The 71,897-nt window shown below is 46.4% G+C and overlaps 1 long non-coding RNA gene across 2 annotated transcripts; it reads left to right on the top strand.

Moving 5' to 3' along the window:
• The first annotated feature begins 23,983 nt into the window (after positions 1-23,983).
• Positions 23,984-47,644, top strand: LOC106006327. 2 transcript variants are annotated; one of them, XR_001180309.2, is made up of 6 exons: positions 23,984-24,404; positions 24,929-25,153; positions 33,924-34,007; positions 37,296-37,540; positions 38,276-38,568; positions 47,464-47,644. It is a non-coding gene; the product is annotated as an uncharacterized LOC106006327 (long non-coding RNA). The 2 variants fall into 2 exon arrangements; XR_006603497.1 differs by having other exon boundaries at positions 23,987-24,404; positions 37,437-37,540.
• Positions 47,645-71,897: the final 24,253 nt, after the last annotated feature.

The following is a 71,897-nucleotide window of genomic DNA, read 5'->3' as shown; positions in this document are numbered from 1 at the left end:
GATTTTACCATTTTTCTCTACCCTCCTCCCTGTGTTGCCTGTGTTTGTAGAATTGTCTCCTCATGGTCAAAAGTTGGTGGTCACAGTTGAAGGGCTCATCTGTGGACAAAACACTGTTTGACTAAAGAAACCCTTTATAGATTGGGTCAGATACTCATACTCTCACTGAAGAAGAGGTTGTGAAGGTATCTGATGATTAGCTCCATAAAGTGGAATTGGTTTTCATTCGAGTAGATGCTGGTGGGAAGGGGAAGGTTAGGCTGATGATCTAACCTTCAGTTTTGTCAGAACCTCTTTATTCTAGATGGTTATGCTCCAGGAATATTGTTACCAGTGGGTATGAGATACAACCTTTCCCTCTTAACCACACTCAGCATGTTGCCGGCTGAGTATGAGATGAAGGAGAGACAGCATTGCCACTGTTCTTCCTGTCTCCCCAGCAGTCTCCCCAGCAGTCCCTGCTGAGGTGTCTTTCATTTTAGGGTTCATTTTGATCTCAGGGAAGGGTTGGCGATATGTTATCTATTTGCAAAGAATTTCCTTTTGTTTGCACCCAACAGTAAAAACTTAAAGTAAGTCCTGTGGTCAGACCTTCAGTATTCATTCAGTCAGGAACTCAGCATCCATCATGTGTCAGGCATGGTGTCAGTCTCCGGAGTTACAAGATGAGTCAGACAAATGCCCACTGTCAGGGTCACAGGTCTGGGCTTTGAGTGTGCTCGATTTTCTTCCTGGCCCCACCAGTCTGGGACTCTTGAGACTTTTTTTCTTCTATGCTCTGGATGAGGTCTGATAGACCTCAGATCGTCCTGCAGGAAGTCACTGCTAGTGAACTTGAACTAGTCCATAAGATGAAAACTATTTGCTCTCCTTGTCTCGTCTCTTTAATTTTCAGTTGGAAAATCTGAGGTTTTTTGCCGAATGAGTCTAGTCAGCTCTGAATCTTCAGCAGGATATAAGGTGGGCCCGGAAATGACCACAGCCCTCTGCATTCGTTGGATTCCTACTGGAAGGAAGACACGACATGTCCTGCCATGACTTGGCTCCCAGAACAGTGATGTGAGTGAGTGATCCGGAAATAGATGCAGTCTGTGGTTACATCCAGAATATCTATACCACAGCATTCTAGAGTAGAAAGGTGGCCAACGCTCTTTGCCCAATCCTGGAATCTGATGTCCTTTCCTCAGACCGGGAAGTCAGCTGGGCTTGGACTTGGGAGAGAAGAAGCAGATGACCTTGATGGAAGAGGACCACCTTCTTCTGTCCTGGCCACTTCCCCTTAACGCAGTGATCGGAGCAGCTCATAAAACGATGCCACGAAGATCCCTTTGGCATCTCAGAACAGAAACTCCAGGCCTTTGGAGGTTCTGCTTCGGTTTTCTCTGATTCAGCTAAAGGGAAAATTAAAGAGGCAGCTTGACCTCTGAGGCTGCTGAATGTCAGTGGGTGTGTAATATACATCGTAAAATATACTCAGCAAAGTGTGGGTAATGCAGGGAACTCATGGATACAGATTTCATTGGAGAAATAGATGGGTTGCTTAGTTTTGGATTTGGGCCGTCTGTTTTATTTTTCTTGAATTTGAAGGCACTTTCCTAGCAGAGTATGTATTTTGAACTTGCCTGGGGGAGAAGAGGACGTCCATTTATTTAGATTTTCGTGTTCTTTGGCTATGAACAAGGCTGGTGAACTCAACTCCAAGATGCCCCTCGGTTCAGATATCTCAATCTCGTTCACACAGGGAGATAAAGTGTGAATTGACCATCTCACGCCTGCTGCGGAGACTGGGGGTTCCAATCTGAGCTCTGTGATTTGAAAGGGACACTGAGTGAAACGGCACACACGGGACAAGAAGATGATCCCAGGCGGGTCACTTGCTATACTCGTCTGCCCAAACTTCACGGACAGGTGAAAGCAAAGGCTCAGTTTCCCCAGGCACCAATTCTTACTGAGATTCATGTCTAGAAAAATTTACCTTAGTACTATTTGTAACTCAAAATAATTTGGAAAGGGCCATATGTGCACTGACCGGCGATGGGTCAATGAATTATGGTTTAACCATATGATAGAAAAATGTGCAGCTACTAGAAATATTGTTATGGGAGAATATTTATTTGACCTGGGAAAATATTTATACTATAATATTAACTGAGAAAAAAATTAAGTGAAGTATAATGGTATATTGTGTAATTTTTTAAATTACACAAACATAATTATATACACATATACATATTTGTGTAGTCACTTTTTAAAAGGTTTTAAGTATTTATTTGAGATAGACAGAGCAAGAGAGAGTGAGCACAAGAAGGGTGAGGGGCAGAGGGAGATGCTCCCCACTGAGCGGGGAGCCTGATGTAGGGCTTGATCCTGGGACTCTGGGATCGTGACCTGAGCCAAAGGTAGACTGAGCCACCCAGGCACCCTACACAGTCATTTTTTATTTTTTTATTATGTTTTTAAGATTTTATTTATTTATTTGACAGAGAGAGAGAGAGATCATAGGTAGGCAGAGAGGCAGGCAGAGAGAGAGGGGGAAGCAGGCTCCCTGCTGAACAGAGAACCCAATGTGGGGCTCAATCCCAGGACCCTGGGATCATGACCTGAGCCGAAGGCAGAGGCTTAACCCACTGAGCCACCCAGGTGCTCCACAGTCATTTATTTAACAAGTGTGGCTGGAGGGCCAGATACTGTGTTGGGGGCGGTGGATAGGAGTCCAATAAGGGTAATTCCATCCCTGCTTTCATGGAGTTTACAGTCCTTTCTGTGTAGGAAAAGGCATGGCAGCAAATATGTCATATATTCATAGAACTTTTTTCTGTTTTGGTGGGTAACTTAAACTTTATTTCTTTATATATTTCTATGTCTTTTAGATTTCCAGCTAAAAGTAAATATCTTTTATAGATAGAAGAAGACAACAGATGTCCTTTCATTTCAATGAGCAGAGCTGAAAACCTGCCCCCTGACGTGTGGGTCTGTCCCTGAAATGGGACGATCCGCTCCATAAACTGAACGCGTTTGCCTGGGGACCAGGACACGGTCACTAACCCACTCCACGACAGCGGACAAGTGATTTTCCTCTCTGGGTCTCCATTTCTTTTCCTCTGCGATGAGCCTCTGACCCGGCTGATGTCAAAGGTCTTTCCAACTCTAATGCTCAGCTCATGGAACAGTATGTACAGAGACTTTAGATGGGGAGAAGAATTTCCATAGAAGCACATAGAAAGGTCAGTAGAGCACCTGCTCATAGGACACTAACTCACAATTTGGTTCTGGTTTCTTGTCTCACACACAAAGGTTATCTTTAATTTATGTGCAAATCTCTTTTTAAGGTTTTATTTATTTATTTGAGAGAGAAAGAGTGAGTGAGCACTGTTGGCAGGGGGGAGCAGAGGGTGAGGGACAATCAGATACCACCCCCCCATTCAGTGTGGAGCCCGACCTGGGGGGCCAGATCTCATGACCCCGAGAATGGGACCTGAGCCGAAATCAAGAGTACAAGGTCTAACACAGTGAGCCACCCAGGTGTCCCTGTGCACATCCATTTTGGAGCGTTCTAGACTCTTCCTCCTCCAACAGTTGCCTTTTTCCTACCTGGGAGAAACTCAAGAAAAAATGATAAACATAATCTTCTCTTTGTCTACTCTCTGTGTGCTCTAAAGCAAATAATTTTCTATTAGTTATTGACTATTCTGCCTGGTCTCAGGGTAGAGGTAAGAGACGATACAAAGTGAGAATCAGGCATGATTTTGACCTTAGGGGCTTGAAGCATCGATGGGGAGAGACGATGAAAGCTTAGGGAGCAAAGGGAGAAGGGCACAGCCGCGTGCACAGGCTGGCCCGTGTCATTCCATCAGAATATGGCACCGTGGCTCGCAAAAAAGGAGCCAATGGCATGAGTGAGACTAGTTAGGAGAAGATTTCTGGAATAAGCAAGGTGTGACCTAAGCCTTACTGGATGAGCATGATTTAGATAGATTCTAGGAGAGGACAGAGTGTTTCTAGCAGCACAGCCATGAAAATCAGGGAGGAAAAGCTGCTGATCCTAGGATTGTGGGACATAGTGGATGAAAATACAAGGTGCCTAGGTAACTTTGAATTTCAAATAACAGTGAATAATTTTTTGGTATAAGTATATCCCATACTTGGTGCCTATGCTATTTGGGACATATTTAGATGAAAAATTATTTGTTGTTTATCCGAAATCCTAATATACCAAGAATCCTGTATTTGATAGGCAACTCTGATTAGTGTTCGCTCATATGCGTGTGTACTGACATCCAACAGCAGCTCCACTGTTCCAAGAAGATGATTCAAATTCCTATCCCACCACTCTGGACATTTAGACAACCATACGGGTTCTGCCATTGAGTGTCTACTGGCTTACCTTGAGTGAGTAATTCTAGATGTATCTTCTTTATTGCACCGTTAACCAAACGAAGCTTTTTGGACGGGTGCTGGTGCGTTCTAGGGTGTTAGCATGAGAGCATCTGATATCAGAGAAGGGAAAATCAGACTCCTCCCGTCGTCCCCCAGAGAAGAAAAGCCGATCCCTCTCTCTTTAATTTCTAGCCCGTGGCATTCACAGTTACATGCTAATACGTCGTCTCCTGTCCCTTTGTCTGGGCGCAGCTGGAGTCCCTCATTTCCCTCGTCTGCCTCTCCCTGTATGATCTGACCCCTTCCTTCACCCCTCCTGCCCCTCTCAAATTCCTCCCAGAATGCAGTGGGCCCGTGACCTCTCTTGAACGGTTGCTGGAGGGGAAGAGAAAATATCAAGACCCTTATTCTGTCTCCCCTATCCTGCAGAACAGGAAAACCAACACCCTCCTCCTGTCCCCCTCCCCCCACCATCACAAAACTTAACACAAGAGAAGGCAGCAGGGGTGGATGTCTCTGCTCCATCTCGACAGGAGGGAATCAGCCAGATTTTCACCTGTAAGTCACCCATTCCTTGATGTGAGTGCCAGTTCTCTTTCCCACAGAAAACTGCAGGAAAGGCCATCCACGGTCCCCGCAGCATCTGTGCCCGGCTTATGCGGGATTGCTTTTACACGGTACCACCAACGGATTTCGAAATGTGTTCCCTCTTCTCAGTCAAGGGCTCATTTGCATGAAGTGAGTTCCCTTTGTTCACGAAAACTGGGTCTCCAGAAGAGGTGCCTTGCTTCTGTGTCCTTGCTTCCCCCACTTGAACTTGAACCCTTGAACTGGGTCTGACCCCTCCTGGTCCTGGGCACCCGAGGGGCCACGCAGGACCACCAAAGCCTATGAGGCACCCAAGGCACAGACTCTGCAATGGGCAGAAAGGCCACTTCTGTGGGATTTGCTCTGGAAACAAGCAAATCATTTACGTATTTGCTGCTTCCGGGTCAGGATCGCATTGCGGTAGGCCTGGATGACGCCTTCCTACTGTTCATTCTTTCTGTATCACACACTCTCTCAGCAGGGCTTATGAAGTTCCAAGGTGCTGGCTTCTGTACCCATCTTTGGACATGCTTTACAGTTCAGCTGGGGTTCAGTTTAACCCCCAGAAGTGAGTATCTGCTGCCCACTCTGTTCTGACCCAGGCTTGGGCCTGGTGGAAATGCAGCTGCCCCAAACCATCATACAGCATATTCCCCTGGGCACCCAGTGGTCGGTGTGTTGTTTCTGGGGAGGGACATCTGAGCCAACCTAACCCAAGTGACTGCTAAGAAAAGGAGTCACTTCTTCTTTAGACAATAGGAAAGACACACACTTTCAAAGACAGCCTGACTTTTCACTTACCCGGGCCTGAATCCCACACACCTAGGTATGGGACTGGGTAGCTGCCTGTAGCAGCATGGGCCTTCTGGTTTTTGAGCGAGGCCCGTGACTTGGCAGGATAGTAAGACCTGATTTGGCAAAGGCCGTGTGCTTCTTTTGTCTGTATTAAGGCCACAGAGGAGAATTAAGGCACATAAATTCTGAAAGATTAGATTAGATAAGAACAAGGCGGCTGTTGTTTTGCTAGGGCTTAAAGGGTATCGCAAAGGTTGTTGGACCCAGTGCTGTTTGGTTTAGCGATTTCCCCCATCTTGGTCAGCTCTGGCTCCTGTAACACCTCCATAGAGTGAACATAATATGAAATACCATCAATGGACACTTATTTCTCTGAGTTCTAGAGGCTGGAAAGTCCAAGATTGGGATGTTAGTGTGGTTAGGTTCTTGGTGAGTGCTCTCTTCCTGGCTTGCTGATGGCCGCCTTCTTCCTGTGTCCACCCATGGTGGAGAGAGAGGGAGAGCAGTTTCTCTGGTATTTCTTCTTATACGGGTGCTAATCCCATCATGGGGACCCTATTCTCATGACCTCATCTAAATCCAATCACCTCCCCCAATTCCACCATCTTGGAGATTAAGTTTCAACACAGGAATTTTGGGAAGGCATGAACATTCAGTCCATAACACCCCCTTGCTGATTTGAATACTGTTGCTGTTGTCTTTCCCCTGCTCACTGGTGCATAGTATGTCTCACGAGAAGGGATAGAAGTTGTATGTGGATTTGGACGGAAGGAGGATGGACAATGACACTTCCAAGGACTCAGCTGGGCTCGGATGGTCTCCCCTGCTCCTCTAGAAGACCTATGATCTCTAGAAGATCTCTAGAAGCATATCTTACTTGTCCAACATGATTCTGGACTCAACTGGATAATTAGGTCATTTTCAGAAAATGATGGAGCAAAAATTTAGTATCTCCCCTCCCTTTTCTTTAATCTCTATTGAAATGAGTTTAGGGTGATGAAATGCAGGCATTCACTCTTCCAAAAGCTTCTGCAGGATTGACTTAAAATCCATGAATATGATGGCAACTGTCATGGTGTCCCCACTTCTGTATATGTCATAGTCTCCCCTTGTATTGGTGTCTTCCAGGTGCTGCTGTCATAGCCTAGGTCGAGCACCCAAGGGCAAGTATCTTCTCTCATCCTGGGTCTTCAACATAGTCTGGGGCACTGTTCTTTATGGAGTGACAGAAGAGTCACTGGCCTGGAAAGTTCCTTAGAGACATCTGGTCGATTTCCTTTAAATTAAAGAGGGCTTCCCAAGGCCATGAAGAGGTAAAGATACCAGGCAGTTAGAACAAGACCTCTCAATTCTTTCTGCCAAGGATCTTTTCTTAACTCTATTGAATTTCATGGATGGTATGCCAAGAAAGTGTCAAGATGCAGAGGCAGAGGGTGCCGTGAGCTCTGGGAGCCAAGAGCCTGACATTCTGAGAAATGGCTGCAAGGGTGTCTGGTTCTTAGCAGCACATGAAGACTGCGCTTCAGGACAAGAGGCTGAGGGCAGGATGCTTACTGAAGAATGGTGAGCAACTTTTCTTCCCTTGGGAGCTCCCCCGACTCCTTGCCGTGCCTCTGTCTTCACAGATGCCTGTCACCTTCTCCATTGACTGACAGCTGGTCTTTGGCATATGGAAGTCCTCAGTGCCTCTAAGCGGGTGAACTAACAGCTGAGTCAGGTTCTTTCATCTCAGGGAAAGGAGGTGAGAGGGGAAGAAATAGTATGGCGGAGTCAGAGGCGGGAGAGAATTCTCTAGTTGACTAAACTCTTAAAGGCAATACCACAGCACAGAGTCTATGTAAAGATAGTATTACTCTTCTTGGATATCAATGGAGGCAAGAGGCTGGTGTAGATTGTGTGTGTGTGTGTGTGTGTGTGTGTGTGTGTGTGTATACACACGAGTGGGCACACCCACTAGAGAGAGCAAATGACAACAGCAAAAATTCTCATTGCAAGCTCTAGTGGACTGGCACCAGTTTGCTTTCTTCATTGTAGCCTTCGCAGGAACTTGGAGAAGAAAATACCCCCTTCCTTTCAGAAGAGGCAACAGACTGTTCTGCCTTAAACAGTCTGTGATAATGCTCCCAAATATGAACCAAAGCCCCTTGAAAAGGGATAGCTAAAATAGACTAAACTTACAGAGTGAGATTTATATGGTCAAGCTGATAGTGAAATGAAAAATGTTGTTTTATTGGTGGCTGCTCCTTGAGTTTCTTTTTCCCATTTGTAACTTCAACAAATTGAATACTAATTTTAAATTAAAAAAAAAAAAAAGAATCTGTTGTAGAATTCCTCTGGTTTAACCTGACCTTGTATTAAATATATCAACCTAACCTATTATATTAAATATGTGTTAAATATATCAACACAAACCTATAGTTACATTCTTGGTATTATGGTGAGTCTTTTTTTTTTTTTTTTTAAAGATTTTATTTATTTATTTTACAGAGAGAGATCACAAGTAGGCAGGGAGGCAAGCAGAGAGAGGAGGAAGCAGGCTCCCTGCTGAGCAGAGAGCCCGATGCGGGACTCGATCCCAGGACCCTGAGATCATGACCTGAGCCGAAGGCAGTGGCTTAACCCACTGAGCCACCCAGGCGCCCCTATTATGGTGAGTCTTAAGTGGGGAAGTAAGGATGTCCTATTTGCGAAATAGGTACTCTGTGTCCCGATATTGGTAGTCATTCTGGAGCGCTTTATTCTGGTTGAACTTAGCCAGTAGCGGGCTACGCGGTGTAAATATAGCCAAATCACCTTATCTCTCCCTGTAGTGTTCTAGAATAGTCTCTGAAGCCGGGACCAATCTGGGTGAAGGGGGTTTGAGCAGGCCTGGGTTATGAGCATGTGTGAGAAGAGTGGCAAGTTTTATTCTCTTTGAGAGGGTCGTGCACACTGTGGGAGGAGGCAGCTCGGTGGGGTGGATTTCTTTCCGGAATTCGAGGTGTGCAACTCATTCATAGCCAAATGTTTACTGTTCTCTAGGAAAGTTCAACCCTGGACTGGGCTCGGGGCCGGGGTTTGTCTATCTTGTCTATTTGTTTTGTCTTATAAAATCCCAAATTCCTTTTATTGCTTAAGAAAAGTTCTAAATTCTCCACATTTAAAAAAAAAGCTTCAATTGTGTCATTGTGTCTGGAAATCGTCTCAGGAAAGCGTCCTGCAGGTCTGGATAAAGGATTATTGTAAGGCTTTCGTTTCGATGGAACTCATTAAAAGGCCGGCATGGGAAGGCTAATTTCACTCTTGTACTCGAGTTGTTAACAAGTAAGTAACAATGACCACAACAACAGTAAATCAGACCTGCCGTTTCAGTCAATGTTTAATTTAGCCTTTACTATGTGCCAGATTTTGTGCTAAACACTTTACAAACCTTATTTCACCCAGTTCTTGAGACCCACCAGGTGGTTGTTTACCCAGGCAAAGAGGCAGCCAAGGACTCTCTGGTCTTCGGTATTTTTCAACTTCTGAGCCCAAATGGCAGACTTTTAAACCATGTGGTAGAGTGAGGTGAGTAAGCGAGCCTGCTCCTCACTGTTTTTCTCAGAGGGAGAAATCATTTGATTCTTGGGAAAAGCCACTGAAATCCATTTGGCTCAGGTAGACAAAAACCGTGAGTTCTGGGCTCCCCGCTCTAGAAAAGGGCCAACGGGCCTTCAGGAATCAGCCCTGCCGTTCAGTCATCTCCTGAACGATATTTAGGTGTCCACGGTCCCAGGCGTGACGTCGGATACTGACCATTGCTGCCTAAACACTTAGTTTAGATGCTCTTAGATTTGAATTGAGTTCCAAGACTCTAGGACCCTCAATGTAGGGTCATCATAGGGCTTCATGAAAAAGGATTGAAAAATATGCGAAAGGATATGTCCGATGGGCTTCTCCCACCCTTAAGAATCTGTTGCTGGAGATCTACTCCTTTCATCTCCCAACATATGATGTTCTTCTTAGGTAGTCACTCTCTTTTTAAGATTTACTGATTTATTTGAAAGTGAGAAGACATGAGTGGGAGAAGAGCAGAGAGAGAGAGAGAGAGAGAGAGAAAACCTTAAACAGGCTCCACGGTCAGCGTGGAGCCTGACTCAGGGCTCCATTTCATGACCCTGAGATCATGATGTGCTGAAATCAAGAGTTGGACGCTTAAGTGACTGAGTCATGCAGGTGCCCCAGGCCGTGTCTCCCAAGCACAGCCCTGATCTATGCAGAAGGCAAAACCGTCATGACAGACGGGACCATGAGGACAAACCAGCCTTGGAAGTTACTGAGTCGTAAGTGCAGTCACAGCCCTTCACACAGTCACTGATCGGAGCAGTTGGCTTCTCTTTGCCCTTCCAGGTTTCCATTATCCTTTCCTTTCCGTCCCAGATAAAGGTTCTTCTTCATTGTCCCTCGTCAATAAAGAAGTAAGAGCCATTCTGGCTGGTGGGCTTGGGCCTCACCTTTGAGGTCAGATTATAGCCCAAGTACCTCTGTCCTGACAGTGTTTTGTTTTCCCCTGAGGCCTTTGGCTGAATCAGTCATTTTCTCCTTTGTTCACAGACTTGGCTCATTCTTGTAGTTATTATTATTATTATTATTATTTTTAAAGATTTTATTTATTTATTTGACAGACAGAGATCACAAGTAGGCAGAGAGGCAGGCAGAGAGAGAGAGAGAGAGAGAGAGGGAAGCAGGCTTCCTGCGGAGCAGAGAGCCCGATGTGGGGCTCGATCCCAGGACCCTGAGATCATGACCCGAGCCGAAGGCAGCAGCCCAAACCACTGAACCACCCAGGCGCCCCTTATTATTTTTTTTTAATACTTGACTTTTTAGGTCTTTCTTACCGAATGAATGTATCTCATGACTTTGAAATATGCCATTACTTCTGAAGTTTTCTGAAAAGATAATAAGCCATTTATACCCGTTTATATGTTTATTATTTATTATATATTAATTATATATTATTATTATATTTTATATAATATATTATATATTTATTATATATTATTTAAATATATATAATTTATTTATATATTATATATTTTTAATATATTGTGTTTATATAATATATTATATAAATATAAATTATATGTATTTAATTATATATTTTAATTTATTCATTATATATAATTATACATTTACCAGTGCAGCACTGGGCATTTGCCTTTTGCATCCGTGTTTCCCGGAGTATTTTTCAGCGGAGATCCATACGTGACTTGGGGAGAAATACAGAGAGCTGAGGGGAGAGCCGAAGGAACTGGGCTGGTGGTTTAGCTTCGTGGGGAGAAAGCAAATGACCTGAAGGAGCTTAGCGTGTGTTAGTCGTTGCCTACTTGACAGCTCGGCTTGCATATGCCACGGAGCCTCACACTCAGCCAGTCTGAAAGGGTCTCAGAACTTCTTCAGCCTCAATGGATTCCAGAGCCCAACACTTGCTCGCAGGCAGATGCCGCCCTAGTTTAGGGGATCCCTGGCATTGCCACGTGGCCCTCCGACCCCTCTTTCCAGCACCTTCCTGTGGGAGCTGTTTCCACCCTTCTCCTGGCAGTCTGTGCCCTTGAGTTTAAAGCTCCTGGCTTTTTGGCTGATCGGTGATGCTCGGGGTAATGAGGAGCCTCGGTCCACGGGACAAACGCAGGACACATTTCGGATGTTACTGTGGAAATTACAGTTCTTAAAAATGGTAGCATAGGAGACCTAGTGTGTTCGAAAGGGTCAAGTTTGGATTAAAATGAGAATGGTTCCGGTGCAGTTGGGGGCGGGGGGTGAGGACACAATCCTGCATCTCCCACAAACGGTGACCAGGATTAAGGTAGCGTTCGGAAGCCCGGGCTCCCTTCCTCCCCGGTGCTGCTCACCATCTGTCAGCGCACAGCTCTCTCTAGTACTGCAACAATTCCCAATTGCGATCTCTTAAAATAAAGCTTAATATATTCACATCTGGTGGTTTCCTGCTCCAGTTATGCTCAGTTTTGGCCTTCATTAAAAAAAAAAAAAACAAAAAAAAACTATTCTGTGATTGCTTTGTGTTGCTTGGGAAGGGTTTCTGGATTAGGGATTTGTGACTCTCTTTGATTGCATTGTGATTGCATTTGCAAGTGACAGAACAGAGGAAATCTGAAATCTGCTTTTACCAGGCGTCTGTGGGTACCAGCGCTGGCTGCAGATCAAAACCATTTAAGCAAATTTTTTTTTTTTTTTTTAAAGAGCAGATTGCCGAACCCTGCTCCAGACCTACCGAACAGAATCGCCAGGCACAGAACTGGCCATTTATTTTTAAAAAGCTCTTGCAGGTGAGTCCCATGTGCAGCTAGGATTGCTAACCATCAATATGAGTGATTTTCAGAAGTCTTCTCAGAAATTGTCAGTCTCCTATCTCTCTCTCTTGAAGAATGCTTTCTTCTGTGTTGACAGAAGACATTTTCATCCCGAGTATTAATAATGTTGAAATATCTGCATATGCTCTCTAAACATCAAGGGAAATGGCTTAATAATATTGGTTTTCAAAGGAGCTATGGGGCAAAGCATTTGCATTTGGGACTGTCATCCACATTAATTCCTAAAGGTAGGAGCAAGTGGGCTTCCTGTGGGAAGACTGCTAAGGCACAGGTTCTTGCCTCTACGGGATTCTGTCTCAACTTTTTTCACTTCCAATTTACCCATTTGGCATTTCCTCCAAACATTTAAAGACGGATCAGAATAGTTCTGTACTTCCGGATAGTAACCCTTTCTGGTGCCCTCTAAGATTTAAAATGAACAGCCAGACAATGGGGTAAAACACCTGAATTTAAAGCAAGCTTTGGGATAAGACTGTCCATTGCTACCCTCCCCTCAGTGCAGAAACACAAGCTAGAATTTCTACACTGAACCAAGCACTCTCCCCTTTCCTCTGATCTTCAAATGCTTTCCTCCCTCACCTGTCCGCCTCACCAGGAAAAACCATCCTCTTCTTGCCTTGCTTAAGCTTCACGGCTTCTCTTAATTGCTCTTCTGAAATCTGGGGCTTTTTTTCTAGCACAGAAGCCTTTTGAAGCAAGCAAAAGCATTTTTTTTTTTTTTTTTTTTTGCTAAACTCTCACCAGAGGGGTGTTAAAAACCTCTGTAGTGGAGTGAATCAAGTGGATGGAGTATCTTGGTAAAACGTGTTCTCTTTCCTTTGACAGGGTAAAACCCCTTTCGAGGAGGAAGGGAAGAACATATTCTCATTCGTGCATGAATTTGCATTCATGAATTATAATATCAGACTGTTTCTCTGGATCTTACTTTTAAAAGCTGCTACCTGGTGTTATTCCCATACCCTACCCCCTAAAGGAAACTGTGTATTTGTTAATATAGAGCAGTTGTGACAATGTTGCAAGACAGATGGAAATTTTGCAAGTGTTTACCAGATGGGAAAGGGGAGGAGGGGAGTGGGTGGGCACCTGGGGTAAAAAAAAAAATCTCCCAGGAGAGCACTTGAGAGAGGACCTTACAAATGGGGATGAAATGAACAGACCGAGATGGAGGAAGAGGCAGAGCCCTGTAGGGTAGGAGCCATGGGAGGCCTGCAATTGATGGGAAACTCACCAATGCTTTGGACTGAGACTAAGAACAGAGCTCCAGGTCATCTTAGGAAAGGCAAGCTTGTTACACCTGAGACAGTGTGGCCAGGGAGAGGTAGAGCCAAAGGAATGGAGTCCTTGAAGAGGAGGATGTACCCAGAAATCTACTGTGGAAGACAGCTTTGCCTCTTCCAGACCACAAAATATGGACTGGACAGGCTGGGGTGAATTTCCAAGGGAAGGGAAGAGAGAGGGAGAGAGATTGACAAAGAGACAGAGAAGGAGCGTCTTACAGATGCAGGATTTCATAGAAAAACTAAAAATAATGGAATCTGGTATCTGGAAAAATTTAGAGGAGAGACAGAAAATGATATTTACTGACACTAACTTGCATATCTGGATAACATATACACACTGTTTATAATACAACAACCAGGAAAGTCACCTGCTCTACCATGTCACAGAGTAATAGTAGGGCCATTAGATGGGCCCCTGGGTGGATGGCCCAGATAGTTAAGAGTCTGCCTAAGGTTCAGGTTATGATCTCAGGGTCCTGGAATTCCCAGGTTGAGCTCCCTGCTCAGCAGGGAGTTTGCTTCTCCCTCACCCTCTGCTCCGGACCGCCCCCCTGCTGGCTTATGCTCTGTCTCTCTCTCAAATGAGTAAGTAAAATTAAAAAAAAAAAAAAATAGTAGGGCCATCAGGGATGATTAGATGAGTGACCAGCCATCAGTAGAACAGCTCGGACTCAGGGGTAGAAAAGGCCCAGACTCCAGCTCAGCTCTCCTGGAACTTGAATTATTCTTGTCTGCCAAATGGGAACAGCAGTACTCCCTACCTTAATAGGTTGCTGAGAGATGAAATGAGGGATCGGGCCTTGGGTCTCAAAGACGCACGGATTTTCAACATGGAGTTCAACACATAAGGTAATGGGGATTCAATTTGCTACATGCAGGCTCTTGCCAAAAAAAAAACAGCGTGTTTTTACAGGGGCGTGTAAGAACTTTGCCTCCTGAGCTGTCAACAGCTCTTTTCACCAGTGACTCAGAGTTGGAGAGAGTGCGGGTGGGAATCAGGCGAATAATGTGAAAGTCATGGACACTTTGGAAGGTGACGGGAAATGTTGCAATGACTGACAGCTTGCTTACTGCTGGCTTACATCTTCTCGTATCTTCAACACTGCGTCAAAATGTTTGACCGTGAAAATGTTGGACCACGAACTACTGTATGAACACAAAGTCATGCCAACCTTGGCTTCATAAGGTTCCCACCAGGTCTTAGAGATCAGAAGTCTGGTGGGATGCTTTATTTTGCTCTGATTTCACTAATGACCTCCTCTGATTCACAATGAATTCATGTTATACTTTGTTTCTTTCCTTTTGACCTTTTACTGCACATTTGTTTCCTGGTGCTTTCAAGATATTTTCGTGTGTGTTCCCCTAGAGGACAAGTTTTGCCCATTTTTAAAAAGATAGATAGATTTTAGAGAGAGAGATTGAGAGACTGTGTGAGCAGGAAGAGGAACAGAGGGAGAGGGACAAGCAGACTCTGAGCCCAGCAAGGAGCCTTTTGTGGGGCTCCATCCCAGAAACCTGAGATCATGACGTAAGTGACACAAAGAGTCAGGTGCTTACCAACTGAGCCAACCAGGTGCCCCAGTCATGCCCATTTTATACCCTTTTCATTTTGCTTTGCTTGTGTGATAGGCTGAATAATTGCCTCCCCCCACCCCGAGGTCTGTGGCCTGACATCTGTGAGTGTTACATTACACCACAAAAGAGAATTAAAATTGCAGATGGAATTAAGATTGTTCATCAGTTGACCTTAAAATAAATTCTGGATCATCTGAGAGGAGCCTGTGTCAACACAAGGTCCTTACAAGTGGAGGAGAAAAGCAGAAGTGGTTCCATGGGAGAAGAACTCAATTGGCCTTTGCTGGCTTGGAAGATAGAGGAAGGGGCCATGAGCCAAGGGGTGTAGGTGGCTTCTGGAAGCTGGAAAAAGTAAGGAGCTGATTCTCCCCTAGAGCTTCTGGAAGGAGCACAGACTGACTGGCACCTTGATTTTGGGCTCGTGAGACCTGCGCCCGACTTCTGACCTCTGGAACTGTGAAATAATAACTTGTATGGTTGACACCCCTAAGTTTGTGCTCATTTGTCCCAGCAGCCATAGGAATCGAGTACAATTTGCCTCTCGCCCCATGTGAGCTGGGTCAAAACTGCAGCATCGGGCAGAGGGCCCCAGTCTGAGGATGAGCTCCTGCCATGCCGGGGGTACTAGCCAGGGGCTTTACCTAGGACTCTGCTCTCATAGCGGGGGGCTGAGTGGGGGGGAAGACCCTGCCGCGGGGGAGCTCTGCTGGAGGAGCACGAGCCGCACCCTCATAGAACCTTCCTCATCCTTCCACACCATCCCCACCCGCTGCGCCATTGTCACGGGCTCACTTCCTGTTTCGGTCCTTGACTTACCAGAAGCGGCTCTCCTTTTCTGAGAATAAGTCCACTTGGCCATGTAGAGAGAAGCCGTTCAGGAAACACATACTGAGGTTTCATTCTGAAAATCTTCATGTGAGAGCTGACGTTGGAAACCTCAAAGACCCCCCGGGTTTAGTAATGGTTTAGAGAACTAGTAAGTACGAAAATGACCCAAGGGCTCCTCAGAAACTAGTGACTAACATGCCCATTCTAGCCTTCACTCTGCAAGATGCAAGAGTAAAATTTTTGAATTTTTACTGTTGAATAATTGAATAATAATTTTACTGTTGAATAATTCTGGCCTTTTGGTGTAGTTTTCCTTCCGGGATTCACTTTTGCAGGACTGTCCGCCCCCGGAGCCTTGTGTCTGGAGCTCACCTGAGGTTTACTGGAAATGCTGGATCTCTCCCTTCAGGTTCCTGAAGCGTCATGAATTGGCTGTTTGAGTTGATGCTGGACATTATTAATCACATCAGCCACAGAGATCCATGGCTCATGGTGCTCCTAGGACCGCAGGAGAGTGTGAAGGGAGAGATCTCGGCTTCCCAGGAGAGATGGCACTGGCCTGCTCCACAGCCTCAGCCAGCACTGACTTATCTTGGGACCAAGAAATCTCAGAGAGACTCTTCCAGAAGGATTAAACCTGTGGGTCCCTTGGGATTATCCCAGCGTTTCCAGGGCCTGTTGATAAATGTTAAGAGTTCAGTAAAAATGGAAAGAATAAAAAATTTTTTTTAAAAATAAGACAAAATAAATAAAAAGTAATATGAGATAGAAGCTTCAAATGTAGATCCTCAATGGCACATGGTAAGGGGAGAGAGAGGATACAAGCAATTTATGACAGGACGAGAAACGCTGTGATGGGAGACATACATCCTGTCTCTCTCTCTCTTCCGGTTTCCCTTCCTGCTTCTTCTCTTTCTCTCTCTTCTCCCCACTTTCTCTCTTCTCTGTGGAGACCAAAAGCTCCCTGAGGCCAGGTGATGTTTTACTTCCTTTTTATCCCCGCCCCCTGCCCAGAGCCTTGCTTTGTAAGTGTTCAGAATATCTCTGGTCTTTCCCTCAGTGGTCTTTATAGAAAGTATTTTATATTTTCTCTTTGACATTGGCCTAGGTGACTACCTATTCTATTCTATTCTATTTTTCCCAGCTTTATTAAGGTCTCACTGACAAAAAAAAAAAAAAAATTGTATATATAAAGGGTACACTATGATTTAATTCATGTACACATTGTGAAAGATTTAACACAATCAAATTAATTAACACTTCAGGCATCCCACAGGGTCTCCTTCTTGACTACTTGGCATTTTAGAGGGACTCCCGAAAACACTGAAGTTAGTCTTTCACTGAGAAATGTCACACACTTTCATAGGGAGGGGAAAATATAAGGGCCAGTGTTTTAGGGTTTCCACAGATGGTGACCGTACGCCTATCTGTAGAGCCAGGGGAGCACCTCTCCAGGCCAGAGTTAAGAAGAAATCTCTTTTCTGCTGTGTATGACACGCCGCTGAGAAACAAGGACCCGACAAGTCTATTTCGCTCTTGTTGTTGCTGTTTATTCTTTTTGTTGTTAAGATTCCACATACAAAGGGGCACCTGGGTGGCTCAGTGGGTTAAGCCTCTGCCTTCAGCTCAGGTCATGATCCCAGGACCCTGGGATGGAGCCCCGCATCAGGCTCTCTGCTCAGCAGGGAGCCTGCTTCCTCCTCTCTCTCTCTCTGCCTGCCTCTCTGCCTACTTGTGATCTCTCTCTCTCTCTGTCAAATAAATAAATAAAATCTTTTTTTAAAAAAAGATTCCACATACAAGTGAAATTGCATGGTACTTATCTTTCTCTGTCTGCTTTACTTCACTTAGTCTAATACCCTTTAGGTCCATCCACGTCATTTGGAATGACACAATTTTATTCTTTCTTAGGGCTGAGTAAGATCCCGTCATGTATATACACCACATCTTCTTGATCTATTCATCTAAAAAGAAAAAAGAGAAGCATAAATAACTACAGAGAGCAAACTAGTGGCTGCCAGGGAGGAAGTGGGTGGGGGAACGGGGAAGGGGAATGTTATAAAATAAATAAATCACAGGGATGAAAAGTACAGCCTAGGGAAGGGAGTCCAAAATATTGTCATACCTTTGTCCAGTGACAGATGGTCACCGCACTTGTGAGCAGAGAATAATGTATATATTTGCCAAATGATGCGCTGAAACTAATATTACATGTCAACTACATTTCAATAAAAAGTAAAATAAAATAAAATAAAATAAAATAAGATAAAAGGATCCCATGAAAAAGGAAGTCTTGGAACTTAAGACATGTTCTGTTTCCTGGTGGAGGGTATGCCCCTTCCTACCTCTTCAAGCCGTAGTGGGCATCAGCAGGTAGGCAGCAAACATCCGGGAGCTTTCGCATCAAGCAGGATGTCAGTCTGCCAGTTTCGTGGAAGAAAGGAACAATGGCTGTTCCATTTGCTTTTTATAGCAAAGCCCATTTGGGAAGAACGAAGACAGGAGGATCTCCCGAAGAGCTTCCTTTCCCTGAGGGTTGGCCCATCTGCTAGGGAGAAGTGAGAGTGCTGTATGCGCTGAGTGTGGCCTGTGCCAGCCGGGATGCTGGCCCACGCGGCCATTGAGTGAGTGACATGCTCTGGGTGCAGGCACGGCTGTCAGGGGCCTCCTTCCCGGGGCTGAGTCAACTGGCTTCTTCCCCGAGGCGACAGGGGCATATGTTCCAGGCACACCGTTGGGACTCTTTGTCCTCCAGACTTTCTTCAGTCGGGGACCGCTGGGGGCATGAACCAAAGCTCATCTCTTGCAAAGGAGTCCACATTGAAGGAAAATTCACCAAAAACATTTCTGAATATCACATATCGTTGAGCCATTGAAAGCAGAAAGCAGGGAACAAGTGATAACCAACCATGAATGCCTCCAGCTCATGAATCGAATAATAATTTTTAGATACAATGGACTGGATTATCATGAAGTTCTTTTACTTTGGTGTTAAGAGCTCCCCGTTATCATCTCACAGAAGTGTGGTCCACCAGCTCTCCGAGGCTGGGCTTTTGAGTTTTCAAATACTTTTCATCATCTTTCCCTTTCTCGTTGTGACCTCTTTTTCAGAGTCTGTTTGGAAGTACTTCCTAGGTTTTTTTTTTGTTAATCTTCTTCCCCCTCATTTCTCGTGAAACTAATAAATTGCTTTGTTGTAGTCATATGTAAAGTAAGAATAAATAAGTCCTGGAAAGAACCTAACGAGTTTCCTGTGAACTGATAGCTCTTCAGGCTGTTCTGAGACCTGTTTATTTTTTTCTTCAAACAAGGTTCCTGCTTGTCTTGAAGTGACCCCAAGATAAGGAAGGTATTTCAGACTCTGTGGGTGGGTGAGTCAGGGGTCTTTCCTGAATGGCTCGGACTGGGTTGAGGGTTTAAGGGCACAGCCAAGATCTGGGGGGAAGAAGGATCTCTCTGCTGAGAGCTTGGTGCCCAATCAGTGAAGTTCACTCTGCTGGATGCTGGCTGTCTAAATGGGTGGCCTTCCCCTCCTCAGAGCAGAGACAAGGGGCTCCTGGGGGGCTCAGTCAGCTAAGTGTCTGCCTTTGGCTCAGATCATGATCCTGGGGTCCTGGGATCAAGAACCGGCACTCGACTCCCTGCTCTGTTGGGAGTTTGCTATTCCTTCTGCCTCTCTCCCACTCCCATGCTCGCTCTCAAAAAAATACGTTAAAAAAAAAAGAAAAAATAAACAGAGACAAAATCAATTGAGATGACCTATCATTCGTTGCCTCATATTTTTCCTTAGATGCAATTCATACCTAGGTGAGTCCCTATGCAAAATAATGATCCTTTCAGTATCCTAGGTGACATCATTTGGGGATTTGTTGGGTGACTTCAACTGTGGCTGGTGAAGAAGAGATAACAGAATGAAAATATTTGTCATGTGAACCTCTCACTATCTTTCTTAGTCATAAGTGTTCTGATGCGGTAGTGGGAGTACAGAATTCTCTTATGACTGCTCTAGACATCAGGGATGGAAAATTCTTAGGTCATTCAGTTTACCCTTCAAGACTCACAGAGGATTATGGCTTTCTGTTCATCTTCTGACTTCCCCCACAAAGTGGTGGCTGAAGATCTTGGTGTTGGGGAGATGTTTTCAAAGAGCCAAGCTAAATGGCGCCCTTTGTCATTCCATGGAATTAACCACCTCTAGTGGGAGAGCCACGCCTAGACTGTAAGCCACTGGGTTTCATTCTGACTCTCCACGGAACAAAGAGCAAGTCCCTTAAAAATATTCTGATGCCTCCAATTTTTGTCTTTGCCAGCACCTTCCAACAGCAGTAGAATGTGAGGTGCATATGGCATTTAAAATGTTCTAGAAGTCAAATTTACAAAGTAAAAAGACCTGAGTGACACTAGTTGAACGTGTTTTATTTTACCCAGTACATTGAAAAATATTATAATTTCAAGGTATAATTAATACAAAAATCAATGCGATAACTTCCATTCGTATTATTTATATCAAGTCTTGAAATCTATTGTGTTCAACTGCTCCATCACTGGTAGACAGAGCGTTCTGTATCATGGAACTCATCCGTGGCTTTTTTTTTTAAATTAAACAAGGTCTTCTAATTGTTCAAAATAACACAAAATGACATCATACAACGGTGATATCGAGTCATGGGGGTTACCTACAATAAATGACTTACCTACAATAAATGATTGGGTCCCATTCCCAGAACGAAGAGAAGTTAATGTCTATTGCTTTTTGAGGCGTATTGTATAGATTTGGGGGCCTGAATGAATATCTGCTTTATGACAGAGGCAGGTAAGGACATAGAGTGACGCCAAGAAAAAATATAAAGACGTCTTTTCTTCCCCCGCTTCATCTGCTGGAGGTTCAGATAAACTTCAAAAGATCAGGGAAGGCACCTATGAATCACAAGAGACCATGGAGTCAAGGCCAAGAATAGGTCAGGGCAGTCAGACATGGAAAGGGAGATGCCCTAGAATTAGCAAAATCAGAATATCAGGGGTGTGAAAAACTGAATGTGTGCTATGAGTAAGCCACTCTACTTGGAGTGGTACTTTACCAACCCGCCCAAGTAGCCTCCCAGATGTCATGAACTCATCTCGAAAGAAGTCATGAAGATGGAATTGGTATTTAAAGACCGAGGCATGGGGCGCCTGGGTGGCTCAGAGGGTTAAAGCCTCTGCCTTTGGCTCAGGTCATGATCCCGGGATCCTGGAATCGAGCCCCGCATTGGGCTCTCTGCTCAGCAGGGAGCCTGCTTCTCCCTCTCTCTCTGCCTGCCTCTCTGCCTACTTGTGACCTCTGTCAAATAAATAAATAAAATCTTAAAAAAAAAAAAAAAAGACCGAAGCACATTAAGAAAGAGGCTGAAATGCAGAAAGGGTTTGTTGCCATCACAAGTCCAGACAGGAAGGTGGTGGCTTGAACGAGAATTGACACATCCATCGTTATTGCTCTGGCCTTGTCCAAGGCGGAGGGTGTTCTGGCCAGACCACGTGCACATTCCAGGCTGCCTGGCAGGCAGACTGTCGGCAGAGAAGGCAGCCTCCACACGCAAGACAAGTCTCTGTCAGGGAGATCCCACGTCCTCAGCTCCGCCCGGGGAAAGGCAAGTGCTAACCCTTGTCAGACGCCTACTACGAACCAGGCTTCTCGATGATTCTTCTGTATTGTATTAGTCGGCTGGGGCCACCATAACAAGATACCACAGACGGGGCGGCTTAAACTCCAAAAACTTATTTTCTTATGGTTCTGGAGGCTGAAGTCCAAGATCAAGGTCCCAACAGGGTTGGTTTCCTCTGAGGCCTCTCTCTTCAGGTTGCAGATGGCTGTCCTCTGCGTGCATGTGCCTCTGGTGTCTCTTTCCCTTATAAGACATTAGGATTAAGGCCCTACCCTGAAGGCCTCATTGTTACTCGGTCACCTCCTTAAAGACCTTCCCTTCAAATACCCTTACATTCTGAAGTCCTGGGGGCCAGACCTTCAGCATGTGGATTTGAGGGGAACACGATTCAGCTCACAAGACAAATACTTCCCATCTTACAGATGAAGAAACTGAGGCCCCGTGAGGAGAAGGGACTTGCTTGAGGTCAGTAAACCAGTTGAGACTACAATCTGAATCTCAATTTAGTGTTCTTTACACAGGGACCACTTGGTTTCTTGAGGCAGAATGAGGTATCTTACTAGTGCTAAGACATCTGGAAAACATGAGTTTTCATTGCTTGCATGATGACTTGGGTGTCACAGGGAGTGGTGGGAGTAGGGGTGTGCATGGTTCGATGATGCAGTGGAAGCTGCTTGGGGACTGGAATCTGGAATCTAGGGGTGAGTCTTGGCGACGTCATGTACTACGTGTGTTGCTAAAGCCTGTTGCCCTAAGCTTACATAAATGAATATTCAACAAGCACAAGTGCTTGTCACTGAGCATACATTCTCCCAACCCATGTTTGCAAGCCTGTGAGGAAGATTCTATGAACAGGTCTACTTTCCAATTGAGGGAAGGAGGCTCAGAGGGGGGAAGTGACTGATTCGAGGTTATACAGCCAACAAGGCCTAGAGCCAAGACTCAAACCCAGGTCTGTAGATTCAAAACCAGTACAGTGAACCATTACCGGAACCAGGAATGGGGCCCAGAGTTATAAAATTTTTGCTTTTTCAAGAGAGGAAAATTCTGGGTTTTCATGTAAAATCTCCAGAGTTTTAAATGTTGATTAATTCAAGTTTCGTAGAGACACTAAGCAGATCAAAGCCCATGAGGGGACTTCAACTATATAATGCATTGGCTCACACCAGTGTATGAGGACTAGATAAGGCCAGGTTTCTTACCTGTCCTGGTAGCTCATGATTCTTTGATGTCATTTGGATTTTATGAAATAGATTTTGTTGGGTACAGCTGTTGCCCATGGGTGACGGGATCTGAATGTGTACCCTGACCAGACCTGACGAGGCAAATTCCTTAACCTTTCTAAGGACAGTTTCCCTGTCTAGAAACTGGAGATTGTACCTCGCACACTGAAGTGAAAATTGAGATAATATTTGTAAAGCACCTGATGAGTACGTGGTGGCTGATGAGCAAAGCGTTAGCACTCAGAACCACTGGCGTCTCTCTCCATGAGATCCCCAGCCTACATGTAGGGGGTCTATGTGGCAATTGGAGGGGCTATAGACAGGGCTGCCACTTTGACAGGTCTCCGACCCACCCAAGGTTCTGCCGTCTTACCTTAAGTTTTTGGAATTGTCAAGAGTTTTTTTTGTTTTTGTTTTTGTTTTTAATGCCACTGCTCAAGGGAGGGAGGAGTTAATACCTTAGTAGGAACTATTTGGTGTTTATTTTGAACAAGTTTTAGTGAACTTTCAATGCGGTGAAAGAGATACAGTTTTCAAATTCAAAACTGTGTAAGAAATACCTGGGGGGCTGGGGTGCCTGCGTGGCTCAGTGGGTTAAGCCTCTGCCTGCAGCTCAGGTCACAATCTCAGGGTCCTGGGATCGAGTCCCGTATCTGGCTCTCTGCTCGAGGGAGAGCCTGCTTCCCCTCTCTCTCTGCCTACTTGTGATCTCTCTCTCTCTCTCTGTCAAATAAATAAATAAAAATCTTTTAAAAAAGAAAAGAAATACCTGGGGGGGCCTGTTTATAATATGGGTTCTGAGATGCCACTCCCAGAGAGTACAATTTAGTCAGACTAGAATCCGGATTCCTACTGCTCTTTGGGGATGCTAAGGCGGGTGGTCCCTAGATCATATCCTGAAGCACATTCCTGCCTGGTAGGACCTCCTGAGCTGTCTCTCCATCCATGGTCCCTCCTTTACCGTGGCAGCAGCTGGGCCCCCACTCAGGGTGGGCCGGAGCAGCCGGCAGGGCAAGGGAGGCCTGAGGGAGTCTATCCCAACAAGAGGGGCTGAAGTCAAATTCCTCACGGTAGAACCAGCCGGTTCTTTCTTAACACATTCAAGTAATTAAAAAGGGACCATTTCAGTATCCTGAAACAAGCAAGGATCGGCAAGATCAGAATATGGTGTGTTCTGACCTCCGGGCCTCTAGTTCCATCTGTATAAATAGCGCAGCGCTGACAAAGCTGCCATGAAGGGCTTCCTTTTTCACCAGAGACCTTGGGCAAGGCGGGCGGTTTCGCCCATAATAAAGTCACCAGCAGGTTTGCGGCCGTAGCAGGCCTAGTCATCTCTGGCTACCCACCCACGCACCTTAGCTTGGCGGCTCCGTCCGTATCCCTGCGGCCTGGCTGCCGGGCGGGGCTCGGGGGCCCAGGGGGAGGAGAGGTCAGGGCCAGAAGCCCACTCCTGCGCCCAGGGCCGGACACCTGCTCCTGCCCGCCTCGGGTTCGGGTCAGGGCTGCCTGCCTGAGCTTCCGCCGCTGCGATCCGGACTGTGACATATGCTGCCCAGGTTTTTTTTTTTTTTTTTTTTTTTTCTTTCTTTCCTGCAGCAGCATCTGGAGGAGAAGCTGGGAGGGTCCCAACCAACCACAGGGTGTTCTCTGGAGGCCCAGCTGAGGCGCGTGGGCGGAAACGGCCCCTGGTCTCCGCTTGCTTTCGGCATGAAACACTCACGGAGCACACCACAAGGTTTTTCAGAGGTTAGACAAATTTGCATTCTTCTCCCCCAAGCTAGAGAGGAAGTGCTGGAGGAAGTCATGTATTAAAAGAATGGGGCGCAGGCTTAGGTTAGGAAGAGGGACTGTTTCTTGACAGCTTTCCTTCTGGCTAGAACCCCCAGTTACCTTTAAGCCATTAACCCTAGAGGATAGGGATGGGGGTGGGGCGGACCCATTTGGAGTTCATTATCGCTGAAAGCCTGTTCCCTATCTTTAAACCTGAGCTTTAAGCTGATCAGCTGCCGTTGTCCTGGGATTCAGCTCCCTGGGGACAGCTGCAAATCACAGGACTGCTGCGCTTAGCACTGCCAACACCGGGCACCGGCCCAGCAGCGGGGTGTTAGGGAAAGGTCCTGGCCTTGACCCTGGGGGGGGGCGCGGGGGGAGTGGGGGCGGGGAGAGGAGGTCCTGTGCTGGCCCTTTTGCTTTCGCCTGGAGAATATGGACGAGCTTGTCTTTGATCCCTTAACCGGTTCTGCGCTCTTTTCTTCCTGTCATAAATCCAGTGACACGATATATATTTAAGGGTGAGTCAAACCTCAAATTACATTGCCCAAGAACGGAGCCACTGCAAGGAAAGTGGCTAAATTATTGGCGTGAGGCACAGGATGCCGGAGCCTATGGCACGGAGAAACCACTAGTAAAAGTGGAAGGAAATGACTTTTGAAGATATTGCTACCTGTGCTAAGAAACCTCGAGTGCTTACCAACCGTTTCTGATCAAACCTGAAAGTAAGTCTGTGCCTGTCGTGGGATGTCGGATGGACTTATCGGGGCCCTGTTCCGGCTCAGTGTTCTGCCTCTCTTCAGCCCCGGCGGTGGGATACCGAGGTCCCAGCTTGCCCTTGGAACTCTCTGGGCCAAGCGTATCCCAAGCCTGGTTGAAGGTCAAGTTTGGGGTGTTGGGGAGGATGGGGTCTCATCCAGCCATACGGAGCTTTCTGCCCTCCCCCATCTCCTCTGTGGCTCCCCCTACAACCTTGGGGGCTCATTTACTGCATCCTGGACTGGCCTCTGGTTATTCCAGATTTTTCTCCACTACAGTGCAGTTTGGGTGCTCCCTCCCAAGGGCTTTGTTGCCGAGGTCACCATCTCTGCGCACCCCCCCACCCCCCGCTTGCTTTCACATTCCAGCCGTGTGCTTGGCAGATAAAGACCTTCCCAATAACACCTTCTCCCCTTGTTGGAGTAACTGGGGAGATGGAAAGCAAACATCTGTCCCTCCTCTTATATAACCCAACCATTTCCAAGTTTCCTCTGCCCACTGAAACAGCCTGAGCCACGTTCTTGGGCAGGGCAGCAAATCCAGCCTCTTCCCCCTACCTGTGAGGCTCCTTCTGAGACAGCTGAACAATGTGACGCGGTCCACGGCTCAGGGCTTCTCCCTGGCCACCTCTGGAGGTGTTGCAGCCGCCAGCCTTTGCTGCAAGGGCTCCCTCCTGCCCGCTTCTCGGGGAAGGAAGGATCCTGGAGCCTCCCTCCCATTCCCCAAGAATGGCTAACCTGAGGCTCTTGTGTTGAATGAACTTTTCAGGGCTTGAAGATCATTAAATGGAATTATAATGCAGAAAACGAAAGCAAAATCAATATGGGTGTTTATGGGCTGAAGGTTTGTGTGCCCTTCAAAAGCCGTATCTTAAAGCCTTAACCCCCACAGTAGCCCATTTGGAGATGGAGATTTTAAGGCAATAAGGTTAAATGAGGTCAGGAAGGCAGGACTCTGATCCAATAGCCTTAGTGTCGTCTTTTTTTTTTCTTTTAAAACTATTTCCAATTTAATGTGATTTTCTTTCCACTTCTTTTTTCTTTTTCTTTTCTTTTCTTTAAAGTAGGCTCCACACCCATAGGGCTTGAACTCATGACCCTGAGATCAAGACCTGAGCTGATATTGAAAGTAGGACACTTAACCAATTGAGCCACCCAGGCGCTCCAGGCTTGGTGTTTTCTTAAGAAAAGGCACCAGAGAGCTCGCTCTCTCTGCGCATGCACACATTTGGGGAAAGGCCACATGAACACGCTGTGAGAAGATGTGCCACCTGCTACCCAAAGGGGGCGGGTTCACCAGACGTCAACCCTGCCAGCACCTTGATCTTGGACTTCCAGCCTCCAGATCTGTGAAAACTAAGTTTCTGTGGTTTAAGCCACCCGGTCTATGGTACTTTGTTCTGGCAGCCCTGGCACTCTGGGCTCTCCCTTCAGGCTGCCCCACACTCACTGCGGACCCTCTCGCGTGGTCACTCTTGCCTGCCCCTTGACTGATCAGCTCTCGTGCTGGCTCAGAGACCCGCAGTCTCTTTTGCCTGTCTCCTGGCCCCAGGCAGAAGGAGGAAAGTGCCATAAATCATCTCTATAAAGACCCAGTCTGAAGCAGTTTCATCTGGACGATGCCACTGGGTTTTCCAAAACCCAGCCTTGCTGGGGAAAGGGAGCATCTCCCTAACAGCCTTCCAGAATGCAGAAAGTGTGACAGCTTCTTTTTCCCTTAATGTTAAAATTTTTTTTAGATATTTACAAAATTGATAGAATAGTACAGGAAACACTCACATACCCTTTACCTAGACTGAACGATCGCTAGCATTTGCCTTGTTTGCTTTATATGTGTATATATATATATATATATATAGCGCTGTGTGTGTGTGTGTGTCTGATTCATTTAAAAGTAAGTTGTAAGTTGTACACATCATGATACTTTATCCCTAAACACATCAGTTTGCACCCCCTAAGAGTGAGGACAATTTTACAACTCACCACACCATTAACACCTAGGGAAGGCGGCGTAGGACACGCAGCTTTTACAATAGCCCTTTCCTCGTTTCTGCTTTGCCGTCCTCACACTTGAGGTCACAGAGCAGTGCGTGGTGTCAGTTCTTGGGAAATTTCAAGTTTCCCATCCACAGGGGGAATCTCCCCGTCCATGTGGGGAAATAAGGTTACTGGGATCTGAAGTGTAAGACTGACTTACAATCAGAGCAGAGATGGGTAACCCGAGTTACCTTAAAAGACAGAGGGGCTGCTAGATCTTTAACGCATGACCCGTGTGTCCAGATTAAAGGTAGTAACTTATCCAAAGAGGGAAGAAACCCATCTGGGTCAGAAAAGGCCAGGCTCCAGAGCACAGAGGAAATCCAGAGGCGGAGGTTACAGTGTTCATCACAAGCCGTTAAATTTGTCTGCTCTCCCGGATTGATCCCAGGGAGCCGGTGTCTGGGCTTTCTATCCATCTGATCAAACAAAATACACGTTTTTCAAGGGAAACCTGAAAGCGTCTATCAGGGTCAGGAGGCTGTGAGTGGGAGCTCAGTGCTTCCGATCCCCGTGTGGTAGGAGAGCCATGGAATGGATATTCCAACTTAGCAGAAATGTTCTCCCTGTGGCTCTCCAGGCACCAGCGAAGCTTGTTTTTCAGGGCAAGCTGTGTTTCCGGGGTGCTCTTGCCGTCCCGCGTTGTGAGAAGAGTGGGTATTTATGGGGTAGGTGGTAGAGCTGGGTAGAAGTGAGGCACCCAAATGTCAGTATGTAGGTGGGGTGCTTCGGGGTTCTGAGTAACAGCAGGAAAAGCCGCTCAGGGGGGGAGGAAGGCTCGGACATCTTTCTACAAAATACTTTTTTCTCAGTGTGGGGTGCTTTGTCATTTTCCCTGGGAGGTTTGGGAGGGGGCTTTTGGGTGTGCCCCGGAGGGGAGTCCAGGGACAGCAGAGAGGGGAGAGGCTCTCTGTTCTGAAGCTGGACTTGCAGTCACGTGGATTTAACGGCCTGCGCTGTGATGTCTGTTGACTGCCCCCCTCCCATCACACCCCCCAAGGAAGCCTCAGAAGCCCGTGTATAAAAGCTGTGGCCGTGAAGCCCAGAAAGATTTTTCTAGGACATCCGCCAGTGACAAAGCCTTGTCAGAATATGGATTGTAGGGTTGCCTGGGTGGCTTAGTGGGTGAAGCCTCTGCCTTCGGCTCAGGTCATGGACTCGGAGTCCTGGGATCAAGCCCCGCATTGGGCTCTCGGCTCGGCGGAGAGCCTGCTTCCCCTTCTCTCTCTGCCTACTTGTGATCTCTCTCTCTCTGTCAAATAAATAAATAAAATCTTAAAAAAAGAAAAAAAAGGAATATGGATTATATTTTCAGGGAAAAAAAACGTGGGGGGTAGGAATACCATGAATCGTTTATTCCAGAGGGACTTTGCGCCTTCTGGAAGATGGTCTTACACCCCACTCGGCCCGTTTGTTGTTTGGAAATGAGGACACATGCCTCTGCATGTGGGATTTCTATTGAACAAGAAATGGGACCCCAGAAGTACTAGTTAATTGATAAGTACTGTCCCTGTAAGAGTGGGCCTTGGCTAATGGATTTCTAATATTCCAGTCCCATTGGAAAGGCCCTGTCTGAGGGAGGAAAGGTGGTCTGGCTCTCTGAGCCTGATGTTCACAGGTGGGATTGTCTGTGTTCCCTTCACTCAGATTCCATGCTGGAAGAGCAACAGTTTAGCTTTCAAGGGCTACTGTAACAAAGTATCATGAACTGGGTGGTTTCAAATAACAGAAATTTATTCCCTCCCAGTTCTTGTGGCCAGAAGTCTGAAATCAAGACTCTGGAAGGCAAGCCTCCTTCTGGAGTCTCTAAGGGAGAAACCTTCCTTGCCTCTTCCAGTTTTTGGTGTTTTCCAGCAGTCACTGCTGTTTCTCGGCTTCTAGATGCATCTCTCTGATCTCTGCCTTTGTCCTCACAGGATGGTGATGTCTGTAGGTCTGTGTCTCTTCTTATAAGGACAGTAGTCGGCGTGGACTAGGGGGGGTCACCCTAATGACCTCATCTTAACTTAATTAGACCTCCAAAGACCCTATGTCCCAAACACACCACATTTATAATTAACGGGGTTCAGACTTCAACACCTCTCTTTGGGGGGACCCCTAACAGTAATGCTTACATTATGATGTAGCTTCCTTGAAGGCTCCCTTCTTGGAAAGACTGTCTTGGTCATACGTCCCTGAAGTATTCTAATTCCTGTGCTAGTGATGTCTTACTGTAAAATTTATAAATCTGACTTAGAGGATGGTTTTGGTTTCCATGGAGCTAGGCTATAGGAAAGTAAGTCCCTGATAATATGTGAACCAGGATTTTTCATTTCCAGAGAGGGTGGTTTCTCAGCATGAGCTAATGAATTGCCTTTCTGCTTTGATTCATCCTGTGGTCTGTCTCAGCTCTGAGAGGAGCAGCCTGCCATAGCTGTGCCACCAAAACCAAGTTTGTGAACTTTGGAGGCTGAGAAATACACTCTGGGCTCATCTCCCACGGTAATGTCCAACCGTATTCCCCAAGTCACCAGCCCAATACTACACTTGTCTTGTGGTCCAACGTGAGGCCCGTTACTAGTCTCGTTTTGGATTTCTAATATATGGGCTTTTGTTCTGTGTGAGGAATAAGAATTCCCAAGAGAGTTTGATTCCCTTGGTAAAGCAAACCAAACTCCCGAACACAGACAAAAAGAATTGATTAAAACCGAGAATGCCTTCAGATCTTGACTCGGATCCAAACTTCGTAGGCAAACAGAGGTTTTTTAAAGAAAATTGGTAAGATTGTTGGGATAATGAAATAGCCCAATACATCAGTCAAAAGAACCCTGATCGGGGTGCCTGGGTGGCTCAGTGGGTTAAGCCTCTGCCTTCGGCTCAGGTCATGATCTCAGGGTCCTGGGATCGAGCCCTACATCGGGCTCTCTGCTCCGTGGGGAGCCTGCTTCCTCCTCTCTCTCTCTACCTGCCTCTCTGCCTACTTGTGATCTCTGTCTGTTAAATAAATAAAATCTTTTTTAAAAAACAAACAAACAAACAAACAAACCAACCCTGATCAAGGCAGTGTTTCAAATCTCTGAAGTCATGAGATCAAATTTTGGTACATTCATTCTATAGGACAGAAGAGTTTTCTTCTCCAAATTTAAGCCAATCAGCTAGTGAGGAAACGCAGCACATATGAATAAATTTTATGACAGGCAACAAGTCTGGTACCTTCTATGACAATGAACCAGAGACACCTATACCCTACTGGGCTGAGGCAGGAAAAGTTATGACGGAAACAGTGGCTGTGCTAAGATGAGGACCAAATGACTGATGGCGCTCTTTGACGGGAATGGGTGATGTAGGAACTGACTGGCAGTGGGGGCAATTATTAGTTGACAAGGGTCCACACCGCAGGCAGGCTTGCCTGAGGGGTCACACGGCAGAGCAGCTGGAAGATTCAAGTGTGCACAAGAGAATCACCAGGACAGCTTTTATTTATTATTTATTTATTTTGAGAGAGAACGAGAACGTGCAAAAGTTGGGGGAGGGGCAGAGGGAGAAGCAGAGTCCCCCGCTGAGCAAGGAATCTGCCATGGGGGGGCTCCATCCAGGGACCCTAAGATCATGACCTGAGCTGAAGGCAGACGCTTAACCAACTGAGCCACCCAGATGCCCCCAGGAGAGCTTTTAAAAACACACGTTCTGATTCAGTACATCTGGGGTGAGGCCCATAAATTTGCATTTATGAGGAGGTGGTCTGTGTTGCTGGTCTGTGAACAGCATTTTGAGGAGCACGGTACTAGCAAACACTTTAAAGGCTGCGAGTGGTTCCTGGGCTTGATTTTCTGTGGAAACGGCAAGTCTCCAGACAGAGAGGGAAGCTCGGGAAAGCAGCGTCAGGCTCTGTATTGGTTCTCATGGTACAGCTGCTAAGAGCAGACATCTGAGAGCCCAAAGTCCATGACACCTTCCAGGTGTGAAGCTTCTATGGGTTTCCAGGGTTTTCCCAGTTGGGCAACGCCTCTCTGAGGATAGAAAAGTCAGATGGTTTTAAGTAATTCTCTCTTTTCAAAGAATTATGTCTGGGTTAGTTGGATTGTAAGTTACAAGGACCTATCGGGGAGAATTTTTTGTCATCTCCTCTCATTTGGTATTGCCTAGGCAGTGAGCGTTATTATTATTAAATAATGATGAAAGGTATAACTACCCTTTGCGGCCTGCCTGCTGTGGGTCAGATGAGATGCTCACCAGTGACGGTGGGGAAGGCCATTCCTTTTAAGTATCTGTAGGGATGTGAGATGGTGCTGGGGAGTCTGTTGAATCACAGGGTGACACCATACCTCTCCCAGGAGAGTGAATACTACTGGAACATTTTGGAGGAAAATTGAATTTTTTAAATATTTGAGTAAGTATGCAAATATCACAGCATAACGGGCACGCTTTCATCCCCTGGGTTCTAACAGCTGACATTGACACGCTTCCCGTCCTGCGGTTGAGTCTATGTGTCTTTTCCTTGGATCTAAGTGGCCCTTTATGGCTGTACCAATAGAGTATGGTAGAAATGACGGGATGTGACTTCTGAGGCTAGGTCATAGAAGAGCCATGTTGTCTTGGGATGTCCTTGGAAGCCACCTATCATGCCGAGGTAGAATTCCGTGCAGAGAGGAGCTGATGCCCCCCAGCTCCCACCCTGACTGCCCATCCTACCACCAGCACTAACTTCCCAGGCACGAGAATACGGCATCTGGGAAGTGAGCTTTCCATCCCTCCTTGGGCCATCCAAGTTGCTCCTGTGTGAAGTAGACACGAGTCTTCCCTTTCAAGTGCTGTCTGGATTAGACACTTGTGAGATAAAGAAGTGACTGCTGGTTTAAATCCACTAGGTTTGGGAGTGGCTTGCTTGCAGAAATATGGAGCTAGATCGATAGGGGCTGATCGATTGGTAGTTCTAAGAAGGGCCGTGAAAGTAGTGATTTATCGGCAAGCCAGGCAGGATCGCAGGTATCCTGTGACCCTGTTACTCCTCCACCTATAAACTAGGGATGGAGGGGGGCCAGAGCAAGTACGAGAGCACGCAGGAGGAGTGGGCTTGGGTTGGAAATCACTGAGGCAAAAAGAAGGAGGAAGTATATTCTCTGTGTTTACAAGGGTCAGTGGGTTTTTAATGTCCTTGAAGATCAGTTTCCTCTGGGAATAACAAAGTTAAAAAAAGGAGAAGAGGATCTGCTTGGATTCACTTGAAATAAAGCCACTAGGATGAAATCAATGGAAAAATAAGACTCGGAGGAGGGTTGCAGTGGAGAGAAGAGATCAACCTTGGGGTAGAGGCTTGCATTGCAATGTGAAAGCATTTTGGAATCTAAATGAAACAATGGTGGTCCTAAGCATTGGATGTTAGCATCCACAGTGGAGGCTCAATGGCCCGAGTTCAAACTCTAGTGTGTAAAATTCAGCAGCTGATGTGTCCCCTGTCTGTCCACTCTCTGGTCCCCTGTCCTTCCGGGGTTCTGCTTTGAAGGCCAAAGCAAAATGAAGAGAAGATAGTTCCTCTTACTGTGTCCTTCTAGAGGCGGGGAAGTTCTGATTCACACTGTGGGTGATGGAAAACAGCTTGTTGATGACGCAGTTGAGGGCAGGCCTGTGGGGGTGAACCCGACACCCCGTGGTTCAGGAGAGCACCTGCAGAAGGAGGGTGGGGGCATGGGCGTCCCTCCGTGGCTGGGATATCAGGGTAAGGATGCCGCGGGGTCCAATTTCAGGAAGTTTAAGGCTTTGCTTAAGACGTTCTAACTCCAGGGCTGATAGACAGGAAGTCTAATTGGTCTTTTTCAATTTCCCTGGCCCAGCTCTGAGGGGTGTGCCATTGAGTAGGAAAGTGACTGGCAGAAGAGGAGGGACTGAAGGGACCCAGATGAATCTCTCGCTGGAGAATGAAGAGGGTTCGGCTTGCATCCTGCTGAGCTGCATTCCATACCCTTCTGGGGCCTCCCCTTCCTTTCTGCCAATCCAGGCTCTGGCCTTCCAGCTCCAGCAGGTTTGGGTGCTGACCGCACAAGCCTGTCCCATGCCTAGTCAGCTAGCTCGGGCTAACCCAGCTGTCAGCCGTGGTGGGAACCCCCCCATGTCACCGTGGAATAGAACATCTGTAAGCTACAAAGGACCTGGGCAATGGAGTTCAACCCCTTCTCTTCTATGGGCAGAGAAACTAAGGATCCAAAATTTTTAAAACAGCTCATTAGAGGTGATGCTGAACAGGGCCGGGAAACATATCTCCTCCTCCTGATTTCCTGGGCCCATGGCTCCTTGGCAGCTTCCCTCCAGAGGGCATTAAAGCAGAACTCTGACAAGAGCGGAGCAGAGGCTCTCAGCCACCTCCCTGCTTTGTCTCTGCTCCCCTGGCCCAAGGTGGAAGGAAGTAGATTTTCTACCCTCTTCGTCCCTGTGTTCCTCTCCATCTGGAAAATCTGTTTAGAGACTTGCAATCTTTATACTCCCGGGCAAGAGATCAGTCACGTGGCCAACAGCTCATGTCTGCTCAGTGACCTCAGATGGTGGGCAGTTTTGTCACTGAACTTCGCAAATCTTCCAACTTGGCCTTTTCTTGTTTGCATTTTCAAGTTGTTTCCAATTTTAGAAAACGCCCTTCTTGCCTTTTCAACTCCTGGCTTCAACCCCTTACCTCAGTCACTTGGTTACTTCTTTTCCTTTAAAAACTCTTTATTTTTTGTTTTTACAGAGTTCAGAGAGCGAGAGGATTTAAAAGAGGATGGGTTAAAAAGCCTCACTCCCTACCCTAGCCCTGTCCGCCTCTCCTTGGGCCGTAAGTCTAAATAATTGTCATTAGATTCTTACTTATTTTTCCAGGACTCTTACGCAGACAACAACACATAAAGATATTTACTCTTTTTTTTTAAGATTTCATTTTATTTATTTTTTTTATTTTCATTTTTATTTATTTGACAGACAGAGATCCCAAGTAGGCAGAGAGGCAGGCAGAGAGAGAAGAGGAAGCAGGCTCTCTGCTCAGCAGAGAGCCCGATGCGGGGCTCGATCCCAGGACCCTGGGATCATGACCTGAGCTGAAGGCAGAGGCTTTAACCCACTGAGCCTTCCAGGCGCCCCAAGATATTTACTCTTATACCCCTTCTGTTTCTTACACTGAAGGAGCGTACTATGCTCACTATATGACATCTTATATTTTTCGCACAAGTAGTATTTTACTGAGGTTGAACTTATTTATATACAGTAAAATGTACAAAATATTCAAGTGCCTAGGCCAGTGAAAAGTTTTCCTTTTTTAAAATGTATTTTCCCTGTGTGACTTTTATTTTTATTTTTTAAAAATTTATTTATTTATTTGAGAGCATGCACGCAAGCGTGTGGGGGGTGTGGGGTAGGGGTTGGGGGGAGGGGCAGAGAGAGAATCCCATGCAAACTCCCTGCTGAGATCATGACCTGAGCTGAAATCAAGAGTCAGCCCCTCCACTGACTGAGCCACCCAGGCGCCCCTCCTGGGTGACTTTTAAGAGCGCCTTTATGGAGGTATAATTGGGTACAGGGATCAACTGCATGCAGATGTAAATACCTAGAACAATCCCCATGACCGAGACAGTGAGCTTACACGTCATACTTGGAAGTTCCCCTTTGTCTCTATATTTTCTTATTAGCTACTGAGAAAGACCAGATTGATGAGCTGGGCTGAAAACATCTAACAAGCTGATTAACGCTTTTAGGATACTTCTCAAAGCATCTCTAGTTTCTAAAGAGCCAGTAGGCGGGTAACAAAATTTAAGGCTTTTCTACAATGAAGTCTTATTAATCACCTCAATTTCCAATGCTTACACATTTGACCTCAAGGCACTTTGACTAAGATTAAATGGAACGTATTTCCCATAGAAAGCTTATTTTGCCTCGCTTTAAAGTTTCTAGTGTCCCAGCTTCTGGTCCTGGGCCATTTGACTCAAAGAATCAAGGACTCTTGGGAAAACAAAAACCGACAGAACTTCTATGAAACTCCAGGATTTTCTTTGTTTACGAGCCATAATTCTGGAAGGAAGGAAATGAACACTTAGCAAGCCCCTTCTGTGTGTCAAGCACTTTACATAAAATAAATCATGTAGCCTTCCCAAGTAACCTACAACAGAGAGGGATGGAATCACCACCACGTTGACAGAAGGGGAAATAAGATCTGAGAGTCTAAGCAACTCGTCCACGGTGACCCAGCAATGGCATGAGCTGGAATTGAAACCCAGGTCTCTATTATGTTAGAGCCCATCCTTTTCTTACCATGGATCTACCCTCTGTTTCCCATCCCCAGACAAATTATATTTAGATAGCTCTACACGCATGCACGCGCACACGCACACACACACCACAGGGTAGGATGTGCTATAGGGCACATTTTTAAAACTTCCAAATGCCCCCCCAAAAAACAGTCTATAACAGAACATGGAGGCTAAGGGGTCCAAATACATTTAATTTGCTATTTTACGATACTTTGCTATTGCTATCAGTTGACATGCCTTGAGTCGTTCCCAAGTTTTTCAGTGAACAAGAACTGAGAAGTACCCCGAGAACTGTGCTCTGCACATTGGCAGTTGAAAAGTAGCATCTTGGGGCGCCTGGGTGGCTCAGTGGGTTAAGCCTCTGCCTTCGGCTCAGGTCATGATCTCAGGGTCCTGGGATCGAGTCCTGCATCAGGCTCTCTGCTTGGCAGGGAGCTTGCTTCCCCCTCTCTCTCTGCCTACTTGTAATCTCTATCAAATAAATAAATAAAATCTTTAGAAAGAAAGAAAGATAGCATCTCTGGGCAAAGACCGAATCCTGTGTTTGCAGAAGGGAGGCACTGAGTGGGAGACGGTGCGTGGAGTCTGGGAGAGCAGTGGCGTTCTAGAAAGGCCTGAGTGGAGGAGGGAGGGGAATCGGATTATTGGGTGTGTAGTTGGGGATCTGAGTACCCAGAACTTTCAAAGACAGACAGTGACGTCTTGGCGAGTTGCTGGAGTTTCAGAGAGAGCTGATGAAGGGCTGGTAGTTGGGTGAGGATGAAGTGTCAGGCATCCCGCCTCGGACCCATATCTATTCACTTCTATATTCTTCAGCAACTGGAATCTTCGTGTTACAGAGCCAACCTCAAGTAGCTGCGAATGAAGGGAACAAGGCCTGTGGCACCAGCGTCCCACAAGGAAGCTGTGACACTCAGAGCAGGGGACTGACGAGTTTCACGGAGGGCCCATTTGCAAAGCTGGAGCGGGTCCCCAGAGAAGCAGCAGGGAGGGGTGAAGCACCGGGACCAGCCAAGGCAGGAAGCCATGATCGCCCCCAGGTCAGAGGCGCAGAGGTGCAGAGAGAGGGTGCCGGTGACGGGCGGGAGCGCTGGGTGAAGGAAGTGTACAAGCTCCAGGATGGGGACTAAATGCCCCATCCTGACTCACCCTGTGCCCTCCGCTCACTCCTAGATCTTCCTGTTGGCCCATACCGGGGGTCACAGGAGCTCTGTGGGTACTGGGCTCAGAGATCAAGCTCTGGGGAGACAGATGAACACTATCCAGGGCAAAGCCCGTGCTGGGGGGAATCTGGGAAGGCTTTTCTGGGCAGCGCATCAAAGGAGCTATTCCAGGTGCCCTAGAAGCTCAGAGTTTTAAATTCATTCCCTTTCATACTCCAACAGCTTGCCCTGGTTCACAGCAGAAGCTCCATAAACCAGGACCTTATTCTCACAGTATCTCACAGATACAGGGACCCGCTCTTTAGCTCAACACTTGCTAAGGAGGCGGTCAGGGGTCTATTCCTGGTGATGACAATAGTGATGGGTTAGCGACTTCAAGTTCAAGGTAGAGGGTGCCCAGATAACCCTGAATGACAGTGTTGTTTATTGGGTCAAAAGAGGTCCTCCTCATTAACTCATTATCTTACTGGAGAGGCAGTTGCATTTGGGCTCCCGCTTTTCAATGAGAATGGCTCTATTTCCGACTTGCTTGGAAACTGTTATTAACTATTATTCCAAACAATGCGTTTGCATATTTGACAATCCGGAAACCAAATTTAGCCGTGTAAATTATAGACAACTGCTCTCTGATAATGTCACTGTGATGTCCCAATTTTTAAGAAATGGAAGATTAACAAAGCCGGCTTTAAATGCTTCAAACAATATTTTATGGAAGAAACCATTTCCCCCCCGAAGATGCATAGATCTCTAAAATGTTCCCGGAGCACTCTGGAAGATTGCTGTGTAATGTTTCTTCCAAAGGAAGGGGAACTTGCAGAACATTGAAGAGATGCCCAGACTGTGCAAAGCTATAAGCGCCTTCAACTTACTAAGGAATTATGTTGGAACTAAGAGAAACTTAAGAGGTAATTTAAATGATTTAAACGCCGTTTTCCCTCCTTCTCCCCAAACCTTCAAGACAATGCTCATAATGTTAGGCTGACCCTTAGCATATGTGATTTTAATGAAAGACAAGACATTTTTCACATCTTGAGTCCACTTCAAACCGTTCTTTAAAGTAGTGATTTCTTGTCAAGGCCCTTACGCGGACTCGTGAAGAAGGGACAACTGACCTTTGAAAACCATTCCGTGGCTCTGAATTATCTAAGTATATTGTAGCTTCATTCTGGCAGACAAGAGAAACCAAGAACTGGTGGATAATGGAGAAATCTGTTAACGTAACTGGGTTTGAATGGCAAGTTACTGAATGGCTCTGAATCTGGCTTCTCATCTTTAAATACTTTAAAAAATTTTTTTTAGATTTTATTTATTTATTCGACAGACAGAGATCACAAGTAGGCGGAGAGGCAGGAAGGGAAGCAGGCTCCCTGCTGAGCCATGAGCCCGATGTGAGACTTGACCCCAGGACACTGGGATCATGACCTGAGCTGAAGGCAGAGGCTTTAACCCACTGAACCTGAACCACCCAGGCTCCCCTGGCTAATTATCTTTAAAATAAGGCTGATAGGATTAGCCCACTATTGTTTGCTGTAAACAGTGTTCAATACACGAGTATTAAGGAATTTTAAAATATTAATTAATATTATTAATTAATTAATAATTTTTAATATTAAGAAATATTAAGGAATTTTTTCCTATAGGTACTTGTTACATGGAGTACAGTGAAAAAAACCCAACCACTGTAATGAGATTTTTCAGTTTGGGGCCCTTCCTGAGAACGCAGCGGCCCTCAGAGATGAAGAGAGCCCCATCATATACATGAGAACTGAAGAAACGCCGTGCCTTCTGACAACCCCATCTAGCATATGCCAACTCGAGGGTGCTGTGCTTCTAATTTCAAACTCATCATCTGTTGGGGTACCACCACCAGCTGGCTTTGCCCTGGTTTTCTCACCAGGTGGCTCTCACCGTGCTCAGTGGGACAGTGATGAGAGTACGTACTCTTCCTGCGGTAGGATTCGTGGGATTGGGCTGCTGCCCGCATGGGGAGGAGGGAGGTGGCGGAAGGGGGCAGGAACTCATGCTTCTAGACCTGGGAAGGATGTTGATATGAAATTGTGGCTTTTCTCTGATGGTGATGCTTCAAGACTTAAAGGGCTTCCAACTTCAACAGCCCCAATAGGACAGATGTTGTACAAAGCCGGGGTCTTTGGGTCAGCAGGTCTTCAAACTGCTCTGAGATCTGACAAACTGGAAACTTTGGGAGGAGAATGATCTCTTCTACATATACAAACATATAAATCTTTTATATATAAAAGATTTGACTTATTTATTTGACAGAGAGATCACAAGTAGGCAGAGAGGCAGGCAGAGAGAGAGAGGAAAGCAGGCTCCCTGCTGAGCAGAGAGCCCGATGCAGGGCTCGATCCCAGGACCCTGGGATCATGACCTGAGTCGAAGGCAGCGGCTTTAACCCACTGAGCCACCCAGGTGCCACTCTTCTTTATGTTTTTAATAAATTATACACAATGGGTTATCCTCATAATTTACACAACTTGTAGCCCCCCAAATGTTTACTTTTTACAATTATTATAAAAACAAGTAATGCTTTTGGAATATCTTTAAAAATTGAAATTTATTTTAATAAATATTATGTACACTCCAAATATTTTAATAAATATTATATAAATATCACTGAGACCAAATAGAGCATAAAATAGAAGGAAGGGGGAGAACAGTTAGAAGCTATTTCAGGAATCTGCTGTAATATCTCCCTTCAAGTAGTCCACTGCACAGACAGATGGTGATGAACTGATTTAAGTCTTAGCTACCACTGTTACCCCTCCCAGAAGCATTCTCTAGAATATTCCAGATGGGTGACAATTCAGCCTTTATTTTATTGTACTTATTTAATTCTAACTACTATTCAAGTTTATTAAAGTTGTACATAGCTTGGTTTAAAGTCAAACTGTATTTTATTTCAAGGGTAATAATGAGAACCAGCTTTCCCCATCTCTACAACCAGTCTATGATCTTGCTGTCTGGAGGCAATCACTTCTAGTCGATTCTTTTAGCTGGTTATTTTGGCATTTATCTTCTTGGTGCCATATAATCTGCGTATACTGCTATGTCTCAATTTCTCAATTTCAGATATTATTAATTTCTATCATAGCCGTCAAGTTTACTTTTGTATATCCCTCTCTGCTGTATCGCTAATTCCAAAACTCAAGTCTTAACGGTTAAATCATCTTTGGTGTTTACTTCCTTATGAGTGTGTGTATGTTGTTCAATTTTTTTTTTTAAAGATTTTATTTATTTATTTGACAGACAGAGATCACAAGTAGGCAGAGAGGCAGGCAGAGAGAGAGAGGGGGAAGCAGGTTCCCCGCTGAGCAGAGAGCCTGATGTGGGGCTCGATCCCAGAACCCTGGGATCATGACCCGAGCTGAAGGCTGAGGCTTTAACCCACTGAGCCACCCAGGCTCAGTTGTTCAACTTTGAACCAAGTGGGTTACACTTTGTCTTAGGAATTTTTGTTACTGTTGGAGATAATTAGCTGCCTTTGTTTTTTCATTTCCTTACATTTCTTTAACCCCCACCTCACCTTACCCCAACACACACACACTCACGCACATGCATGTGCGCATGTATGCACACACACACACACATACACTCAATCATTCAGGTCTGTCAGACACCTCCTGTTTGACTTTCAAATGGTTAAATATCCGACAATCAATCAGTTCCGAAGGCGTCCCTCCCTGAGCCCTTGGAGGATCAAGGACTCCGCCTCCAGCCTGCACTTGGGTCTACACCAGACCTACTGCCCACGTGTGGCATGGATTTTCCTCACTCCTTTCCCATCTTCTACATCTTCCTCTCACTTCACTCCCTGACTTCTCAGGAGCACATTCTCTGGAAGCTTATTAAGAAAGGGCACATTGGGGTGCCTGGGTGGTTCAGTGGGGTAAAGCCTCTGCCTTTGGCTCAGGTCATGGTCCCAGGGTCCTGGGATCGAGCCCATCGGACTCTCCACTCAGCAGGAAGCCTGCTTCCCCCTCTCTCTGCGCCTGCCTCTCTGCCTACTTGTGATATCTGTCAAATAAATAAATAAAATCTTTAAAAAAAAAAAAAAGAAAGAAAAGGTGCGTTGGAGGTAAAATTCTTCTTCCTGTGTATTTAAAAATGTCTTTTCTCTGCCCTCACACTTGATCGACCATTTGGCTGGTAATAGAATTCCAGGCTGAAAAGAATGTCCCTCAGAACTTCGAAGCTAGTGATGGGTCCGTGTCTTCTAGCTTCCAGTGTCACCATCGAGCCTTCTGATGCTGTTCTGATGCGTTCTGATTTCATCTATTTTGTATGGGACTGTTTCTGTTCTCTCTAAGTGCTTTTAGTAGCTTCCGTTTTAGGCCTGGCCTACCCTTTTCATTATTTATTCATTCACTGTGCTGAGCGCTTTGTGGTTATGTTCAATCTGGAGACTCATGTTATTGAGTTCTGGAAAGTTTTCTATTATTTCTTTGATAATTTCCTCTCTTCCGTGGTCTTCATTCTTTTTTTAGAACAGCTATTAGTTGGTGTCAGACTTCTTGAATTGATTCTCTGAGTTTCTTACTCTGTTTTATTTTTCTTCTCTCTCCCTCTGTTATTGATGTACTGTGGGGGCTCTTTCCTCACATTTACCTCTCGGTCCCTTTACTGAGCACTTAAAATTAATTTTTTGAGCGAATAATATATACTTATGTATCAAATATATCAAAATATTTGGTATAAATATATCAAAATTATAAAAGAGAATGTAGGTAGAAGTAAGCCTCCTCTGGACCTTGTTCTTGAGACATCCAGCTCACCGTGTTGGTGGGGATATTTGGCACAGGAGAGCGTGGGACTGGAAAACAAGGGTATTTTATACAAGTTTGCATACTGAATGATGCAAGTGCCAGCTCTCTTTCCACACCCTGCTCCTATCATGCAACCCTCCAGGCATATATTCTCCTAGGTAGGAACCCGCTAAAAAGTTTTGTCGGAGAAAAGAACCTTGGCTATCTGTCAGCAACTTTGGGTCTTTTTTCCCTGGTTGGTAAGATTCCGTAACGTAGAACATTCTAATATCCTGTTTGGAGAGTATCATCCTGAAGCCCAGCTGCTAAGATTTTGAAAAAGAGAGCTGGCGTGAGATAGGGTATTGGGGGCTGACAGGTGTTGGGGGAGCCTCTCCATTATCGGTAGGTACATTTCTGCTTTATCTTTCTGTCCTCCATTTTGGGCCACCATCCTCAACTATGCTTAGTCTCCCAGCCCAGACACCTTCTGTTTTGCCCTCTCTGGAGAATGATCCTTGAGTCTTCAGTTGGAGATAGGGTGTTGGCGGGGGGGACATCCTCTGGGTGAGTTGAGTCAGGGAGGGATTCTGGAGTTCCAACTGCTTCTTCCCGTCTTTAGACTGGATGATTCCCGTCCATCTATTTTCTTGCTTACTGAGGCTTTCCTTTGCTACTGTCACCTTACTCTTACTAGTCTACCTAGCGAATGTTTTATTTCAGATAATACTATTTTGTTTTAGAATTTCCATTTTATTTTTTCTAATAGTTTCCATATCTCTATTTTTTAATAGTTTCCATATCTCTGCTGATTTCCTATCTTTTCATGAATTATGAATATATTTTCTTTTACTTTATTGAACATAGTTACAATAGATGCTTTCGAATCCCCATCTGCCACGAAAGTCCTATCAAGATCACTTTCTTCTCATTACTTTTCCTCTTGAATATGTCATATTTTAAAAAGATTTCTTCATACACTGAATAATTTTGGATTATATTCTGGACCCGGAGACTTTTATGATTCAGAAAAGTGTTGTCTTCCCCACAGCAAATACCATGGTTGCACTGAAACTGAAAACTGTAATTTGGCATGGAGGTTCGAACCTCCATTTAGTTCTTGGACCTTTCTCCGGGCTGTTTGCAGTTTTCCCTGCGCACGTGTAGCTTAGAGCCACCTAGATATTTGGTCCGAGTTTCTGCACATCATTTGTGCTTCCCTGCCACCAGCCTTCATCTTTCCAATATTACAGCTTCATTTTCCAGTGGCCGTGGTTGCCCTGAATTCTGCTCTCTGGTTCTTGAGGGAAGAAAAACTACAGATTTTCTGTTGGAGTTTGGGCTCTGCAGTCTCGTCACCTCCCCTCCATCTAAGAAATTAAAAAGGGAGGGGGGCCCTCTCCCTGCCATCCTGTGCCATTCCATTCTTCCAAATGTTAGCTCCCCTATCTCGAATCTGTTTACTTTTGTTCCCTCCACAGGGCCTCAGAGAGTTTATTTTTTCTAATGCTCAGAGTTCAGAGTTGTAGCCTGTGGGAGGGCAGGTCCGGTAGAAGCTCCCTCTATGTCAGAAGTAGACTCTTCCTAACTGCTTCTTAAACAACTGGTCAAGCAATTCACTCTTCAGTCATTAACTCTACTTCCAAAGCAACGCGATGCCACCAGATTCTGAGATATTGGAGTTTCTGTGCGTAGATGAGAATACCACTGCTCCTCTATTCACTCGTTAAAAAAAAATCTCTTAATGAGCATTAAATAGCATACAAACAAAGTTGGAGATAATGGAAGATTGTGCCGCGGAACATTCGAGTTCAGACATAATCCATGTAGCCACAACATGGCAGAGGTCAGGTTTTTCAGTCTCGTGTGAGCCAGAATAAGAGCATTCCCTGAAGCCAGTACTTTTAAAAATGCAGCTAAGGACTTGTAATAGCAGAGTCACCTGGGGGGGGGCTGTTAAAAATACATGTTTCTAGGCCCACCTACATCTTCCCCAGACAGAGTATGGGGGTGGAGCCTAGGTGTTGCCTGTTGTGATTATTATCTTAGGCTGCATAAGCAACAAATAGCCCCCTAATGTTTGCTTGTCCCCCACCCCCCGCCAGGTGCCAGGCTGTTGGGAGGGAGGCTGCTTAGCAAAATGGGACTGGTGTTACCAGCCAGATGCAGCGTCTGACTCCAAGGAAGCGAATGTGTTTCCAACAGCAAAGACAAATAGTTTGGAAGCATATCATGTGATAGGAAAGAGTTTTGTTTTCCCAGCATCTGTTTGAAATGAGGTTCTGGACTAAGACTTTAGGGCTGATTGAGGAGGTGCTCTTAACATGTATACTCTGTAACTTCCAGGCAAGAAGTCACTATTAGGCACAGCAACAACGACCCCTGGGCTGTAACAGCGTGACCTTGTCACTGTCCTCTCTGGTGTTCTCTCCCCTTCCTGCCACAGGTTTACCCTGTATGACAGCAATCTCATTGACCCGGTCGCTTCAGGACATTCCATACATACTGGAAACCTTTACGAAGGTCATCTCATTAATTTCTGGAAGCCAATTTTTACTTTTCTTTGCCATAAACTCAAGAACACAGAGAACGTGTCACTGGCCTGCTAGATCCTTTTAATTAGGAATTAGCTTAATTCTTTCTTTCTTTCTTTCTTTCTTTTTTTTTAAAGATTTTATTTATTTATTTGACAGACAGAGATCACAAGTAGGCAGAGAGAGAGGGGGAAGCAGGCTCCCCGCTGAGCAGAGAGCCCAATGTGGGGCTCGATCCCAGGACTCTGGGATCATGACCTGAGCCGAAGGCAGAGGCTTAACCCACTGAGCCACCCAGGTGCCCCAGGAATTAGCTTAATTCTTAATGCACTAGCAACTCTAGCCAATCAATTTAGGTCTCAGTAAACTTGTTCCAGAGACATTAGTGTACTTTTTAAAGGACCCCTTTCTCTATTGAGGTACGAGGTGTTTCCTGAGAAAAGTCCCCCCCCCAAACAGCTATACTATAACCCGCAGAAGAAGATGTGGACATAATCCAACAAGACTTTGCTCCCAATTGAAACAAAATTTGAATCTCTTTAGGGTTTGAGTCGAAACTTGTGGCTTCATTCACTGGTTCAGAATTCAAAATAATTTCTCCCACTGATCTTGTACTTTTCCCCTGAATATTATTGAATTCAAATCCCCTGAAATAGAGCTAATAATCTGCTCTAGCTGAATGTTTGGAATTCTTTAAACCTCAAACAGGTTGAATTTATCTGGGGCTAGGAAGTGGTGAACCTCAACGTTGCAAGCTTTTCTCTGAACTCAGACCACCCAAATGGTTCTTCTCCTGTGGAGCTGTTGGTTAGCCCTGAGATGCAGATTTTCAATTGCTTGTTTTCTTCCTTCTTTTCTTCCTTCCTCCCTTCTTCCTTCCTTTCTTCCTCCCTCCCTCCCTCCCTTTTCCCCCCCTTCCCTTCCAGTTGTCTATTACTTCCACTTTTCAGATTGGGAAATTGAAGCCCTAGAAAGGTAAGCACTGTGCTCAGGTCTTGGTTACACACACCTTTTTGGGGGGAGATAGGAAAAGGAATGAATAAAAGACAGGTGTTCCTCTCCAAGGCTATAGAAACTGTCTCTCTCTCTGGGCCCTTTGTGAGGCCCTACATGAGTAGTCTGCCCCTTGCGCCATATGAGCCCTTTGAGGGTCTTTGAAGGAAGCAAGAGAGATTTTTGAGTTGTGCTAATATTTCAAAAAGTCCAACAGAAATCACATGTTTCCCAAAATAAAACTCCATGAATAAACTAGAATGTCATGGTATTTTTGCTTTTGATTAGAGTTAAATTAATTCAGTTTGATAACATTGATTATCATGCTGATCTGAAGCTGTGATTACAGTTATATGCGTCTTAGATGATTAAAGTGTGAAAAATAGGTTAATTATGTCTTAATAAATACAGTTTATTTGATAGGCAGAATCTTATAAAACCTGAAACTAATCAGAAAAAAATATGACACGTTTTGGAAACGCTCTATATATACCTAGAATAGGTAGAGTGTCAACAAACATAAAACTCCAAAACATATCTATTTCAAAATTTTCTGGGAATTCCCAAAAATCCAATATTTGTTTTTTCTGATTGCCTTAACGTGAACAGTACAAAGTTGAATTCCCCTTTCTTGTACTTCTGACGCTAGGTTGCCTATAGTCCATGACCAGCTAATGTCCATAAATGGCAGATGCCTAGTCTTCATTATGTGTGTGTCAACGTATCTAATTTCAGATTTTTGTGTTGATGTCTATAGATGCTGATAGTACATTTTATTTTTTTTTAAAGATTTTTATTTATTTATTTGACAGAGAGAGAGACAGAGATCACAAGTAGGCAGAGAGGCAGGCAGAGAGAGGGGGGGAGGCAGGCTCCCTGCTGAGCTGAGATCCCAGGACCCTGAGATCATGACCTGAGCTAAAGGCGGAGGCTTAACCCACTGAGCCACCCAGGCACCCCAGTACATTTTAAAGAAAGTATTTTGAAAGTAACAATACAAGGATTATACTGAGAAACAAAGACAAAAGTGTAATATACCATTCTGTTTACACTCAACAGATTTCTTTCCCATGTGCTAACAACACATGGTAGTTTCCAGGGCAGTTACGCTCGTGTGCAATGTATAAATAGAGACATTACGTATTTTCTGATCTCTTATGAATCATTAGACTAGTCGAAAGACTTTTTTTTTTTGAGAGAAAATATTCAACTTGCTTCCCTGAGCTAATTCTACAGGTTGAGGTTTTCATAATCACCTTACCATCGCTGTGGCTTTGGGCGTCACTGTTGTGACTCACCTGGCTCTAGCTGCTTTAGACCCACAGTCCGGAGTTCACATTGCTGAAGGGCAATGACTAAGATCATTGTTTCCCCAGGGCATGGCCTTTAAAGGTTACATCAGTGGGGAGATGGCACAGGCTCTGGGGCTTAGGAACATGTGACTTGCTCAGGTTAGGCTGCCTCCTTCCCTGGTATAGTCTGGTTCCAGAGATCTTTCTGGAGTGTTTCTTGGCCTTAGGGAAAGGTCAGACAGCACCTGCTGTCTCCACGCAGGTGTCTGTGAATTTCGACGTAATTCCAGAAGCGACTAACTATTAATCCGAGGCGTGATTTGGGTGAGCATTGTATGTCTGTTGGAGCACAATACGCAAGAACAAAAACGGGGCTGAAGTAACAGAAGCTTAATCTCTTCGGGCTCCTTGTATGTAAAGGAGGGGATGGTACAGATGGTCACCAGACACCTTCCAGTTCTTGACCGACTTTCTATATCTCTAAACTTCCTTCATAGTAAGTCTCAGAATAAAGATAGTCCCGGTACCACACTGGTTGCCACATTGAGCCAGACAGGTGATAGTTTACATGCATGGGAGCTCATCTGTGGGTAGACGAAGCTAGGTTCAGACAGGGCACATGCCTCAAAGTACATATTTTAATCTTTAAAAAAAAACAAAAAACCACAGGAAGTTCTCCTGTGAAGGGTGACTCTTTTCCTTTAGTTTCTTCATGCTGGTACAGAAAACAACCAGCTCTGAGCTTGTAAGTGTCCCCATTGGAAACTTTTATCCCAGGGACTGGACGGGTTAATGATTATAAGGTTTTTAATTGTGTCATTTTCTATGATTTCAGAATTGTCTTTAAGTTCTTAACTTTCTTTCTTTCTTCCTTTAAAAGATTTTTATCTATTTACTTGACAGACAGAGATCACAAGTAGGCAGAGAGGCAAGAGGCTCACCGCCAAGCAGAGAGCCTGACGTGGGGCTCGATCCCAGAACCCTGAGATCAGGACCCAAGCCAAAGGCAGAGGCTTTAACCCACTGAGCCACCCAGGCGCCCCAAGTTCTTAACTTTCTGTTTGTCTTTCCCTCTCAGCCTCCTCTCCTGCTTGCGTGGGGCTTGACATCCGGGAACACTCTGGACGGGATGAGTTAATGCAACTGTCATTTATCTGGATTTTAGTCTGCTGTGCCCCCCCCCAACCACCTAGATTATTTAAGCCTCACAATTACCTAATGATTTGCTCTTGTCTTTATTCTACAGATGAAGAAATGGAGATTTTTGAGGGACTGAGTAATCTGCCTGAAGTCGTATAACGTGAAAAAACAGGATTCAGACTAAAGCCTGTTTGACCTGAGAGTTTGTGTTCCTAATCACGGTGCTATGCTGTTTCCCTGTTTTTTTTTTGTTGTTGTTGAAAGAGTAAATAATACGTGCTCCTCCACCCTGGCGAGAGTGTAATATTAGCAGATCTCCTCTGCTTGAAGACGTCCTCGGTGACCCGGAGGAAGGGTCTTGGGTTGCTGTGCCAGCAACACAGACATTACAACTCAATACCACTGACCGAGATTTAGAAATACACACCCACACACGGAAGTCCACACTTTACCATCGCACATTCAGCGAAGTGACAGAAAGTAAACCCACAACAATGGTTGTTCTTGGGGGTGGGGCATAAGAGTGGGAAATGAGGCTAAAAGGCAACAAATAAATACATAAGACAAGAGAGGGGCTCCTTCCAGGGCCCAACCATGACAATGGCGTGGACTGAAAAACATCAGCCTTTGGATTTGAGCATCTCCCCTCCCTGCAAAACAGAGTAAGAGGCAGGACAAGGGAAAATTAGATGAGGTTGAGGAAAGATTTGGAGTGGCAAGGAAGACATGCGTGAGTGCCGCCTTCCTCGCATTCAGAAATCATTCATTTAGTCTTAAAATGGAAGGACTTTAATGCAAACATCAGCTATACCAAAGCATGAGCTTGACTCCGTCGGGCATTGAATTTTGACGGAGAATAAAAAGTCCGAGGTTCTCTCTGCAAAGGCAGATGCTTAACAGACTGAGCCACCCAGGCAGCCCTATGCTGGGTTTTGAAGGGGGGTAGACTTCTGATAGCAAAGGCATCAAAATACCACAATAGAGGGGAATGTCCCAAACAGACAGACAGACAGACAGTCAGGTGGGCCCCAGGCATGCTGGGACATCTGCCAGGAACCGTTCAGAGCAGAAGACCATAGTGTTCAGATCTCAGCTTCCAGATGAGTGTAAACTAGGAAACTGACCAACTAAAGACATTCTTTACAGCCTGGTTGGGTGAGCAGGCATTGGAGTGTGTATCTGAGATTAAAAGTATGAGCATGTGGGGTGCCTAGGTGGCTCAGATGATTAAGCGTTTGCCTTCGGCTCAGGTCATGATCTCTGGGTCCTGGGATCGAGCCCCATGTCGGGTTTCCAGCTCAGTAGGGAGCCTGCTTTCCAGCTCCCTCTGCCTTTCTCCCTGCTTGGGCTCTCTCTGCCTCTAACCAAAAAATAAAAAATTTTAAAAAGTATAAGCATGTGAATGAACAAAGGTGGTTGGAGTGAACCCCAAAACTGAGCGAGGCTGTGCTGGGAGAATTTGTTCCAGCTGGGCACTCCCTGGGGGTGTGGATCCTGTAGCCGGTTGACCGCTGGAACACAGACATGAACTCCCCAGGAGTCAACACAAAGAGTTCATCTAACCTATTGAGAGACAACACAGAACTGTTTATGAATTACAGCAGACTACTGGGAAATCGTTGCAAGTCAAAAGGATTAAAAAAGGCAGCTTGAAACTCAACTTTTCTAAGCAAGAAACAGTGACTCTATGAGAAGACAAGGGTACCCAGAGTTTTTTCTGCCCACCGTGAAAATGTGTGCGTAATACCTGAACAATTACGTTTTTGCATCTGAATAAGTTCAAGTGCCTATCAGAGTCAAATCCGTAAATCACTAGGCTGTTTCAGATACAATGTATGTGAGCGTGTCCCCATGGAACTTGGAATAATTCCCTCCCATATAACTATTTACACATGTGTATAGGTAGTTGATAGATAGATGATAGATAGATAGATAGATAGATAGATAGGTGTAATTGAATACGGGTTGAAAAGCCAGATTGGGAATGAATTGTGAGGACCATGCCTTCCTGGCTAAGGAGCTGGGGTTTCTCTTTAGACAACAGAAAATTACGGGCATGGATTTCAGATGAGAACTTTATGGACTAAGCTTCAGTCTGCTTTCTGGAAGCTAAGGGTGAGTTATAAACCGTCAACTAGGAAAGCCCTCTGTAAGGCCAAATGGTCCTGTTCCAGTACCAGCGTGGCTGTTCCTGTACGATGGCTCCAGGGAGTGGGGAATCCCGAACCCAGGACCAGGCACAAGGGATGTAGCAGCTTAGCTGTGGTGTCCTCGAAGGGCTATCCGTGACATCAACGTGGCAAGGCTGGGACAGAACGAAGCTCTGGACTTCTTTCCCTGACTCTCAGGGCTCTCCTTCAGCAGATCCCTCTATGTCCAGTAGAAGAAAAGAAAACAGATTTTTGGAAAGACTAAAACTCAAGTTCAGGTTGTAGCAAGCTGTACGCCTAAGGATAACCAGCATTTCTATGACACGAGACGGAAGAAGGATGGTTAGACTCTTAATAGAATTCATGAACGATTGCCTGTCTCTTTGTGGGGCCTGCTTTGATTTAGGGAGTCACTCTTTATCCACACAGAGGGAAATGGTCAGAGATACACAGTCACAACCAGACTACTTGAATTTTCTAAATACAATGTTCTGGAGTTGAGTATATCAATACTAAGGGGACTCTCTTGTATCTTTGATGCATTAGGCAGCCCACAGCATGGTTTCAAATACATCTTTAGAATCTCTTATTACTGCTTTGTGATCTTCAGAGCTGAAGCTCTTGCCTCCTGCTCCCATTTGACGACAGGCAAACTGAGGCTTTAAGAGCTTCTGCGAATCGCCTGGGAACTCACGGCAAGAGAGCTGCAGAGCTCTGATTCAAATGTCAACCTGCTGATCCTCCCCAGCCAGTGTTCTACGCTCCCTGCCACATAAAAAAGAGTCCTGATGTTGATTCTGCATTAGGAAAGTTCCTTTCTAGTAGCTCATTCTGCTTCTCAGACCTTAAGATGCTGCTGAACTCCCACAGGATGTAATCAAGGGCCGAGCCACGACCAGGCTTCTCTGGACAAAGATTTTGGTCAAGGAGCCACGCCGCCCCACTCACATGTTCCTATTTGCTCAGAGAGGATCGTATGACAGGGTCATCTTTGTTCCACTCCATGCTTCCGTGTTCGTTTATGGACAGAGAAAACTGTGTGTGGGATTTGCAAAGTCTAGCAGATCGTGTCCCTGTTTCATCACAGGCAGTTTCTTTTTAACCCATTGGTGTATCTGTTCTTTACAACTTGAGTGAGTTTGAAAGCTAGTGAGGGTGCAGACGGGTCCAGGCTGGTGTTTCCAACAGAGGAAGATACTCTGATAATGTCACCATACTAGCTCCTTTACAGATTGAGGAAGGTAGTGGTTTCAAGGGGAGAGAGAGGAAGGGAGCTTGATTTTCACTTGGGAGGAGCCTTGAATTATTTATCTTAGCATCTCACCCCCGTCCTTCACCCAGCATCCAGAAGGGACTGCCGCTAGATGAAACTCAGTATGCTATTATCTGCGTGAAGGACCCCAGGGACTGGTCTGCTCATTGCCTGCATTACATGTTTCCATTTCTATTCATGGTTCAGGATTTTAAATAGCTTTGAATAATCACTTTGGATTGAAATTAGAGACGCCAATCCAAAGAAAGCCGTGCAATGGGGTCTCCATTGAACCAGCTCCCGAGAAAGTGTAAGAATACTTATATTTAGAAACAGAGCTATTAATGGCTTCATTTTCTTCCAAGGCTCCTCTTTTCAAAGAAGAAGAGGGTGCCAGATATTCTCAGCCTCTGGTCCCCTCTTTAGGGTTTTGGCACCTCATAGGTGGCTTGGCCTTCAAGAGGACAACAGTAGTCTTACAGGTGTGGCGTTGCACGAAGGAGCCTGCAGGATGGACAGAGAACACTAGTGCTCCGGAATCCTGACTCCCCAATGGGAACCACTCCGGAGTGGCACTTCCTAAAGTATAATCTGTAATGTGACAAAGGCTGCCCTTGATCTCTCACCACTTTGGTTTTCTCACCCATAAAACATGGAGAATGAGAACTAATACAGGGATTTGAGGATTAAATGAGATAATACTTGGGCTGAGCTGCCAGGAACTCTCAGTTCCCTTTGCTCTCTCCCCTCTTTCATTCTCAATGGTCAGAAGATACAACAGATCCTTGAGTTCCTGTAACATCTTTCTTCCCACACTCTTTTCTACCTATTTATCACCTTTGCTTTAAAGTCCCATTCAAGTCCCACCTCCTCTCTGAAACATCTCTGCTCGCCTTGTAGACTCCTGAGGTTTCTTAAAGCAGAGTGGTCCTGGCTGAGCCAACATTCAGAACAGACATGTGGGGCTCCTATGTGTCTTTAGGCGGGTTGCTTTGCGTGGAAGGAGGACCCAGAAAGGGGATCCTTGAGTTGAAAGCTTTAGGTCCCAAGACACCTGTGGATGGTGGGCAGAAGAACGAGATGGGACCAATAGTGTGTGTGTGGGGGGGGCACAATCCGGCCCCTTTGTAAAGGGGAAGACTCCTGCCCACATCCTTATTTCTGCTGGGAACCAGTCTGGTCCTTCCATAGTGAGGGATGAGGAATGCAGCTTTTGGGGGCAGCATTGGGAAGGCAGATTTGGGGACACAGCAACACAGGTTCTGGGCAGGTAGCCTTGCCCCAGTGGAGACCAGGCTGATGCCCAGCAGAGCCCAGTGGGAGAAGAGCAAGCCCAGAACTGTTCATAGAATGAAAGGCATTCCCAGAAGGCCCTGAGAAAGACCTGGGGAGAATTTTGAGAGTGTTTTACATAGACGAAAGGGATGACGAGACAGCTGAATTTATAACCTCATTCCTACTCACCAGCTGATTATGGTTCTAAGTAATGCAGACCGCCCCATTGTCTAACACCAACTTACCACGTAGCGGACAGATCCTGTGCCGGGAGGTGGGTGCTTCATCAGGATTGGCCTAATAAAGCGTTTTGTGTCTGGAACGCCTTCACCTTCCAGACTTTGAGCTACGGACTATTGCTTGAGATTCAAAGTAGAAAGAGAGAAGAGAACAATTTCCTCTTTACTGGGACTTCGTCATTTTCAACAGATTCCGTTCAGTGATCCTATCCTGCAAACCCAACCCCCACGGTCAAGGCCACGTTCTTTCTCTCCTTCCCAAGATATTTAATGATCGAAAGGGACTTCTGCCAAAATGGGCTGATTTAGAATTGTGCTAAGAAACACCCTGAAATAACCAAATGGCTCTGTTGCATTGAAGAGAGGGTTTGAACTTGTCTCTGTCTAACGAAACAGCTGGAACTAAGGTGAGAGCTGGGATCGAGGATAATATTCATCTCAGTCATATTTGCTCTTGGCTCTTTTGAGAATTGACACTTTCTTGAGTTATTAAGCCATTACTGCTAGCATATAAGGTAAAGGGCCCCAAATTCACAGAAACTCTAAAATATGATTTGAATATATTTTATCTTTTATTTTATCTTATTTTATTTTTGGAAAGATGTCCAAGTGCCAAAGTTATCATGTTCTGAGTGAACTTGAAGGTTGTCCAGCCGCCTTCCCGAGGTCCGTGCTGGCCAAGGAGTCAGCCAGGAAGTCTGGCTGAGCCTTTGGGTTAATATCTGTCATTGAACAGCCTTCGCGGATGGTTTGGAGAGCTCTCATTCTGGCCACAGAGAATGGGCTGTGTTCACTCCACAGTGGTGGGATCTGTTCCCAGGATGGATGGCTGCGTGACAAGTGTCCATCCACCTCCAGGTCCCTAGCAAATGGCTGGCAGGGCCCTTCCTTTCCACAAGCACGGGAGAGGCAGTTCCTTCCTTCTCTCTCCCAAGGGGATTACTAGTGCCTTTCCATAACCCCGAGCTAGCCCAGCTCTTCTCCAAGTCTCATACATACTAACGACGGAGAGGAGGCTAGAGCCGTGGGGACGGTACCCATTCCCTGTGGTGTCGTCACCTTCTGTTACCCAGGTGCACAGCCTGGCTTTCATTCAACGCCCCATGTTCCTGGCACATGAAGAACCTTAGTGTGGTCTGCTGGGGCGAGCTGGCTTCCTGCTTGTGTCACTGCTGTGCTGGCAATGTATTTCCGCTGCCCGAGAGGCAGCCGATGCCCCCTGGCTGAGGCTTGAGACGTCCTTTTGTTCCTCACCCCTTGGCCCTGGAAACAGTTGTCTTCTGACAGGCTTATCATATGCACAGCGTGTTCCCATCACTCTGGAGCTCCTGCCAGAGAAAGAAGAGTGACCTGTCCGTCCCTGGTCTTCCTCTCTCCAGGACCCCCTGTGAGAAGCTCGAGGGTACAATCAATAAATATTTGCTGAGTGAATTGGATAGACGGAATGGCTTCTGGATCACTTAGCCACTTACAAAAATTCTTCAGGTGGGGGGAGCCTGACGGACAGAACCACACGCCTAGAAACCTTTATTTGTCGCCCCAGCGCGGTGGATGACCCCATGTTTGGATGGGCTGGAACCATATGGCACAGCGCCGCGGGCTCAGGGCCTGTCGGGGAAGTTGGCAGGTGACATTTCTTTTCAACAGTTGCCGGGCGCTAGTCCCTGAACGAGGCACATAATCTGCGTTATTTCCCCTCATCTGTACAGCTGCCTTCTTGGGAGGAAAGATTGCCCTGCTTTCCTGGTGAGGGAGCCAAGGCTCAGAGAGAGGAAGTCACCCGCTTGAGGTCATGCGGGTAGGGAAAGACAGAGCCCAAGTTAGGAGTTACGGCCAAGCTTCGGCTGCTCCCATCATCCCACAGCTGGGGGGCTATCGCGTTCAGGGTGACATCCGGGTGAACCAGCCCCTTCCGGGACGCCTCACTCTGGACTCTTCAAAAAAGATGCAGTAAGCCTTAGATTTACATAGCCCTTGACCATTTAGAGAATGATTTTACCCCCACTGTTTCATGTGCCCCTTATAGTAGTTAGTCTGAGGAGCTCCATGTCACCAATGAGAAACTGAGGTATGAAGAGACTAGGTTTGATGTAGCACTCAGGGTGTGTGATCATGAACCTAGAGCTCTTTCCACTGGGTTTCAGAGAAAACAAAGGATTTTTATAACATACAGCTGACCCTTGAGCAAGGCAGGTTTGAACTGCATGGGTCCCTTCCTATGCAGATTTAAAAAAATAAGTATATTGGGAAAAGTGGGCAAGGTTTGAGATGATTTGAAAAAACTCTAGTTGAACTGTGTGGCTTAGAAATCCTGAAAATATTTAAGAAAAAGTTAGGTATTGTTTTAAGAAACATCACCGTTCATTTGTTGCATTTGGAACATACACCACGTCCCACAGCCTTGTTGGCCGTTGTTCCCAGCTAGCCCTGTCCCTGGGCCTTAGCGGGGGCCATCCCGCCATTCTATGAGGCCATGTGTTCCTAGATGAAGGGCAACTGATCAGCCTAGGAATCCTCGGAGCACGAACACGTGTCTTTTCCCATGAAATAACCTTCTTTGATAGAAGCAATACTGTGTGGGATACGATGAAAAAGGCACAAAGTCCACAGAGAATACTGAGGAAGTCCCTAGAAGCACTGGAGGCAGGGAAGACAAATCCATGTCTCGAACAAGCATCTATTACAGTGAGCACAAATTCTGTTCAGCAACCCAACAAGTAAACTCCCTATGTTGTTTCTCTACTCCTAAACACGGAACATAAAAAAGTTGCTGATTACAGCTATGGAAGCCCAAGATGGCCATGCGTAGAGTTTAGCTTGGGAGAAGCACTGTCTCAGTGGGGCCTTGAATGATGCACCGATAATTCTGTTCCTGTCCTCCTCAGCCATTCCTTTCCCCACCTCACTTTTGTTTTTCGAACCATCATCCCTTTTCCCAAACTCCCAGCTCAGCCCTTTCCTTCTCATTCTCAGAAGATGACCTTTCTTCCTTCTTCAGGAAAGACGCTGAAGCTCTTAGACCAGAATGGCCACATATCAAGTTACCCTGGGCTGCTTGTCTTCAAGATTCAAAGTAGAAGGTTAAAAACTGCACCCAAATTCTTAATTCCCCTCTCTTTCACGGTCCTGCTCTGTCTCTGTCAACTCTCCCCTAGGAGATTGTCACCCTTTCCACATTCATAGGCTTTTGACTCCCATATTGTTAATTTGCTCAGATTTCAGCCACCTTAAGCAATGCCAGCACCCGGCTGGGGAACCTCCCTTGATCCTGCATGGTCTTCTAATAAGGTCTCCTTCCTTCTGGGGAAAGCTTTTCGAAAGAAGCATCTAGAGCCATGTCTGTCTTCTCACTTCCTTCTCACTCTTCAGCCTCCAGAAGTAGGTTCTGGATTCCTCTCTACTCTGAAACTGCTCAGGTCATATACTTCAGCCCTACAATGTAGTAGCCAAACTCAATGGCCCTGGCATCTTTATCTCATTTGCTATCCCTGTGGTGGCCGACAGTGTGGACTTCTCCCTTCTTTCTCCTCCCATGACTTCAGTGACTCCTTAGCCACCTGGTTTCCCTCTTGTTTCTTTCCTTCCATGTAGCTTCTCTTCTACCTACCCACCTCTTAACTGCGTTCTTCGGGAATGCCCCTCCCAGTGCTTTTCTCTTCTTCCTCCTGCATCCCTGAGAAATCTCCATTCACTCCAGAGCTGTTGTTCTGTTTTTGTTTTTGTTTTTTGAACTGTCCCCACATGTCAATGATTCTGAAGTCTATGCTTTTGGCACTGACTTCATTCATGAAGCTCAGATCCATGTATACAATTATCTCCATGGGCACCACCCCTACCTAGGCTCAAACCAAAGTCATCTCCCTTAACTCTGCTTCCTACCTGACCAAGGACCAGCCATGTTGTCAGAGAAAGCAAAGCACAGGCTGGAGGACAATGGCTCAAAGACACAGGTGTGAGGACACGGAATGAAGAAGAATTTAAGACAGGGAGGCCACTGTGGAGTGCGAGGATGTGGGAGAAGGGCGGAGAACTCATGCCTACAGCAGTGCTTGTTGACTTAATGGACTGAAGGGACAGTAGCCAGGAGGTCATGTGCAGTATGAGGTGGAGAATGTCTTGGGGGGTGGGGATGGGGCTGGCACTGTGCGGTGCTGAGAGGTAACCACATGAGTATATATATGAGTAACCAACTCCGAGCTTCTGATAGGATTTGATGGTGGAAACACTGAAGACTTGAGATGTTAGCCCCTATTTGCTGGAACTTTTTAAGAGGGACCAGGCCAATGGAAAGACCTTTGAAATTCAGCAGATGCTTCAGTTGCTTTCTGTAGGAGAGCCTTGAATCTCCACTGGGTAGATATGGGGCTGATGGAGGGCAGGCAGCACAGTCCCTGAATTTCTTGCAACTCCTTTAGTGTTGAATAACATGCTAGGCACATGGCAGGTCCTTGATAAATAGTATGTGGAAAGGGCTGAGGGTGTTTTATCCCTAACACCTGCTTTCTGTCATCTCTGTTCTTTCTCTGAGCCAATAACATTTACCATCAGAATTGGGGAATGGATGGGAGTGGGGACTTGGTGAGAAGGAGAGAAAAGAAGAGAAAATACACTATTGCGTGCTGGAGAATTTCTCTTTGGTAAACTTGATGGAGAGATCTGGATTCTTTTGGGAAAACATTAAAAAAAATGGGAACGCACACATATTCCAGTGTCTTATTTACCGTGCTAGGTTCATGCAACAGACAAAACCATCATCGAAAATTCCAGCACCTCCACCTGGTGTCAGGTTCTCAGCCCGTGATTGTGGGAACAGAGTTGACCATATTCAGAGAAGTTCCTGCTTCTCAAATCAACTTGTTGTCACCTTTTGAAAGGTGCATCTGCCTCCACAGAGCCCAGATGGCTTTTGCCCCTACATGAACAGCACAGAATTTCATTCTGCTCATTCCCTGTTACTACATTGGCTTCAGTCAATCACCCTTTATCACAGCCCACTCTTGGCCTGCCCAAAGCAATCTGCATAACTCTGTTAAAGGTGATATGGTTTTCTGATTTCTATCTCTAAATTGTGAAAGGAGAGTTGGCATTAAGGAGCCTTACACCCTTCCTCTAAATGTGTGCTAAATGCCTAACAAGGTGAGAAGTGATTTCATCTTATAAATTATGGGGCAATGGACTTCAACAATCAGACTTGTGGGAGAAGGGCATAAAATGCGCTGCAAGTTAGTTGTTTAGCTAAGAGTCAACTTCTCTCTTATCTCCTCTGTAGCCTGTTTCCTTCCTCCAGACATGACTCCTGGTGAGCCAACCGTGCTTCTGTCCCCCTGCCTGACCGTGGCTGGGCTGCCTCTGGGGAACCATGGTAATGGCACCGCAGCAGGCCCAGCATGCCTGGCCCCAGAATTCTTGGCTGCTCGGGGTCCTCAAGGCCTTCCAACTCTGCTGGGATGGGGCAGCCTTAACTGGAACCCAAATGGAACCCTGTCCCAGGACAGCTGCCCTGTGACACAATCCAAGTCTTAATCCTGCCCAGGTCAGAGGTTAAGAAGAACTTGGGGGGAATAAAAACATCCTGCTAATGGCTGTTAATTCTTACCTTCTTTACCTCAGTTGCTACCTATGAAATCTCTCCAGTTCAGGTCTGCCTGTGTTTTCTTGAAAGCCCTAATAAGTGCCAGACACTAGGCAAAGAGCTAGGGATACCCAGTCTCAGGTTTTCAAGGAAAGAAAGCGGAATGGTACCTAAGAAATCATGACACTATAGATGGATAGCCAGTACCATTATAAGACAGGTAAACAAGAAAGCCCTTTTGGCCTGAGGTCCCTAAGCAGGTACCACAGCAGCAGTGGCGTTTAAGGATAAATAGGATTTTCTTGAGCAAAAAATGTGGGGGTGTCATTATTTATGTAGGGCAAGAGAGAGTGGGCTTGGGGAGGCGAAGGGGGAGAGGGAGTGAGAGAGACTCCCAAACAGGCTCTACACTCAGTGTGGAGCCTGACTCGGGGCTCGATCTCGTGACCCTGAGATCAGGACCTGAACCAAAAGCAGGAGTCCGATGCTCAACCGACTGAGCCACCTGGGTGACCCAAGATGTGTGGGAGGGGAGGGGAGTGTCATTTAAACAAAGGCAGTAACAGAACAAAGTGTCTGTGCTCAAGGAGTTTGCAGATGGTAGCAGGACACACACACACACACACACACACACACGCGCGCGCACGCACACACGCACACATTCACACAGACATGCTTATTATTCTATAAAGCAGAAAATGACCTTCAGCTCGGGGTCAGCTTTTACAGAGGGCTGCGTCCTGGCCCAGGACGTGTAATGCCTGCCATCCAAAGCAGGACGATGACGATTCTAAGTGACGCACTGGTGCCCGGAAGGCGGAATGTGACTCGCCCACTGAGAGGAGGGCGCCGAGGCTGTGAGGACAGAGGGGTGGCGGGCAGCTTAATGTCTTCATTTGGAGAAGAAACTCTCCTTGGGTAGGATGCTACAGGATAAGTAAGACTTCAGACGTCAGAGAAGGGAAAGGACAACCCCTCTTCCTCCCGTGCTTGCCAGGGACCGTTCAATCCCTTGGAGTCTGTCCCTTGTACTCAAGGGAGCACAGATCTGAACATCCCTTTACCATACATAAGAGGGACCAAAGGAGACACACCAGGAAGTGTGTCCTCTCCCACCACAACAGCTCCCTTCTCCCCAACTTCGTGAGGTCTGCCCTGCTCTCCTTCCCACCTGCACTCCTACCCACCCAACCTTGGCACGTTGTCTGAGCTGCTCACATTGGTTACAAGTCTCTGAAATGGCAGGAAGACACAAAATTCCAATCATAAGCAGGGACTCTGGAGTCAAACTGATGAGCAATGCCTTCTAGGTAACACCCACACACCTCCCGAAGAGCGGGACCCTTCAATGGAAGGAGAAATTAATGGTGTAAGGAAATCGACGCAGTCCCTGCAGCTTCTGGTTTGGGATCAGACCACAGTTGTCAAGCACCAAATGTTTATTGTGTATCATGGATACACAAAGGACAACTTCCCTCCAGGAGCTTATGAGTAGGATCAAGGTGAAGATGTTAAGTAAATAAAAATGTAATAGTAAGCTAAGTAGAAGTATGTATACTTACTATAAGTAAGTGTAAGCAAGTGTAAGCTGATGCTGTAGAAGAAATGCTTATATCCCCCTCAAATTCTTATGCTGGAACCCACCCCCCTAGTATGATGGTATTTACAGTGGGGGTTTGGGAAGGTGATTAGGTCATGATGGTGGAGTCCTCCAGAATTCGATTAGTGTCCTTATCAAAGAGACCCCAAAGAGCTCCCCTGCCCTTCTCCATGTGAGGACACATTGAGAAGACCACCATCTATGCACCAGGAAGCGAGCTTTCAACCAGACTCGGAATCTCCTGGTTCCTTAATCGTGAGCTTAACCCCCAGCAGTGTGAGAAATAAGTTTCTGTTGTTTATAAGCTACCCAGTCGATAGTATTTTTAAATAGCAGCCCAAACGAATGAGGACAACAGATATCTTACAAGGTGGTGTATGATTAAGTGTCTTCTGAGGTGTGGGAGATTCTCCTCTCAAGTGGAGGAAGGGAAGATTCTAGATTACATGATTTCCTTAGACCCTGTTTCTAGATCCGTCATTGTATGACTTTGAGGGCAGAGTCTTATCATCCACACTGGTTTTCTTCCCTCCCTTTGATTGTATTAACATCAGAAAATAACCCCAAAAACCCACAATAATTATGTGGAATTAAAGATTAGTTATCTGCAATACTGGCTATGTTATATTATATTTGCATCTTACAATGCAGGACACATGTGGAGGATATTGACAAGTGAATTTATGGAGTATATTAAAACTTCTTTACTTACAAACAGGTTAAGTTCTTAAGGTCATTTAAAAAAAGTCTTATTATGGAAAGAATGCTTACCAAACTTTTAAAAAAGATTTTAATTATTTATTTGACAGACAGAGATCACAAGTAGGCAGAGAGGCAGGCAGAGAGAGAGAGAGAGGAGGAATCAGGCTCCCCACTGAGCAGACAGCCCAATGTGGGGCTCGATCCTAGGACCATGGGAACATAACCAGAGCTGAAGGCAGAGGCTTTAACCCACTGAGCCACCCAGGCACCCCTGCTTACCTAATTTTTAAGTGTATAATGTTATACAGCAGAATTCTAGAACTTATTTATCTCCCTCAGCTGAAACTTTGTGCCCCCTGATTAGCACACCACATTTCCCCTTCCCCTGCAGCCCCTGAAAACCTCTAGTCAGTTCACTTTAAGGCCAGGCCAGTCTTAAACCTAGTTGTTTACTAGCTCAGAGTGTCTCCAAACAAGCAACATGGGACATTTTTCTCACCATTCTCAATATTCTTACTTCTATATTTGTTTCAGTGGGGATTCTGTCTTATCTTATTGGGACCTTCAACACAGGTAATATTTCCACTTATGTCAGATATGATGGGGTTAATACCACTTGCAAAATCCCTAAAAAGCAATCAGCCTTCCACTCACAGAGGTCAAGTGGAAGCTTGGTCTTGAGCAACACCTGGCTTGGTCTTGATCAGAAGCAACACCAGGCTTTCCCAATGTCTGTAACTTTGTATATGAGGCTCAAAGGGGAGGCGGGGAGACTCAGTCCTAGGACTCACTTGTAGGTATTAAGAATGCTTTTGGAGCTCAGGAATTAAGATCTTGCCTCCTTATATGCAGAGAAAGAGGAACCTTCCTACACTGTTGGTTGTTCCTGGTGCAGGCACTCTGGAAAATAGTACAGAGGTTCCTCAAAAAGTTCCCTGTGACCCAGCAATGGCACTATTGGGTATTTACCTTAAAGATACAAATGTCATGATCCAAAGGGGCACAAGCACCCAAATGTTTATAGCAGCAATGTCTACAATAGCCAAACTATGAACCTAGAAGTCCATCAACAGATGAATGGATAAAGAAGATGTGGTATATATATATATGTGTGTGTGTGTGTTTATATACACAAAGTGGAATACTATGCAGCCATCAAAAATGAAATCTTGCCATTTGCAACGATGAGGATGGAACTTGAGGGTATTATGTTGAGCGAAATAAGTCAATCAGAAAAATACAATGATCATATGCTTTCTCTGATATGAGGAATTTGAAAGGCAGGGTGGGGGGTCGTGGGGAAAAGGGAGGGAAAAAAATGAAACAAGATGGGACAGAGGAGGGAGACAAACTGTAAGTGACTCTTAATCTCAGGGAACAAACTGTGGGTTGCTGGGGGGCTGGGGGGGATGGGGTGGCTGGGTGATGGACACTAGGGAGGGTATGTGCTTTGGTGAGTGCTGTGAATTTTGTCAGTCTGATGATTCACAGACCCGTACCCCTGAAACAATACATTATGTTGATAATAATAATAATAAAAACACCTTGCCTCCTTAGGCCTTCAAACCCAGCAATTTTGGGGGCCTTCCTCCCTTTCAATACTTACAGCTTCACCAGCAATGCTTATCTGGGGTTCAGTAGGACTAAGGTCTCTCCTCGTTAATCCTAAGAAGCCACAGCCTCCTGGGTCACCCCAACATCCTCTGATCACCTTAAGTTCTATACACTTGCTGTTCTATCCCCATCACTTTCCCATCCTAACTCCTGAACCTTTCCTGTCATGGTTCTGCTGCTTGCTCCATCAGCAAAATCGTGCCTATCTTTCCTTCTCTTTGCCTGAATCTCCCCTGAAGACAGTGCATGTCTTCATGGGAGACCACCCCCGCCCCCCCGCCAAGGCAGGACGATGATTCTCTAGTAGTCTTTGTACCACTGGGCCTGGAGGAAAGCTGTGTGCTCTCCATGAACCTTACTGCCTCGTAAGGTCCATTCCCTACCCTCCCTCACCCAGACCTGACCAGAGCAGACTATACCACTCAGTACCACACCCCTTTGCATACCTGCTCTCCATGCACCCCACATCTGCTCCTGGGCAACCCAATATGGCTGCAGAAGCCCTCAGCCCCACTGGCTTCAAGGTGAAGTCCTCGGGATGGCCTTCCATGCTATTGGGGAGACAGACTGCAACACATCCTGATCTGTACACTCTTCTAGAATCCTAAACAATTAGCTGATGATTTCTCTCTCCTCCTCAAACCTTCCTGTTCCATCTCCCTCTCAACCGATGACCTTGCTTCTATTTCCAGAGAAAACGGAAGTAGTCTGAAGAGATGACGGCTGACGACACCGCCCCATCCAGCTCCTCCCACATCTGCCCCCATGTCCCTTGTGGGTCCACCTGCCACAGATGGGCTCTGTGCTCCCAACTGAGGACAACCCCTTACTGTGTGGACTAGCTCTTATGTTCCCTTGAGGTCTCAAGATCATTATTCTAGAACGTTCCTACCTCTCATATCACCATTTTTCTCTCGTAAAAAACTCAAGTCCTCTTTTAACCACACGTCTCTCAGCAGTCATTACCCCACTTTTTGCCCCACTCTGTAGCAAAATTCCCTGGAAGAAGTGTTTCTACTTCCTGTATCCAATCTTTCCCCACCCCATTCTCTAACTCTAGATGTGCCCACTATTTGTCAGAAGGGGCGCTCATTGAGGCCACATCCCTGAGGCTGACAATGGTCAGCACTGCTCCTCACCTCAGTGACCTACCCTCAGCCCATGCCACAGTCAATCACGCCCTCCTCCAAAGAGCAACCTCCTGATTCTGTTTCCAGAGCTCACACACTTGCCTGTCTTTGTAAGTCACCAGAAGGGGCTTCTTGCCGCCCTGTCCTCTGCAGGCTCCTCCTTCTCTTCCTGACATTGGCTCACATCCTGTCCCTCTTTCCTATCCACATCCCCTCACTTGAAGATCTTCCCAAGAATCGAAGTCGTAAATGTCATCTACGTGTCCAAGACTCCCAATTTTGTAAATCTATCCCAGACCTTGCTCTGTGACTTTGAACGCCAAAAACCAACTGCCTTCTTGACCTTCCCCTTGGAGCGTTGTGGGGCATGTTCCATACTTGAGCTCTTGATCCTTCTCTCAGGCCAACGTGGCTCCAGGCTCCCTCATTTCAGCTGGTAGCAACCCAATTTTTCTGCTCACTCAGCCCCCAAAACTTCAAGTCTTTACTCAAATTATGCCTTCCCATGCGGCCTACCGTATCAATGCTTTTCAAAATTGTGTGCTATTGTCTTCTTGCTCACCCCACGCTCCTTACCCGTTCTAGTTGATGTCCACAGTCCTCACTCCTTTAACACACTATATAATTTACTTATCATATCAATTCTTTATCATCTGTCATCTTACCTCACCCCTGCCTAAATGATAACCCCCACGAGGGCAAGGACTTTTTTTCTGGGCTGTTTATTGATGAGTCCTTTGCCTGGCCTGTACCCTGTGCCCAGTGAGTGTTGGTTGAATGAATGAAAATAAGCGAATTTAGCCACAATGGCCTAAGTTAAAGGCAGAGAATGAAATAACCGTACATAATCTCTGATGTTGTCCGTCTATAGCCCACAGAGCGACGTGTTGTTGTCAGGTATGACCCTGGGTCCATGAGAGTTTGAATGTTGAAGTTTATAAGTAAGGAAGCTTCTCTGATTCCTTTAGGTGAAGCTGCATTAATTCATCTTCAATTTCAGGGATAAAGGGAGGGCTTAGCTCTCTTCCTTTTTGTCCTTGGAAAATAACACATGATCTGTGTTGTAAGCCTTGGGACCCTATCAGACATTCATGAGACTCTCACTGTATATGGGCTATGTGTTCATCGCTGAGCACTGGGCTATGTGTTCATCACTGAGCACCGGGCTATGCGTTCATTGCTCTACTGGTAGCCGAGGGGCAAGTGGTGCCAGTTGTTACCTCCCTCCCTGTCCTCTCCCACGTATGGACGTCCTGGCTATTATGATCGTCTCTGAGAAGCGGGGAGAGCTCTGCCTCAGCCGCACAGGCTGGGAAGAGGAGCAACAAGAAGGAGCCTGTTTGCCGCCTCCCACACGTGTTGTTTACGGACTGTTTCAGGCGGAGCTTGGAGCCAGTCACTGAACCCGTTGGGGGGGGGGCTCTGAACGTGCGACCCCTGGAGGACCTCTGATAAATGATTTACCTCCGTCTGTGACTCTCTCAGCCACTCCTCCACGTCTGGCAGTGGTGACAGATGGGCACAAGTCACTCAAGTAGGTGGCCTGGTGAGACGAACCTACAGAATTCTTTTTTTTTTTTTTTAAAGATTTTATTTATTTATTTGACAGAGATCACAAGTAGGCAGAGAGGCAGACAGAGAGAGATAGGGAAGCAGACTCCCCACTGAGCAGAGAGCCCGATGCGGGGCTCGATCCCAGGACCCTGAGATCATGACCTGAGCCGAAGGCAGGCGCCCCATGAACCCACAGAATTATTTAGGTTAGATCACAATTACTCTCTTGGTAAAATCCAGAAAGCACAAAGTCAGGCTTTGGAGGGGCAAGAGAATCAACTGATATTTTCAGCACTACCTACCATGGACAGGAAGTTGGGTATTGGGCACCCCCAGACCTAAGGGTTCCTGCTTGGCTGGAGAGCCAGACAGCCAGTACTGAGATGAACGAGCCGCTAAGGAGAGAGGTATCCGCAGAGGCATAGACAATGGGACCAAGCAAAGAAAGTGGGGAGCTGAGTGGGGTGGCACAGAGAGAGACTAGACACTTGGCCCGTTACTGCCTATTCTCTGACCGCAAAGCTTCTCCAATTTTGAACTATCTGCAGAAGTATCACTTGGAGGATGAATTAAAGACCTAGATCCTTGAGCCTTCAGTTCTGATTCTGGCTGGGATCTGCATTTATGCAAGCTTCCCTGGTGCGAAGTTTGAGAACCCTTGTTTGGGCAGTGGCTCTCCTTCCCGGGCAGGCTGCCCGCGGTGGGCTTTTCACAATGCGGGGCAGTGGCCGCCTTCCAGGGGATGGCTTCTGCCCTCGTCTTGTCCTCGACAGCTCGGACTGTCCCCAGGTCCAAACACTCACAGCTCAGTTGGCTGGCCCCAAACCACCGAAACTCGGGGCATCTGAAACCAAATTCCTCGTCTCTTTCTCCTAACCCTGCTTCCCTTTCTGACCTGCACATTCCTTTTCCTCTTCAGCCTGGCTGGAAAACTCTGCCATACTCTCAAGTCCTTCTTGCCCTCTACCCTTCTGTCCATCTCATCGGTTCCCGTGTGTGGTGGATTATTTCTTCACCGTGTCCTTAGCTTTCATGGCACCCCTTCCTCTCCCTTTCTGTCGCCACGTTTAGGGTCCCCGTTGTTCATGCGGGTGGGGTCACCATCCATCCTGGCTCGCCCTGGACTGGGGGATGCAGGACCACAGTTGGGAAGGTCCCGGGAATGCTGAGATGAGCTCGTCACCCTGTGTCTGACCCTCCAGCAAGGACGAGGCCGCTCCCCTGCTCCCCACAGAGTCTCTCCTCTCCACCCCTCCCCCCTGCCTGCTCCAGGACTGAACTTCACCGTGCATAATTGTTCCTGACCCCCCAAATCTTCTACTCTCAAGGACATAGCTTACATCCTAATTTGTTAATTAATTCCTGGGCCCCAGCAATCTGGCCCTACCTGCCTTACTAGTTTCATTTTCCCCTTACACATAGTAACCTTTGTCCAACAAAGCCGGCACTTCCCGATCTCACTGGCTGTTTATGTTGTGTCCTGGATCCAAAGACTTTTTTTTTTTTTTTTTTTTGGGCCCATTCTCACCCTTTCGAAATCTTACCAATCATTTAATTCCCAGCCCAAATGGCTCCACTTCTGGGATGCCCCACATCTGGTCAGCCAGCCAAAAGCAATGTCTATCTCTCAACTTTCATGACTCCCTCATACCATCCCACTGTCACTTGTCACACACGGGCTTGATATATACCTACTTGTCCCCTGTCTTTTCCCTCTGCTTGACACTTTGTCTCCCAGAACAGGGACCTGAACTTTCTATATGGTAGATGAGATTAGAAAGCATACCTTCAGTCAGGCTAAAGAATACAGAGGTGAACTTTCCCTATACTTTATGAGACAGGAAATATTCGCTCATGATGGGGGAAAGGAATCAGGGTCGCACATCATTGTGGGGATGGCCCTGCCCCTAGGAATACATGTCAAGTTCATTGGGACTTACAAGGTACACAAATGACATTTACATTTCTCCAAAGTTGGGAATGATGGTGCCAACATTTCTTGAGCATATACTACATTCCAGGGACTGAGTGTTTCATAGGTGCTCATTTAGTCTCCAAGTAACCCCAGGGGGGACCTGGAGTCAGACTTACTGGGTCTGAAACTCCGCTGCATCGCGGACAAGGTGGTATCCTTGGGAAAGCTTCTTAACCTGTGTACCTCAGTTTCCTGATTTGTAAAATGGGGGTTAAAATAGTAGCTACTTCAGTGGGGGTGTTGCAAGGATGATTATACCCTATTGAATCCAAGATGTCGCCCATTGTAAGATGCACCATTACTTTATGTGCCACTAATAGAAGAAAACCATCTGCCGATTAAACCCTGAATACCATAGACTGGTAGTAGCAGCCTGTGTTAGATGTTAAAATACAGAAAAACATGGGTCTTAAAAATCAGTGAAATGTGGCAGATAATTTAAAAGAATGATGATACTGTTATGGGCTGAACTGTGTCTCTCCCTACTCCCCAGAATTCATATGTTGGAGTCCTAACCTCTAGTACCTCAAAATATGACTGTGTTTGAGATAAGGTCTTTACAGAGGTGATTGAGTAGAATTATCCTATAGATGGGCCTGAAGTCAATATACTGGTGTCCTTATAAGAAGAGTTTAGGACACACACACATACAGCAGAAAGACCACATGAAGACACAGGGAGATGACAGCCATCTGTAGCTAAGGAGAGAGGGCCCCAGAGAAGCCATTTCTGTGGACACCTTGATACTGGACTTTGAGGCTCCAGAACTGTGAGGAAATACATTTCTTGGTTAAGCCACCCAGTCTGTGAAGCTCTATTACAGCAGTCTGAGTAAACGAATGCATGCCCCCCACCCAATAAAGCTGTCTAGGACCACGGGACAAGGAACTGAGATCTGGGACAGTTCTGTTCTAGCAGAAGACCTGCCAGACCAACCTCAGCTGATCCCTCATAGTCAATGAACCTAGTATCTGCTTAGACTGTCCCTTCTGCTTGGGTCTCAATTCATCGAGAAGTCAACTGTTTGCTTGGGACACATGAGCTGTCTTTGAACTAGCACCATTAGTAACTGACCTCCTTTTTTTTTTCTTTTTAGTTTAAGTTCCATTTATGGAGGTAGATGGGAAAAGTCTGAGGAACTTTTGCATATCAACAGGCTATTAGCCTGGATTAGCAGGATTCTGACTAGAACGCATGGCCATGCTTAGCTCAGTCCATCTTCAATGGAACCAACAGCAGGTACCTAGCAATGAAAAGGTTTATGACAACAGATTGTCCAGATTGGTCAGATCTTCAAATAAGACGGACACCCCTCCCTATGTTTTCTTTTCTCGAGTGTTTTGACATTTGTACGTAATATGAAAAAAGGTCGTTAAGACCAAGATGTGGCAGCTAGGAGGCTTTGGCTCGTGTTTGCTCATCTCCTGTATGGTGAAACCCTGGCATCTGGACAAACCCTCTTTCACATCAGAACAAAGCACTAGTTATGTGTGTTGAAATTCCTTAGAGAAAATGTCTTGCAGGCTGTTGGGGAGTGCATGAATGCTGGAAATACTTCCCCAAGTGTTGCTCAACGTCCTGGGAAGACAGTCTGCTGGCATCTGGACGCCTTGCCCTGGAGAGGGGTTGCAGGACTCTGGGGCGTGTGGGTCCGCTGAGGACAGAGGGGCATGGGTGGATGGGTGGGCGGAGACTGGGTTGGATGTTTTCTCTGTAATCATCCCAGGCCTGGCTGGAGCCAGCTCCCGACTGCCCACTTTCTTGGTCTATCGAGAATATCTAAAGTCAGCCTTGTCACCAAGGCGGCGGCCTCCCGTGCTTGGGACCAGATCTTCCTGTTTTGTTTCGTTTTGTTCTTATAAGCCCCAGTTCCTTGGGTTTCCTCCGCTTTGACTTACAGAGAAGTAAGGGGGGGGTGGAAGGGTTTTTGATCAGCCTCCGAGGTATGAAATGGTCAGGTAGGAGATCTGCGGGTTTAAATTGGAAATGAAATTCACTGTGGCTCCAGCCATTTGGCGAGAACTCCAACAGATGGGACCGAGTTGTCGACCAGAGGCTGCGATCCTAACAAGTGAATACCACTAGGAGAGGGGGTAGAATGGTACTGAGAGCGGAGCTTCTCCTTGTGGCCCCAGGACCAGCAACACCAGCACTCCTTGGGGTTAACATGCCGGTGCTTAGCCCCACCACAGACCGACTGCATCAGGAGCTGCGGGGGTGGCGTCCAGCCATCTGTGCTCCCGGGAGACCTCCCGATGATCCCAGGGCACCCTCAACTCTGATAGGAGCCTTCTGGAATGAGGGAGAGACTGCCTTGGATTGGGGGAGTGTAAGGGAGGAGTGACTCCAGTAAAGGAAAAGTGACGAGGGCCCCCAGAATCAAAGACTATGAGTCAAGATCACAGCAGGTCAAGGTTGTCTGGATTCCCAGTTAGCCCAAGTCTACCGCTGATGGGCTGCAGGAGTTGTAAGGAGACTCAGCGAACAAGGGTAAAAGAACAAAAGTGGAGGCGAACTACTCTCAGAAATTAGAAAAAGGGAATTACATGGCTGGGATTCACCTGCAGAGCCTGGAGGGGCTCACTCACGCTCTTTCCACTCTAGTGCTCCCTCCCCCCACCCCCTCCATGAAAACACAGCTGTCCTCTGCCTCAACCCTTTAAAGTTTGGATTTTTTTAATGAACAAAAATCCTAACAGCTATTCGTATCCTACCCCTTCCAGATAAGACATTCCCATGTTAGTGACCTTCTTGAATTGGATGGTGAGGGTTTCAGAGCTGTGGGGACTGGTCCATGGGAAAGTGTCCCTCAGAGGCTTCTGGAATCCAGTCACAGGACACAGATGACCGCTGGCTGTAGCAGCAGACCCGACAGCCCCAAGACCAACAGAGAAAGTGAAGCTACTTATACAGGAGCCCAGAGGTTTTTGGCTTCACCACAGGGAAAGAAATGTTCGCTCCAGTTTTTCCTGAAGAAGGCTTTCCTCAGAGAGCATGCACGAGAGCAGGGGGCGGGGGGGTTGAGAGAACCAGGTGTCTGCTTCCGGGGCCACTCAGGCACCAACAGGCCGTGGGATCCTGGGATTTCCCTTAATTCTTCCAAGTTGCTTTCTTTGCCCATGAAATTTAGTGATTAACTGGGTGGAGATAGGTCAGGGTCTGACCAGAAAAATCAGTAGAAATCCAGCTTTCTGGGCCTCACGACTGACCCCCTGAATCTGACCTTCCATGGAAGCATGTGGGGATCTCCGTTTCTTTCTTTCTTTTTTTTTTTTTTTTTTTTTAAAGATTTTATTTATTTATTTGTAAGAGAGAGAGAGTGAGAGCGAGCACAGGCAGACAGAGTGGAAGGCAGAGTCAGAGGGAGAAGCAGGCTCCCTGCGGAGCAAGGAGCCCGATGTGGGACTCGATCCCAGGACGCTGGGATCATGACCTGAGCCGAAGGCAGCTGCTTAACCAACTGAGCCACCCAGGCGTCCCTCTTTTTTTTTTTTTAATAAAGATTTTTATTTATTTATTTGACAGAGATCACAAGTAGGCAGAGAGGCAGGCAGAGAGAGAGGAAGGGAAGCAGGCTCCCTGCTGAGCAGAGAGCCCGATGTGGGGCTCAATCCCAGGACCCCGGGATCATGACCTGAGCCAAAGGCTTAACACACTGAGCCACCCAGGCGCCCTGGGATCTCTGTTTCTGGTAAGCCCTTCTGAGCTAAAGGATCAGGCAGTGTGGGAAACTGAGGCAAATGATTTCTCAACAGCCCCCTCAGCCTCGCTGTCCTGGGATGGTCTTCAGACTGGGCAAGGGCAAGGGCCCGGGAGGAGGAATGCCTAATCCCCAATCCTGCCTCTGAAATTTACCAGTAGGGTGACCTTGGCAATCATGCCTCCCTAGGCCTCTGTTTTCTCACCTGTGTAATGGGCGTCATAAGAGTATCAATCGCGCAGGCTTATTGATGGATAAATGTCAAATGAGCAAAGGGTACAGAACGGGGCCTGGCACATAGCAAGGGTTCGGGAACATGTTAAAACTTCAGCTCAGAGTCTCCCCTCTTTGCAGGATTCCCTGCAAAGCTCTGAGCCGGGGGGCTCAGTCCCTTTCTTCACCTTCTTGACCACCCTTGGTTTACTTGTTCCATGGCATTGTTTTGACTTACATCTGAGTCCCAGTGACCACTGGAAACTCCGAGCCTCAAGGGCAGGCTGGGGGCTCCTTTGTCTTTTTACCTTCGGGGCAGAGCAGACCCGGCCGACTGCAGGCCCTCTGTCCATGCTGGCTGGGCCAAATGCATCTCCCTGCTTCCCTCTGTCTGTCTCTCTGTCTGTCTGTCTCCTCTTGTCTCTGTGTCTGCCTCCCTATATTGGAATGGTCTCTCTGGGACATAAAAGCTGGCCTACGAGGAGGATGTAAAACGTTTTTCTCTCTCTGCTCTTCTTGGCGGGAGATGTACACTGGGGGCTGACAACATCCGGAGAAGGGCTACATTTCTTCACTGGTTCTGTGGCAAGACAGAGAGAGTTTCAGAAGCAAAGGCGGGGACTCTGGTCCAGGACCACACCCTCACTCCCACAGGGCAGCGGGCAGGGAACAGGAGCTCAAACAGCAGCGTTGTTTGTCTGACGTCCTGAGTCCAGGCGCCATTCATCGGTTCAGCCTGTATCCCTTGGGGAGTCAGGTCAGGTGACCTAGAGGCTGATCAGGCTGCCAGGGGCTCGGAGAGGGAACACTCAGGGACTAGCTCAGGCTCCCAGTCCCCACCCTGCCTCTAGCTTTCTCAGACCCTTGGACCCTGAGCTTCTCTGGGCGATGCCAGCAAGGGTGTCAACAGTGGAAGAGAACCAAGCAGAAGTTCTAGCCCCTTTTATGACCTGGGCTTCAGTAGTCACCTAGTGTCCTTTCCTTGGCTGTCACAATCCCTCCCAGGTTCAAAGGGAAGGAAGAGAGGCCCGGTCTCTTGATGGGGGAGGGTAAAAGTTGCCAAGCAAGAAGAGAGAGCGGGAGGGATATGCTGTTGCAGCCATATGTTAGGGTCCTTCAGAGAAACGGAACCAGCAGGTGATTATGTATTTACACGCACACATATGCACACGCATATACACATACATGTACATGCATGTGTGTGATTCAAGAATTGCCTCCTAGGGTTATGGAAGCTGAGAAGTCCCGGCACCGTGGTCCGTAGGTCAGGAGAGCCAATGGTGTAAGTTCTAGTCCAAGGTCAGGAAAAGACCCTTGCTCCAGCTCCAGCAGGCAGGCGAAATTCCTTCTTTCCCTGCCTTTTTGTTCTATTCTGGCTTTAGTGGATGGGGCCCACCCACACTGGGAGGGCAACTTGCTTCACTCAGTCTGATTTAAATGTTAATCTCATCCAGAAACACTGTCACAGACACACCCAGATATGCCCAACTCTACCAGCCCCCTGTGACCTAGTCAAATTGATACGTAAAATTAACCATCACAGGCCATCTCTGAAACACCCCCC

Source organism: Mustela putorius, unplaced genomic scaffold (assembly GCF_011764305.1).
Source record: "Mustela putorius furo isolate JIRA1106 unplaced genomic scaffold, ASM1176430v1.1 tig00003932_pilon_pilon_pilon:0A:0A, whole genome shotgun sequence".
In the NCBI taxonomy this organism is placed as follows: Eukaryota; Metazoa; Chordata; class Mammalia; order Carnivora; family Mustelidae; genus Mustela; species Mustela putorius.
The sequence above is the reverse complement of the archived record's forward strand: the minus strand, read 5'-3'. Positions and strand labels throughout refer to the sequence as shown.